Source organism: Petromyzon marinus, unplaced genomic scaffold (assembly GCF_048934315.1).
Source record: "Petromyzon marinus isolate PM22_M1 ecotype Great Lakes invasive population unplaced genomic scaffold, UKy_Petmar_22M1.pri1.0 PM_G_Scaffold_1, whole genome shotgun sequence".
NCBI lineage: Eukaryota > Metazoa > Chordata > Hyperoartia > Petromyzontiformes > Petromyzontidae > Petromyzon > Petromyzon marinus.
Window position 1 is genome coordinate 6,204,025 of NW_027422650.1, and position 72,089 is coordinate 6,276,113.

The following is a 72,089-nucleotide window of genomic DNA, read 5'->3' on the forward strand; positions in this document are numbered from 1 at the left end:
CATTGTGCTGGTTGTCTTGTATAGGTGACTTCCAAGTCAGCCATATTGCTTGGGGGACATTGTGCTGGTTGTATTGTATAGGTGACTTCCAAGTCAGCCATATTGCATGGGGGACATTGTGCTGGTTGTGTTGTATAGGTGACTTCCAAGTCAGCCATATTGCATGGGGGACATTGTGCTGGTTGTATTGTATAGGTGACTTCCAAGTCAGCCATATTGCATGGGGGACATTGTGCTGGTTGTATTGTATAGGTGACTTCCAAGTCAGCCATATTGCATGGGGGACATTGTGCTGGTTGTCTTGTATAGGTGACTTCCAAGTCAGCCATATTGCTTGGGGGACATTGTGCTGGTTGCCATGTTGTATAGGTGAATTCCAAGTCAGCCATATTGCATGGGGGACATTGTGCTGGTGGCCATGTTCTATAGGTGACTTCCAAGTCAGCCATATTGCATGGGGGACATTGTGCTGGTTGCCATGTTGTATAGGTGACTTCCAAGTCAGCCATATTGCATGGGGGACATTGTGCTGGTTGTATTGTATAGGTGACTTCCAAGTCAGCCATATTGCATGGGGGACATTGTGCTGGTTGCCATGTCCTATAGGTGACTTCCAAGTCAGCCATATTGCATTTGGGACATTGTGCTGGTTGTATTGTATAGGTGACTTCCAAGTCAGCCATATTGCATGGGGGACATTGTGCTGGTTGTATGTATAGGTGACTTCCAAGTCAGCCATATTGCATGGGGGACATTGTGATGGTTGCCATGTCCTATAGGTGACTTCCAAGTCAGCCATATTGCATGGGGGACATTGTGCTGGTTGTCTTGTATAGGTGACTTCCAAGCCAACCATATTGCTTGGGGGACATTGTGCTGGTTGCCATGTTCTATAGGTGACTTCCAAGTCAGCCATATTGCTTGGGGGACATTGTGCTGGTGGCCATGTTCTATAGGTGACTTCCAAGTCAGCCATATTGCTTGGGGGACATTGTGCTGGTTGCCATGTTGTATAGGTGACTTCCAAGTCAGCCATATTGCTTGGGGGACATTGTGCTGGTGGCCATGTTCTATAGGTGACTTCCAAGTCAGCCATATTGCATGGGGGACATTGTGCTGGTTGCATTGTATAGGTGACTTCCAAGTCAGCCATATTGCATGGGGGACATTGTGCTGGTGGCCATGTCCTATAGGTGACTTCCAAGTCAGCCATATTGCATGGGGGACATTGTGCTGCTTGTCTTGTATAGGTGACTTCCAAGTCAGCCATATTGCTTGGGGGACATTGTGCTGGTTGTATTGTATAGGTGACTTCCAAGTCAGCCATATTGCATGGGGGAAATTGTGCTGGTTGCCATGTTGTATAGGTGACTTCCAAGTCAGCCATATTGCATGGTGGACATTGTGCTGGTGGCCATGTTCTATAGGTGACTTCCAAGTCAGCATATTGCATTTGGGACATTGTGCTGGTTGTCTTGTATAGGTGACTTCCAAATCAGCCATATTGCATGGGGGACATTGTGCTGGTTGTATTGTATAGGTGACTTCCAAGTCAGCCATATTGCATGGGGGACATTGTGCTGGTTGTCTTGTATAGGTGACTTCCAAGTCAGCCATATTGCTTGGGGGACATTGTGCTGGTTGTATTGTATAGGTGACTTCCAAGTCAGCCATATTGCATGGGGGACATTGTGCTGGTTGTGTTGTATAGGTGACTTCCAAGTCAGCCATATTGCATGGGGGACATTGTGCTGGTTGTATTGTATAGGTGACTTCCAAGTCAGCCATATTGCATGGGGGACATTGTGCTGGTTGTATTGTATAGGTGACTTCCAAGTCAGCCATATTGCATGGGGGACATTGTGCTGGTTGTCTTGTATAGGTGACTTCCAAGTCAGCCATATTGCTTGGGGGACATTGTGCTGGTTGCCATGTTGTATAGGTGAATTCCAAGTCAGCCATATTGCATGGGGGACATTGTGCTGGTGGCCATGTTCTATAGGTGACTTCCAAGTCAGCCATATTGCATGGGGGACATTGTGCTGGTTGCCATGTTGTATAGGTGACTTCCAAGTCAGCCATATTGCATGGGGGACATTGTGCTGGTTGTATTGTATAGGTGACTTCCAAGTCAGCCATATTGCATGGGGGACATTGTGCTGGTTGCCATGTCCTATAGGTGACTTCCAAGTCAGCCATATTGCATTTGGGACATTGTGCTGGTTGTATTGTATAGGTGACTTCCAAGTCAGCCATATTGCATGGGGGACATTGTGTTGGTTGTATTGTATAGGTGACTTCCAAGTCAGCCATATTACATGGGGGACATTGTGCTGGTTGCCATGTTGTATAGGTGACTTCCAAGTCAGCCATATTGCTTGGGGGACATTGTGCTGGTGGCCATGTTCTATAGGTGACTTCCAAGTCAGCCATATTGCATGGGGGACATTGTGCTGGTTGCCATGTCCTATAGGTGACTTCCAAGTCAGCCATATTGCATGGGGGACATTGTGCTGGTTGTCTTGTATAGGTGACTTCCAAGTCAGCCATATTGCTTGGGGGACATTGTGCTGGTTGCCATGTTCTATAGGTGACTTCCAAGTCAGCCATATTGCTTGGGGGACATTGTGCTGGTGGCCATGTTCTATAGGTGACTTCCAAGTCAGCCATATTGCTTGGGGGACATTGTGCTAGTTGCCATGTTGTATAGGTGACTTCCAAGTCAGCCATATTGCATGGGGGACATTGTGCTGGTGGCCATGTTCTATAGGTGACTTCCAAGTCAGCCATATTGCATGGGGGACATTGTGCTGGTTGTCTTGTATAGGTGACTTCCAAGTCAGCCATATTGCATGGGGGACATTGTGCTGGTTGTCTTGTATAGGTGACTTCCAAGTCAGCCATATTGCTTGGGGGACATTGTGCTGGTTGTATTGTATAGGTGACTTCCAAGTCAGCCATATTGCATGGGGGACATTGTGCTGGTTGTGTTGTATAGGTGACTTCCAAGTCAGCCATATTGCATGGGGGACATTGTGCTGGTTGTATTGTATAGGTGACTTCCAAGTCAGCCATATTGCATGGGGGACATTGTGCTGGTTGTATTGTATAGGTGACTTCCAAGTCAGCCATATTGCATGGGGGACATTGTGCTGGTTGTCTTGTATAGGTGACTTCCAAGTCAGCCATATTGCTTGGGGGACATTGTGCTGGTTGCCATTTTATTTAGGTGACTTCCAAGTCAGCCATATTGCATGGGGGACATTGTGCTGGTTGTATTGTATAGGTGACTTCCAAGTCAGCCATATTGCATGGGGGACATTGTGCTGGTTGTATGTATAGGTGACTTCCAAGTCAGCCATATTGCATGGGGGACATTGTGATGGTTGCCATGTCCTATAGGTGACTTCCAAGTCAGCCATATTGCATGGGGGACATTGTGCTGGTTGTCTTGTATAGGTGACTTCCAAGCCAACCATATTGCTTGGGGGACATTGTGCTGGTTGCCATGTTCTATAGGTGACTTCCAAGTCAGCCATATTGCTTGGGGGACATTGTGCTGGTGGCCATGTTCTATAGGTGACTTCCAAGTCAGCCATATTGCTTGGGGGACATTGTGCTGGTTGCCATGTTGTATAGGTGACTTCCAAGTCAGCCATATTGCTTGGGGGACATTGTGCTGGTGGCCATGTTCTATAGGTGACTTCCAAGTCAGCCATATTGCATGGGGGACATTGTGCTGGTTGCATTGTATAGGTGACTTCCAAGTCAGCCATATTGCATGGGGGACATTGTGCTGGTGGCCATGTCCTATAGGTGACTTCCAAGTCAGCCATATTGCATGGGGGACATTGTGCTGCTTGTCTTGTATAGGTGACTTCCAAGTCAGCCATATTGCTTGGGGGACATTGTGCTGGTTGTATTGTATAGGTGACTTCCAAGTCAGCCATATTGCATGGGGGAAATTGTGCTGGTTGCCATGTTGTATAGGTGACTTCCAAGTCAGCCATATTGCATGGTGGACATTGTGCTGGTGGCCATGTTCTATAGGTGACTTCCAAGTCAGCATATTGCATTTGGGACATTGTGCTGGTTGTCTTGTATAGGTGACTTCCAAATCAGCCATATTGCATGGGGGACATTGTGCTGGTTGTATTGTATAGGTGACTTCCAAGTCAGCCATATTGCATGGGGGACATTGTGCTGGTTGTCTTGTATAGGTGACTTCCAAGTCAGCCATATTGCTTGGGGGACATTGTGCTGGTTGTATTGTATAGGTGACTTCCAAGTCAGCCATATTGCATGGGGGACATTGTGCTGGTTGTGTTGTATAGGTGACTTCCAAGTCAGCCATATTGCATGGGGGACATTGTGCTGGTTGTATTGTATAGGTGACTTCCAAGTCAGCCATATTGCATGGGGGACATTGTGCTGGTTGTATTGTATAGGTGACTTCCAAGTCAGCCATATTGCATGGGGGACATTGTGCTGGTTGTCTTGTATAGGTGACTTCCAAGTCAGCCATATTGCTTGGGGGACATTGTGCTGGTTGCCATTTTATTTAGGTGACTTCCAAGTCAGCCATATTGCATGGGGGACATTGTGCTGGTTGTATTGTATAGGTGACTTCCAAGTCAGCCATATTACATGGGGGACATTGTGCTGGTTGCCATGTTGTATAGGTGACTTCCAAGTCAGCCATATTGCTTGGGGGACATTGTGCTGGTGGCCATGTTCTATAGGTGACTTCCAAGTCAGCCATATTGCATTGGGGACATTGTGCTGGTTGCCATGTCCTATAGGTGACTTCCAAGTCAGCCATATTGCATGGGGGACATTGTGCTGGTTGTCTTGTATAGGTGACTTCCAAGTCAGCCATATTGCTTGGGGGACATTGTGCTGGTTGCCATGTTCTATAGGTGACTTCCAAGTCAGCCATATTGCTTGGGGGACATTGTGCTGGTGGCCATGTTCTATAGGTGACTTCCAAGTCAGCCATATTGCTTGGGGGACATTGTGCTAGTTGCCATGTTGTATAGGTGACTTCCAAGTCAGCCATATTGCATGGGGGACATTGTGCTGGTGGCCATGTTCTATAGGTGACTTCCAAGTCAGCCATATTGCATGGGGGACATTGTGCTGGTTGTCTTGTATAGGTGACTTCCAAGTCAGCCATATTGCATGGGGGACATTGTGCTGGTTGTCTTGTATAGGTGACTTCCAAGTCAGCCATATTGCTTGGGGGACATTGTGCTGGTTGTATTGTATAGGTGACTTCCAAGTCAGCCATATTGCATGGGGGACATTGTGCTGGTTGTGTTGTATAGGTGACTTCCAAGTCAGCCATATTGCATGGGGGACATTGTGCTGGTTGTATTGTATAGGTGACTTCCAAGTCAGCCATATTGCATGGGGGACATTGTGCTGGTTGTATTGTATAGGTGACTTCCAAGTCAGCCATATTGCATGGGGTACATTGTGCTGGTTGTCTTGTATAGGTGACTTCCAAGTCAGCCATATTGCTTGGGGGACATTGTGCTGGTTGCCATTTTATTTAGGTGACTTCCAAGTCAGCCATATTGCATGGGGGACATTGTGCTGGTTGTATTGTATAGGTGACTTCCAAGTCAGCCATATTGCATGGGGGACATTGTGCTGGTTGTATGTATAGGTGACTTCCAAGTCAGCCATATTGCATGGGGGACATTGTGATGGTTGCCATGTCCTATAGGTGACTTCCAAGTCAGCCATATTGCATGGGGGACATTGTGCTGGTTGTCTTGTATAGGTGACTTCCAAGCCAACCATATTGCTTGGGGGACATTGTGCTGGTTGCCATGTTCTATAGGTGACTTCGAAGTCAGCCATATTGCTTGGGGGACATTGTGCTGGTGGCCATGTTCTATAGGTGACTTCCAAGTCAGCCATATTGCTTGGGGGACATTGTGCTGGTTGCCATGTTGTATAGGTGACTTCCAAGTCAGCCATATTGCTTGGGGGACATTGTGCTGGTGGCCATGTTCTATAGGTGACTTCCAAGTCAGCCATATTGCATGGGGGACATTGTGCTGGTTGCATTGTATAGGTGACTTCCAAGTCAGCCATATTGCATGGGGGACATTGTGCTGGTGGCCATGTCCTATAGGTGACTTCCAAGTCAGCCATATTGCATGGGGGACATTGTGCTGCTTGTCTTGTATAGGTGACTTCCAAGTCAGCCATATTGCATGGGGGACATTGTGCTGGTTGTCTTGTATAGGTGACTTCCAAGTCAGCCATATTGCTTGGGGGACATTGTGCTGGTTGTATTGTATAGGTGACTTCCAAGTCAGCCATATTGCATGGGGGACATTGTGCTGGTTGTGTTGTATAGGTGACTTCCAAGTCAGCCATATTGCATGGGGGACATTGTGCTGGTTGTATTGTATAGGTGACTTCCAAGTCAGCCATATTGCATGGGGGACATTGTGCTGGTTGTATTGTATAGGTGACTTCCAAGTCAGCCATATTGCATGGGGGACATTGTGCTGGTTGTCTTGTATAGGTGACTTCCAAGTCAGCCATATTGCTTGGGGGACATTGTGCTGGTTGCCATTTTATTTAGGTGACTTCCAAGTCAGCCATATTGCATGGGGGACATTGTGCTGGTTGTATTGTATAGGTGACTTCCAAGTCAGCCATATTGCATGGGGGACATTGTGCTGGTTGTATGTATAGGTGACTTCCAAGTCAGCCATATTGCATGGGGGACATTGTGATGGTTGCCATGTCCTATAGGTGACTTCAAAGTCAGCCATATTGCATGGGGGACATTGTGCTGGTTGTCTTGTATAGGTGACTTCCAAGCCAACCATATTGCTTGGGGGACATTGTGCTGGTTGCCATGTTCTATAGGTGACTTCCAAGTCAGCCATATTGCTTGGGGGACATTGTGCTGGTGGCCATGTTCTATAGGTGACTTCCAAGTCAGCCATATTGCTTGGGGGACATTGTGCTGGTTGCCATGTTGTATAGGTGACTTCCAAGTCAGCCATATTGCTTGGGGGACATTGTGCTGGTGGCCATGTTCTATAGGTGACTTCCAAGTCAGCCATATTGCATGGGGGACATTGTGCTGGTTGCATTGTATAGGTGACTTCCAAGTCAGCCATATTGCATGGGGGACATTGTGCTGGTGGCCATGTCCTATAGGTGACTTCCAAGTCAGCCATATTGCATGGGGGACATTGTGCTGCTTGTCTTGTATAGGTGACTTCCAAGTCAGCCATATTGCTTGGGGGACATTGTGCTGGTTGTATTGTATAGGTGACTTCCAAGTCAGCCATATTGCATGGGGGAAATTGTGCTGGTTGCCATGTTGTATAGGTGACTTCCAAGTCAGCCATATTGCATGGTGGACATTGTGCTGGTGGCCATGTTCTATAGGTGACTTCCAAGTCAGCCATATTGCATTTGGGACATTGTGCTGGTTGTCTTGTATAGGTGACTTCCAAGTCAGCCATATTGCATGGGGGACATTGTGCTGGTTGTGTTGTATAGGTGACTTCCAAATCAGCCATATTGCATTTGGGACATTGTGCTGGTTGTATTGTATAGGTGACTTCCAAGTCAGCCATATTGCATGGGGGACATTGTGCTGGTTGTCTTGTATAGGTGACTTCCAAGTCAGCCATATTGCTTGGGGGACATTGTGCTGGTTGTATTGTATAGGTGACTTCCAAGTCAGCCATATTGCATGGGGGACATTGTGCTGGTTGCCATGTTGTATAGGTGACTTCCAAGTCTGCCATGTTGCATGGGGGACATTGTGCTGGAGGCCATGTTCTATAGGTGACTTCCAAGTCAGCCATATTGCATTTGGGACATTGTGCTGGTTGTATTGTATAGGTGACTTCCAAGTCAGCCATATTGCATGGGGGACATTGTGCTGGTTGTATTGTATAGGTGACTTCCAAGTCAGCCATATTGCATGGGGGACATTGTGCTGGTTGCCATGTTGTATAGGTGACTTCCAAGTCAGCCATATTGCTTGGGGGACATTGTGCTGGTGGCCATGTTCTATAGGTGACTTCCAAGTCAGCCATATTGCATGGGGGACATTGTGCTGGTTGCCATGTCCTATAGGTGACTTCCAAGTCAGCCATATTGCATGGGGGACATTGTGCTGGTTGTCTTGTATAGGTGACTTCCAAGTCAGCCATATTGCTTGGGGGACATTGTGCTGGTTGCCATGTTCTATAGGTGACTTCCAAGTCAGCCATATTGCTTGGGGGACATTGTGCTGGTGGCCATGTTCTATAGGTGACTTCCAAGTCAGCCATATTGCTTGGGGGACATTGTGCTGGTTGCCATGTTGTATAGGTGACTTCCAAGTCAGCCATATTGCATGGGGGACATTGTGCTGGTGGCCATGTTCTATAGGTGACTTCCAAGTCAGCCATATTGCATGGGGGACATTGTGCTGGTTGCCATGTTGTATAGGTGACTTCCAAGTCAGCCATATTGCATGGGGGACATTGTGCTGGTTGTATTGTATAGGTGACTTCCAAGTCAGCCATATTGCATGGAGGACATTGTGCTGGTTGCCATGTCCTATAGGTGACTTTCAAGTCAGCCATATTGCATGGGGGAAATTGTGCTGGTTGTCTTGTATAGGTGACTTCCAAGTCAGCCATATTGCTTGGCGGACATTGTGCTGGTTGCCATGTTCTATAGGTGACTTCCAAGTCAGCCATATTGCATGGGGGACATTGTGCTGGTGGCCATGTTCTATAGGTGACTTCCAAGTCAGCCATATTGCATTTGGGACATTGTGCTGGTTGTATTGTATAGGTGACTTCCAAGTCAGCCATATTGCTTGGGGGACATTGTGCTGGTTGTATTGTATAGGTGACTTCCAAGTCAGCCATATTGCATGGGGGACATTGTGCTGGTTGCCATGTTGTATAGGTGACTTCCAAGTCAGCCATATTGCTTGGGGGACATTGTGCTGGTGGCCATGTTCTATAGGTGACTTCCAAGTCAGCCATATTGCATTTGGGACATTGTGCTGGTTGTATTGTATAGGTGACTTCCAAGTCAGCCATATTGCATGGGGGACATTGTGCTGGTTGTATTGTATAGGTGACTTCCAAGTGAGCGATATTGCTTGGGGGACATTGTGCTGGTGGCCATGTTCTATAGGTGACTTCCAAGTCAGCCATATTGCATGGGGGACATTGTGCTGGTTGTCTTGTATAGGTGACTTCCAAGTCAGCCATATTGCTTGGGGGACATTGTGCTGGTTGCCATGTTCTATAGGTGACTTCCAAGTCAGCCATATTGCTTGGGGGACATTGTGCTGGTGGCCATGTTCTATAGGTGACTTCCAAGTCAGCCATATTGCTTGGGGGACATTGTGATGGTTGCCATGTTGTATAGGTGACTTCCAAGTCAGCCATATTGCATGGGGGACATTGTGCTGGTGGCCATGTTCTATAGGTGACTTCCAAGTCAGCCATATTGCATGGGGGACATTGTGCTGGTTGCCATGTTGTATAGGTGACTTCCAAGTCAGCCATATTGCATGGGGGACATTGTGCTGGTTGTATTGTATAGGTGACTTCCAAGTCAGCCATATTGCATGGGGGACATTGTGCTGGTTGCCATGTCCTATAGGTGACTTCCAAGTCAGCCATATTGCATTTGGGACATTGTGCTGGTTGTATTGTATAGGTGACTTCCAAGTCAGCCATATTGCATGGGGGACATTGTGTTGGTTGTATTGTATAGGTGACTTCCAAGTCAGCCATATTACATGGGGGACATTGTGCTGGTTGCCATGTTGTATAGGTGACTTCCAAGTCAGCCATATTGCTTGGGGGACATTGAGCTGGTGGCCATGTTCTATAGGTGACTTCCAAGTCAGCCATATTGCATGGGGGACATTGTGCTGGTTGCCATGTCCTATAGGTGACTTCCAAGTCAGCCATATTGCATGGGGGACATTGTGCTGGTTGCCATGTTGTATAGGTGACTTCCAAGTCAGCCATATTGCTTGGGGGACATTGAGCTGGTGGCCATGTTCTATAGGTGACTTCCAAGTCAGCCATATTGCATGGGGGACATTGTGCTGGTTGCCATGTCCTATAGGTGACTTCCAAGTCAGCCATATTGCTTGGGGGACATTGTGCTGGTTGCCATGTTGTATAGGTGACTTCCAAGTCAGCCATATTGCTTGGGGGACATTGTGCTGGTGGCCATGTTCTATAGGTGACTTCCAAGTCAGCCATATTGCATGGGGGACATTGTGCTGGTTGCATTGTATAGGTGACTTCCAAGTCAGCCATATTGCATGGGGGACATTGTGCTGGTGGCCATGTCCTATAGGTGACTTCCAAGTCAGCCATATTGCATGGGGGACATTGTGCTGCTTGTCTTGTATAGGTGACTTCCAAGTCAGCCATATTGCTTGGGGGACATTGTGCTGGTTGTATTGTATAGGTGACTTCCAAGTCAGCCATATTGCATGGGGGAAATTGTGCTGGTTGCCATGTTGTATAGGTGACTTCCAAGTCAGCCATATTGCATGGTGGACATTGTGCTGGTGGCCATGTTCTATAGGTAACTTCCAAGTCAGCCATATTGCATTTGGGACATTGTGCTGGTTGTCTTGTATAGGTGACTTCCAAATCAGCCATATTGCATGGGGGACATTGTGCTGGTTGTATTGTATAGGTGACTTCCAAGTCAGCCATATTGCATGGGGGACATTGTGCTGGTTGTCTTGTATAGGTGACTTCCAAGTCAGCCATATTGCTTGGGGGACATTGTGCTGGTTGTATTGTATAGGTGACTTCCAAGTCAGCCATATTGCATGGGGGACATTGTGCTGGTTGTGTTGTATAGGTGACTTCCAAGTCAGCCATATTGCATGGGGGACATTGTGCTGGTTGTATTGTATAGGTGACTTCCAAGTCAGCCATATTGCATGGGGGACATTGTGCTGGTTGTATTGTATAGGTGACTTCCAAGTCAGCCATATTGCATGGGGGACATTGTGCTGGTTGTCTTGTATAGGTGACTTCCAAGTCAGCCATATTGCTTGGGGGACATTGTGCTGGTTGCCATTTTATTTAGGTGATTTCCAAGTCAGCCATATTGCATGGGGGACATTGTGCTGGTTGTATTGTATAGGTGACTTCCAAGTCAGCCATATTGCATGGGGGACATTGTGCTGGTTGTATGTATAGGTGACTTCCAAGTCAGCCATATTGCATGGGGGACATTGTGATGGTTGCCATGTCCTATAGGTGACTTCCAAGTCAGCCATATTGCATGGGGGACATTGTGCTGGTGGCCATGTCCTATAGGTGACTTCCAAGTCAGCCATATTGCATGGGGGACATTGTGCTGCTTGTCTTGTATAGGTGACTTCCAAGTCAGCCATATTGCTTGGGGGACATTGTGCTGGTTGTATTGTATAGGTGACTTCCAAGTCAGCCATATTGCATGGGGGAAATTGTGCTGGTTGCCATGTTGTATAGGTGACTTCCAAGTCAGCCATATTGCATGGTGGACATTGTGCTGGTGGCCATGTTCTATAGGTGACTTCCAAGTCAGCCATATTGCATTTGGGACATTGTGCTGGTTGTCTTGTATAGGTGACTTCCAAATCAGCCATATTGCATGGGGGACATTGTGCTGGTTGTATTGTATAGGTGACTTCCAAGTCAGCCATATTGCATGGGGGACATTGTGCTGGTTGTCTTGTATAGGTGACTTCCAAGTCAGCCATATTGCTTGGGGGACATTGTGCTGGTTGTATTGTATAGGTGACTTCCAAGTCAGCCATATTGCATGGGGGACATTGTGCTGGTTGTGTTGTATAGGTGACTTCCAAGTCAGCCATATTGCATGGGGGACATTGTGCTGGTTGTATTGTATAGGTGACTTCCAAGTCAGCCATATTGCATGGGGGACATTGTGCTGGTTGTATTGTATAGGTGACTTCCAAGTCAGCCATATTGCATGGGGGACATTGTGCTGGTTGTCTTGTATAGGTGACTTCCAAGTCAGCCATATTGCTTGGGGGACATTGTGCTGGTTGCCATTTTATTTAGGTGATTTCCAAGTCAGCCATATTGCATGGGGGACATTGTGCTGGTTGTATTGTATAGGTGACTTCCAAGTCAGCCATATTGCATGGGGGACATTGTGCTGGTTGTATGTATAGGTGACTTCCAAGTCAGCCATATTGCATGGGGGACATTGTGATGGTTGCCATGTCCTATAGGTGACTTCCAAGTCAGCCATATTGCATGGGGGACATTGTGCTGGTTGTCTTGTATAGGTGACTTCCAAGCCAACCATATTGCTTGGGGGACATTGTGCTGGTTGCCATGTTCTATAGGTGACTTCCAAGTCAGCCATATTGCTTGGGGGACATTGTGCTGGTGGCCATGTTCTATAGGTGACTTCCAAGTCAGCCATATTGCTTGGGGGACATTGTGCTGGTTGCCATGTTGTATAGGTGACTTCCAAGTCAGCCATATTGCTTGGGGGACATTGTGCTGGTGGCCATGTTCTATAGGTGACTTCCAAGTCAGCCATATTGCATGGGGGACATTGTGCTGGTTGCATTGTATAGGTGACTTCCAAGTCAGCCATATTGCATGGGGGACATTGTGCTGGTGGCCATGTCCTATAGGTGACTTCCAAGTCAGCCATATTGCATGGGGGACATTGTGCTGCTTGTCTTGTATAGGTGACTTCCAAGTCAGCCATATTGCTTGGGGGACATTGTGCTGGTTGTATTGTATAGGTGACTTCCAAGTCAGCCATATTGCATGGGGGACATTGTGCTGGTTGCCATGTTGTATAGGTGACTTCCAAGTCTGCCATGTTGCATGGGGGACATTGTGCTGGAGGCCATGTTCTATAGGTGACTTCCAAGTCAGCCATATTGCATTTGGGACATTGTGCTAGTTGTATTGTATAGGTGACTTCCAAGTCAGCCATATTGCATGGGGGACATTGTGCTGGTTGTATTGTATAGGTGACTTCCAAGTCAGCCATATTGCATGGGGGACATTGTGCTGGTTGCCATGTTGTATAGGTGACTTCCAAGTCAGCCATATTGCTTGGGGGACATTGTGCTGGTGGCCATGTTCTATAGGTGACTTCCAAGTCAGCCATATTGCTTGGGGGACATTGTGCTGGTGGCCATGTTCTATAGGTGACTTCCAAGTCAGCCATATTGCATGGGGGACATTGTGCTGGTTGCCATGTCCTATAGGTGACTTCCAAGTCAGCCATATTGCATGGGGGACATTGTGCTGGTTGTCTTGTATAGGTGACTTCCAAGTCAGCCATATTGCTTGGGGGACATTGTGCTGGTTGCCATGTTCTATAGGTGACTTCCAAGTCAGCCATATTGCTTGGGGGACATTGTGCTGGTGGCCATGTTCTATAGGTGACTTCCAAGTCAGCCATATTGCTTGGGGGACATTGTGATGGTTGCCATGTTGTATAGGTGACTTCCAAGTCAGCCATATTGCATGGGGGACATTGTGCTGGTGGCCATGTTCTATAGGTGACTTCCAAGTCAGCCATATTGCATGGGGGACATTGTGCTGGTTGCCATGTTGTATAGGTGACTTCCAAGTCAGCCATATTGCATGGGGGACATTGTGCTGGTTGTATTGTATAGGTGACTTCCAAGTCAGCCATATTGCATGGGGGACATTGTGCTGGTTGCCATGTCCTATAGGTGACTTCCAAGTCAGCCATATTGCATTTGGGACATTGTGCTGGTTGTATTGTATAGGTGACTTCCAAGTCAGCCATATTGCATGGGGGACATTGTGTTGGTTGTATTGTATAGGTGACTTCCAAGTCAGCCATATTACATGGGGGACATTGTGCTGGTTGCCATGTTGTATAGGTGACTTCCAAGTCAGCCATATTGCTTGGGGGACATTGAGCTGGTGGCCATGTTCTATAGGTGACTTCCAAGTCAGCCATATTGCATGGGGGACATTGTGCTGGTGGCCATGTTCTATAGGTGACTTCCAAGTCAGCCATATTGCATGGGGGACATTGTGCTGGTTGCCATGTCGTATAGGTGACTTCCAAGTCAGCCATATTGCATGGGGGACATTGTGCTGGTGGCCATGTCCTATAGGTGACTTCCAAGTCAGCCATATTGCATGGGGGACATTGTGCTGCTTGTCTTGTATAGGTGACTTCCAAGTCAGCCATATTGCTTGGGGGACATTGTGCTGGTTGTATTGTATAGGTGACTTCCAAGTCAGCCATATTGCATGGGGGAAATTGTGCTGGTTGCCATGTTGTATAGGTGACTTCCAAGTCAGCCATATTGCATGGTGGACATTGTGCTGGTGGCCATGTTCTATAGGTGACTTCCAAGTCAGCCATATTGCATTTGGGACATTGTGCTGGTTGTCTTGTATAGGTGACTTCCAAATCAGCCATATTGCATGGGGGACATTGTGCTGGTTGTATTGTATAGGTGACTTCCAAGTCAGCCATATTGCATGGGGGACATTGTGCTGGTTGTCTTGTATAGGTGACTTCCAAGTCAGCCATATTGCTTGGGGGACATTGTGCTGGTTGTATTGTATAGGTGACTTCCAAGTCAGCCATATTGCATGGGGGACATTGTGCTGGTTGTGTTGTATAGGTGACTTCCAAGTCAGCCATATTGCATGGGGGACATTGTGCTGGTTGTATTGTATAGGTGACTTCCAAGTCAGCCATATTGCATGGGGGACATTGTGCTGGTTGTATTGTATAGGTGACTTCCAAGTCAGCCATATTGCATGGGGGACATTGTGCTGGTTGTCTTGTATAGGTGACTTCCAAGTCAGCCATATTGCTTGGGGGACATTGTGCTGGTTGCCATTTTATTTAGGTGACTTCCAAGTCAGCCATATTGCATGGGGGACATTGTGCTGGTTGTATTGTATAGGTGACTTCCAAGTCAGCCATATTGCATGGGGGACATTGTGCTGGTTGTATGTATAGGTGACTTCCAAGTCAGCCATATTGCATGGGGGACATTGTGATGGTTGCCATGTCCTATAGGTGACTTCGAAGTCAGCCATATTGCATGGGGGACATTGTGCTGGTTGTCTTGTATAGGTGACTTCCAAGCCAACCATATTGCTTGGGGGACATTGTGCTGGTTGCCATGTTCTATAGGTGACTTCCAAGTCAGCCATATTGCTTGGGGGACATTGTGCTGGTGGCCATGTTCTATAGGTGACTTCCAAGTCAGCCATATTGCTTGGGGGACATTGTGCTGGTTGCCATGTTGTATAGGTGACTTCCAAGTCAGCCATATTGCTTGGGGGACATTGTGCTGGTGGCCATGTTCTATAGGTGACTTCCAAGTCAGCCATATTGCATGGGGGACATTGTGCTGGTTGCATTGTATAGGTGACTTCCAAGTCAGCCATATTGCATGGGGGACATTGTGCTGGTGGCCATGTCCTATAGGTGACTTCCAAGTCAGCCATATTGCATGGGGGACATTGTGCTGCTTGTCTTGTATAGGTGACTTCCAAGTCAGCCATATTGCTTGGGGGACATTGTGCTGGTTGTATTGTATAGGTGACTTCCAAGTCAGCCATATTGCATGGGGGACATTGTGCTGGTTGCCATGTTGTATAGGTGACTTCCAAGTCTGCCATGTTGCATGGGGGACATTGTGCTGGAGGCCATGTTCTATAGGTGACTTCCAAGTCAGCCATATTGCATTTGGGACATTGTGCTGGTTGTATTGTATAGGTGACTTCCAAGTCAGCCATATTGCATGGGGGACATTGTGCTGGTTGTATTGTATAGGTGACTTCCAAGTCAGCCATATTGCATGGGGGACATTGTGCTGGTTGCCATGTTGTATAGGTGACTTCCAAGTCAGCCATATTGCTTGGGGGACATTGTGCTGGTGGCCATGTTCTATAGGTGACTTCCAAGTCAGCCATATTGCATGGGGGACATTGTGCTGGTTGCCATGTCCTATAGGTGACTTCCAAGTCAGCCATATTGCATGGGGGACATTGTGCTGGTTGTCTTGTATAGGTGACTTCCAAGTCAGCCATATTGCTTAGGGGACATTGTGCTGGTTGCCATGTTCTATAGGTGACTTCCAAGTCAGCCATATTGCTTGGGGGACATTGTGCTGGTGGCCATGTTATATAGGTGACTTCCAAGTCAGCCATATTGCTTGGGGGACATTGTGCTGGTTGCCATGTTGTATAGGTGACTTCCAAGTCAGCCATATTGCATGGGGGACATTGTGCTGGTGGCCATGTTCTATAGGTGACTTCCAAGTCAGCCATATTGCATGGGGGACATTGTGCTGGTTGCCATGTTGTATAGGTGACTTCCAAGTCAGCCATATTGCATGGGGGACATTGTGCTGGTTGTATTGTATAGGTGACTTCCAAGTCAGCCATATTGCATGGAGGACATTGTGCTGGTTGCCATGTCCTATAGGTGACTTTCAAGTCAGCCATATTGCATGGGGGAAATTGTGCTGGTTGTCTTGTATAGGTGACTTCCAAGTCAGCCATATTGCTTGGCGGACATTGTGCTGGTTGCCATGTTCTATAGGTGACTTCCAAGTCAGCCATATTGCATGGGGGACATTGTGCTGGTGGCCATGTTCTATAGGTGACTTCCAAGTCAGCCATATTGCATTTGGGACATTGTGCTGGTTGTATTGTATAGGTGACTTCCATGTCAGCCATATTGCTTGGGGGACATTGTGCTGGTTGTATTGTATAGGTGACTTCCAAGTCAGCCATATTGCATGGGGGACATTGTGCTGGTTGCCATGTTGTATAGGTGACTTCCAAGTCAGCCATATTGCATGGGGGACATTGTGCTGGTGGCCATGTTCTATAGGTGACTTCCAAGTCAGCCATATTGCATTTGGGACATTGTGCTGGTTGTATTGTATAGGTGACTTCCAAGTCAGCCATATTGCATGGGGGACATTGTGCTGGTTGTATTGTATAGGTGACTTCCAAGTGAGCGATATTGCTTGGGGGACATTGTGCTGGTGGCCATGTTCTATAGGTGACTTCCAAGTCAGCCATATTGCATGGGGGACATTGTGCTGGTTGTCTTGTATAGGTGACTTCCAAGTCAGCCATATTGCTTGGGGGACATTGTGCTGGTTGCCATGTTCTATAGGTGACTTCCAAGTCAGCCATATTGCTTGGGGGACATTGTGCTGGTGGCCATGTTCTATAGGTGACTTCCAAGTCAGCCATATTGCTTGGGGGACATTGTGATGGTTGCCATGTTGTATAGGTGACTTCCAAGTCAGCCATATTGCATGGGGGACATTGTGCTGGTGGCCATGTTCTATAGGTGACTTCCAAGTCAGCCATATTGCATGGGGGACATTGTGCTGGTTGCCATGTTGTATAGGTGACTTCCAAGTCAGCCATATTGCATGGGGGACATTGTGCTGGTTGCCATGTCCTATAGGTGACTTCCAAGTCAGCCATATTGCATTTGGGACATTGTGCTGGTTGTATTGTATAGGTGACTTCCAAGTCAGCCATATTGCATGGGGGACATTGTGTTGGTTGTATTGTATAGGTGACTTCCAAGTCAGCCATATTACATGGGGGACATTGTGCTGGTTGCCATGTTGTATAGGTGACTTCCAAGTCAGCCATATTGCTTGGGGGACATTGAGCTGGTGGCCATGTTCTATAGGTGACTTCCAAGTCAGCCATATTGCATGGGGGACATTGTGCTGGTTGCCATGTCCTATAGGTGACTTCCAAGTCAGCCATATTGCATGGGGGACATTGTGCTGGTTGCCATGTTGTATAGGTGACTTCCAAGTCAGCCATATTGCTTGGGGGACATTGAGCTGGTGGCCATGTTCTATAGGTGACTTCCAAGTCAGCCATATTGCATGGGGGACATTGTGCTGGTTGTCTTGTATAGGTGACTTCCAAGTCAGCCATATTGCTTGGCGGACATTGTGCTGGTTGCCATGTTCTATAGGTGACTTCCAAGTCAGCCATATTGCATGGGGGACATTGTGCTGGTGGCCATGTTCTATAGGTGACTTCCAAGTCAGCCATATTGCATTTGGGACATTGTGCTGGTTGTATTGTATAGGTGACTTCCATGTCAGCCATATTGCTTGGGGGACATTGTGCTGGTTGTATTGTATAGGTGACTTCCAAGTCAGCCATATTGCATGGGGGACATTGTGCTGGTTGCCATGTTGTATAGGTGACTTCCAAGTCAGCCATATTGCATGGGGGACATTGTGCTGGTGGCCATGTTCTATAGGTGACTTCCAAGTCAGCCATATTGCATTTGGGACATTGTGCTGGTTGTATTGTATAGGTGACTTCCAAGTCAGCCATATTGCATGGGGGACATTGTGCTGGTTGTATTGTATAGGTGACTTCCAAGTGAGCGATATTGCTTGGGGGACATTGTGCTGGTGGCCATGTTCTATAGGTGACTTCCAAGTCAGCCATATTGCATGGGGGACATTGTGCTGGTTGTCTTGTATAGGTGACTTCCAAGTCAGCCATATTGCTTGGGGGACATTGTGCTGGTTGCCATGTTCTATAGGTGACTTCCAAGTCAGCCATATTGCTTGGGGGACATTGTGCTGGTGGCCATGTTCTATAGGTGACTTCCAAGTCAGCCATATTGCTTGGGGGACATTGTGATGGTTGCCATGTTGTATAGGTGACTTCCAAGTCAGCCATATTGCATGGGGGACATTGTGCTGGTGGCCATGTTCTATAGGTGACTTCCAAGTCAGCCATATTGCATGGGGGACATTGTGCTGGTTGCCATGTTGTATAGGTGACTTCCAAGTCAGCCATATTGCATGGGGGACATTGTGCTGGTTGCCATGTCCTATAGGTGACTTCCAAGTCAGCCATATTGCATTTGGGACATTGTGCTGGTTGTATTGTATAGGTGACTTCCAAGTCAGCCATATTGCATGGGGGACATTGTGTTGGTTGTATTGTATAGGTGACTTCCAAGTCAGCCATATTACATGGGGGACATTGTGCTGGTTGCCATGTTGTATAGGTGACTTCCAAGTCAGCCATATTGCTTGGGGGACATTGAGCTGGTGGCCATGTTCTATAGGTGACTTCCAAGTCAGCCATATTGCATGGGGGACATTGTGCTGGTTGCCATGTCCTATAGGTGACTTCCAAGTCAGCCATATTGCATGGGGGACATTGTGCTGGTTGCCATGTTGTATAGGTGACTTCCAAGTCAGCCATATTGCTTGGGGGACATTGAGCTGGTGGCCATGTTCTATAGGTGACTTCCAAGTCAGCCATATTGCATGGGGGACATTGTGCTGGTTGCCATGTCCTATAGGTGACTTCCAAGTCAGCCATATTGCTTGGGGGACATTGTGCTGGTTGCCATGTTGTATAGGTGACTTCCAAGTCAGCCATATTGCTTGGGGGACATTGTGCTGGTGGCCATGTTCTATAGGTGACTTCCAAGTCAGCCATATTGCATGGGGGACATTGTGCTGGTTGCATTGTATAGGTGACTTCCAAGTCAGCCATATTGCATGGGGGACATTGTGCTGGTGGCCATGTCCTATAGGTGACTTCCAAGTCAGCCATATTGCATGGGGGACATTGTGCTGCTTGTCTTGTATAGGTGACTTCCAAGTCAGCCATATTGCTTGGGGGACATTGTGCTGGTTGTATTGTATAGGTGACTTCCAAGTCAGCCATATTGCATGGGGGAAATTGTGCTGGTTGCCATGTTGTATAGGTGACTTCCAAGTCAGCCATATTGCATGGTGGACATTGTGCTGGTGGCCATGTTCTATAGGTGACTTCCAAGTCAGCCATATTGCATTTGGGACATTGTGCTGGTTGTCTTGTATAGGTGACTTCCAAATCAGCCATATTGCATGGGGGACATTGTGCTGGTTGTATTGTATAGGTGACTTCCAAGTCAGCCATATTGCATGGGGGACATTGTGCTGGTTGTCTTGTATAGGTGACTTCCAAGTCAGCCATATTGCTTGGGGGACATTGTGCTGGTTGTATTGTATAGGTGACTTCCAAGTCAGCCATATTGCATGGGGGACATTGTGCTGGTTGTGTTGTATAGGTGACTTCCAAGTCAGCCATATTGCATGGGGGACATTGTGCTGGTTGCCATGTTGTATAGGTGACTTCCAAGTCTGCCATGTTGCATGGGGGACATTGTGCTGGAGGCCATGTTCTATAGGTGACTTCCAAGTCAGCCATATTGCATTTGGGACATTGTGCTGGTTGTATTGTATAGGTGACTTCCAAGTCAGCCATATTGCATGGGGGACATTGTGCTGGTTGTATTGTATAGGTGACTTCCAAGTCAGCCATATTGCATGGGGGACATTGTGCTGGTTGCCATGTTGTATAGGTGACTTCCAAGTCAGCCATATTGCTTGGGGGACATTGTGCTGGTGGCCATGTTCTATAGGTGACTTCCAAGTCAGCCATATTGCATGGGGGACATTGTGCTGGTTGCCATGTCCTATAGGTGACTTCCAAGTCAGCCATATTGCATGGGGGACATTGTGCTGGTTGTCTTGTATAGGTGACTTCCAAGTCAGCCATATTGCTTGGGGGACATTGTGCTGGTTGCCATGTTCTATAGGTGACTTCCAAGTCAGCCATATTGCTTGGGGGACATTGTGCTGGTGGCCATGTTCTATAGGTGACTTCCAAGTCAGCCATATTGCTTGGGGGACATTGTGCTGGTTGCCATGTTGTATAGGTGACTTCCAAGTCAGCCATATTGCATGGGGGACATTGTGCTGGTGGCCATGTTCTATAGGTGACTTCCAAGTCAGCCATATTGCATGGGGGACATTGTGCTGGTTGCCATGTTGTATAGGTGACTTCCAAGTCAGCCATATTGCATGGGGGACATTGTGCTGGTTGTATTGTATAGGTGACTTCCAAGTCAGCCATATTGCATGGAGGACATTGTGCTGGTTGCCATGTCCTATAGGTGTCTTTCAAGTCAGCCATATTGCATGGGGGAAATTGTGCTGGTTGTCTTGTATAGGTGACTTCCAAGTCAGCCATATTGCTTGGCGGACATTGTGCTGGTTGCCATGTTCTATAGGTGACTTCCAAGTCAGCCATATTGCTTGGGGGACATTGTGCTGGTGGCCATGTTCTATAGGTGACTTCCAAGTCAGCCATATTGCTTGGGGGACATTGTGATGGTTGCCATGTTGTATAGGTGACTTCCAAGTCAGCCATATTGCATGGGGGACATTGTGCTGGTGGCCATGTTCTATAGGTGACTTCCAAGTCAGCCATATTGCATGGGGGACATTGTGCTGGTTGCCATGTTGTATAGGTGACTTCCAAGTCAGCCATATTGCATGGGGGACATTGTGCTGGTTGTATTGTATAGGTGACTTCCAAGTCAGCCATATTGCATGGGGGACATTGTGCTGGTTGCCATGTCCTATAGGTGACTTCCAAGTCAGCCATATTGCATTTGGGACATTGTGCTGGTTGTATTGTATAGGTGACTTCCAAGTCAGCCATATTGCATGGGGGACATTGTGTTGGTTGTATTGTATAGGTGACTTCCAAGTCAGCCATATTACATGGGGGACATTGTGCTGGTTGCCATGTTCTATAGGTGACTTCCAAGTCAGCCATATTGCTTGGGGGACATTGAGCTGGTGGCCATGTTCTATAGGTGACTTCCAAGTCAGCCATATTGCATGGGGGACATTGTGCTGGTTGCCATGTCCTATAGGTGACTTCCAAGTCAGCCATATTGCATGGGGGACATTGTGCTGGTTGCCATGTTGTATAGGTGACTTCCAAGTCAGCCATATTGCTTGGGGGACATTGAGCTGGTGGCCATGTTCTATAGGTGACTTCCAAGTCAGCCATATTGCATGGGGGACATTGTGCTGGTTGCCATGTCCTATAGGTGACTTCCAAGTCAGCCATATTGCTTGGGGGACATTGTGCTGGTTGCCATGTTGTATAGGTGACTTCCAAGTCAGCCATATTGCTTGGGGGACATTGTGCTGGTGGCCATGTTCTATAGGTGACTTCCAAGTCAGCCATATTGCATGGGGGACATTGTGCTGGTTGCATTGTATAGGTGACTTCCAAGTCAGCCATATTGCATGGGGGACATTGTGCTGGTGGCCATGTCCTATAGGTGACTTCCAAGTCAGCCATATTGCATGGGGGACATTGTGCTGCTTGTCTTGTATAGGTGACTTCCAAGTCAGCCATATTGCTTGGGGGACATTGTGCTGGTTGTATTGTATAGGTGACTTCCAAGTCAGCCATATTGCATGGGGGAAATTGTGCTGGTTGCCATGTTGTATAGGTGACTTCCAAGTCAGCCATATTGCATGGTGGACATTGTGCTGGTGGCCATGTTCTATAGGTGACTTCCAAGTCAGCCATATTGCATTTGGGACATTGTGCTGGTTGTCTTGTATAGGTGACTTCCAAATCAGCCATATTGCATGGGGGACATTGTGCTGGTTGTATTGTATAGGTGACTTCCAAGTCAGCCATATTGCATGGGGGACATTGTGCTGGTTGTCTTGTATAGGTGACTTCCAAGTCAGCCATATTGCTTGGGGGACATTGTGCTGGTTGTATTGTATAGGTGACTTCCAAGTCAGCCATATTGCATGGGGGACATTGTGCTGGTTGTGTTGTATAGGTGACTTCCAAGTCAGCCATATTGCATGGGGGACATTGTGCTGGTTGTATTGTATAGGTGACTTCCAAGTCAGCCATATTGCATGGGGGACATTGTGCTGGTTGCCATGTTGTATAGGTGACTTCCAAGTCTGCCATGTTGCATGGGGGACATTGTGCTGGAGGCCATGTTCTATAGGTGACTTCCAAGTCAGCCATATTGCATTTGGGACATTGTGCTGGTTGTATTGTATAGGTGACTTCCAAGTCAGCCATATTGCATGGGGGACATTGTGCTGGTTGTATTGTATAGGTGACTTCCAAGTCAGCCATATTGCATGGGGGACATTGTGCTGGTTGCCATGTTGTATAGGTGACTTCCAAGTCAGCCATATTGCTTGGGGGACATTGTGCTGGTGGCCATGTTCTATAGGTGACTTCCAAGTCAGCCATATTGCATGGGGGACATTGTGCTGGTTGCCATGTCCTATAGGTGACTTCCAAGTCAGCCATATTGCATGGGGGACATTGTGCTGGTTGTCTTGTATAGGTGACTTCCAAGTCAGCCATATTGCTTGGGGGACATTGTGCTGGTTGCCATGTTCTATAGGTGACTTCCAAGTCAGCCATATTGCTTGGGGGACATTGTGCTGGTGGCCATGTTCTATAGGTGACTTCCAAGTCAGCCATATTGCTTGGGGGACATTGTGCTGGTTGCCATGTTGTATAGGTGACTTCCAAGTCAGCCATATTGCATGGGGGACATTGTGCTGGTGGCCATGTTCTATAGGTGACTTCCAAGTCAGCCATATTGCATGGGGGACATTGTGCTGGTTGCCATGTTGTATAGGTGACTTCCAAGTCAGCCATATTGCATGGGGGACATTGTGCTGGTTGTATTGTATAGGTGACTTCCAAGTCAGCCATATTGCATGGAGGACATTGTGCTGGTTGCCATGTCCTATAGGTGTCTTTCAAGTCAGCCATATTGCATGGGGGAAATTGTGCTGGTTGTCTTGTATAGGTGACTTCCAAGTCAGCCATATTGCTTGGCGGACATTGTGCTGGTTGCCATGTTCTATAGGTGACTTCCAAGTCAGCCATATTGCATGGGGGACATTGTGCTGGTGGACATGTTCTATAGGTGACTTCCAAGTCAGCCATATTGCATGGGGGACATTGTGCTGGTTGTCTTGTATAGGTGACTTCCAAGTCAGCCATATTGCTTGGGGGACATTGTGCTGGTTGCCATGTTCTATAGGTGACTTCCAAGTCAGCCATATTGCTTGGGGGACATTGTGCTGGTGGCCATGTTCTATAGGTGACTTCCAAGTCAGCCATATTGCTTGGGGGACATTGTGATGGTTGCCATGTTGTATAGGTGACTTCCAAGTCAGCCATATTGCATGGGGGACATTGTGCTGGTGGCCATGTTCTATAGGTGACTTCCAAGTCAGCCATATTGCATGGGGGACATTGTGCTGGTTGCCATGTTGTATAGGTGACTTCCAAGTCAGCCATATTGCATGGGGGACATTGTGCTGGTTGTATTGTATAGGTGACTTCCAAGTCAGCCATATTGCATGGGGGACATTGTGCTGGTTGCCATGTCCTATAGGTGACTTCCAAGTCAGCCATATTGCATTTGGGACATTGTGCTGGTTGTATTGTATAGGTGACTTCCAAGTCAGCCATATTGCATGGGGGACATTGTGTTGGTTGTATTGTATAGGTGACTTCCAAGTCAGCCATATTACATGGGGGACATTGTGCTGGTTGCCATGTTGTATAGGTGACTTCCAAGTCAGCCATATTGCTTGGGGGACATTGAGCTGGTGGCCATGTTCTATAGGTGACTTCCAAGTCAGCCATATTGCATGGGGGACATTGTGCTGGTTGCCATGTCCTATAGGTGACTTCCAAGTCAGCCATATTGCATGGGGGACATTGTGCTGGTTGCCATGTTGTATAGGTGACTTCCAAGTCAGCCATATTGCTTGGGGGACATTGAGCTGGTGGCCATGTTCTATAGGTGACTTCCAAGTCAGCCATATTGCATGGGGGACATTGTGCTGGTTGCCATGTCCTATAGGTGACTTCCAAGTCAGCCATATTGCTTGGGGGACATTGTGCTGGTTGCCATGTTGTATAGGTGACTTCCAAGTCAGCCATATTGCTTGGGGGACATTGTGCTGGTGGCCATGTTCTATAGGTGACTTCCAAGTCAGCCATATTGCATGGAGGACATTGTGCTGGTTGCATTGTATAGGTGACTTCCAAGTCAGCCATATTGCATGGGGGACATTGTGCTGGTGGCCATGTCCTATAGGTGACTTCCAAGTCAGCCATATTGCATGGGGGACATTGTGCTGCTTGTCTTGTATAGGTGACTTCCAAGTCAGCCATATTGCTTGGGGGACATTGTGCTGGTTGTATTGTATAGGTGACTTCCAAGTCAGCCATATTGCATGGGGGAAATTGTGCTGGTTGCCATGTTGTATAGGTGACTTCCAAGTCAGCCATATTGCATGGTGGACATTGTGCTGGTGGCCATGTTCTATAGGTGACTTCCAAGTCAGCCATATTGCATTTGGGACATTGTGCTGGTTGTCTTGTATAGGTGACTTCCAAATCAGCCATATTGCATGGGGGACATTGTGCTGGTTGTATTGTATAGGTGACTTCCAAGTCAGCCATATTGCATGGGGGACATTGTGCTGGTTGTCTTGTATAGGTGACTTCCAAGTCAGCCATATTGCTTGGGGGACATTGTGCTGGTTGTATTGTATAGGTGACTTCCAAGTCAGCCATATTGCATGGGGGACATTGTGCTGGTTGTGTTGTATAGGTGACTTCCAAGTCAGCCATATTGCATGGGGGACATTGTGCTGGTTGTATTGTATAGGTGACTTCCAAGTCAGCCATATTGCATGGGGGACATTGTGCTGGTTGCCATGTTGTATAGGTGACTTCCAAGTCTGCCATGTTGCATGGGGGACATTGTGCTGGAGGCCATGTTCTATAGGTGACTTCCAAGTCAGCCATATTGCATTTGGGACATTGTGCTGGTTGTATTGTATAGGTGACTTCCAAGTCAGCCATATTGCATGGGGGACATTGTGCTGGTTGTATTGTATAGGTGACTTCCAAGTCAGCCATATTGCATGGGGGACATTGTGCTGGTTGCCATGTTGTATAGGTGACTTCCAAGTCAGCCATATTGCTTGGGGGACATTGTGCTGGTGGCCATGTTCTATAGGTGACTTCCAAGTCAGCCATATTGCATGGGGGACATTGTGCTGGTTGCCATGTCCTATAGGTGACTTCCAAGTCAGCCATATTGCATGGGGGACATTGTGCTGGTTGTCTTGTATAGGTGACTTCCAAGTCAGCCATATTGCTTGGGGGACATTGTGCTGGTTGCCATGTTCTATAGGTGACTTCCAAGTCAGCCATATTGCTTGGGGGACATTGTGCTGGTGGCCATGTTCTATAGGTGACTTCCAAGTCAGCCATATTGCTTGGGGGACATTGTGCTGGTTGCCATGTTGTATAGGTGACTTCCAAGTCAGCCATATTGCATGGGGGACATTGTGCTGGTGGCCATGTTCTATAGGTGACTTCCAAGTCAGCCATATTGCATGGGGGACATTGTGCTGGTTGCCATGTTGTATAGGTGACTTCCAAGTCAGCCATATTGCATGGGGGACATTGTGCTGGTTGTATTGTATAGGTGACTTCCAAGTCAGCCATATTGCATGGAGGACATTGTGCTGGTTGCCATGTCCTATAGGTGACTTTCAAGTCAGCCATATTGCATGGGGGAAATTGTGCTGGTTGTCTTGTATAGGTGACTTCCAAGTCAGCCATATTGCTTGGCGGACATTGTGCTGGTTGCCATGTTCTATAGGTGACTTCCAAGTCAGCCATATTGCATGGGGGACATTGTGCTGGTGGCCATGTTCTATAGGTGACTTCCAAGTCAGCCATATTGCATTTGGGACATTGTGCTGGTTGTATTGTATAGGTGACTTCCAAGTCAGCCATATTGCTTGGGGGACATTGTGCTGGTTGTATTGTATAGGTGACTTCCAAGTCAGCCATATTGCATGGGGGACATTGTGCTGGTTGCCATGTTGTATAGGTGACTTCCAAGTCAGCCATATTGCATGGGTGACATTGTGCTGGTGGCCATGTTCTATAGGTGACTTCCAAGTCAGCCATATTGCATTTGGGACATTGTGCTGGTTGTATTGTATAGGTGACTTCCAAGTCAGCCATATTGCATGGGGGACATTGTGCTGGTTGTATTGTATAGGTGACTTCCAAGTGAGCGATATTGCTTGGGGGACATTGTGCTGGTGGCCATGTTCTATAGGTGACTTCCAAGTCAGCCATATTGCATGGGGGACATTGTGCTGGTTGTCTTGTATAGGTGACTTCCAAGTCAGCCATATTGCTTGGGGGACATTGTGCTGGTTGCCATGTTCTATAGGTGACTTCCAAGTCAGCCATATTGCTTGGGGGACATTGTGCTGGTGGCCATGTTCTATAGGTGACTTCCAAGTCAGCCATATTGCTTGGGGGACATTGTGATGGTTGCCATGTTGTATAGGTGACTTCCAAGTCAGCCATATTGCATGGGGGACATTGTGCTGGTGGCCATGTTCTATAGGTGACTTCCAAGTCAGCCATATTGCATGGGGGACATTGTGCTGGTTGCCATGTTGTATAGGTGACTTCCAAGTCAGCCATATTGCATGGGGGACATTGTGCTGGTTGTATTGTATAGGTGACTTCCAAGTCAGCCATATTGCATGGGGGACATTGTGCTGGTTGCCATGTCCTATAGGTGACTTCCAAGTCAGCCATATTGCATTTGGGACATTGTGCTGGTTGTATTGTATAGGTGACTTCCAAGTCAGCCATATTGCATGGGGGACATTGTGTTGGTTGTATTGTATAGGTGACTTCCAAGTCAGCCATATTACATGGGGGACATTGTGCTGGTTGCCATGTTGTATAGGTGACTTCCAAGTCAGCCATATTGCTTGGGGGACATTGAGCTGGTGGCCATGTTCTATAGGTGACTTCCAAGTCAGCCATATTGCATGGGGGACATTGTGCTGGTTGCCATGTCCTATAGGTGACTTCCAAGTCAGCCATATTGCATGGGGGACATTGTGCTGGTTGCCATGTTGTATAGGTGACTTCCAAGTCAGCCATATTGCTTGGGGGACATTGAGCTGGTGGCCATGTTCTATAGGTGACTTCCAAGTCAGCCATATTGCATGGGGGACATTGTGCTGGTTGCCATGTCCTATAGGTGACTTCCAAGTCAGCCATATTGCTTGGGGGACATTGTGCTGGTTGCCATGTTGTATAGGTGACTTCCAAGTCAGCCATATTGCTTGGGGGACATTGTGCTGGTGGCCATGTTCTATAGGTGACTTCCAAGTCAGCCATATTGCATGGGGGACATTGTGCTGGTTGCATTGTATAGGTGACTTCCAAGTCAGCCATATTGCATGGGGGACATTGTGCTGGTGGCCATGTCCTATAGGTGACTTCCAAGTCAGCCATATTGCATGGGGGACATTGTGCTGCTTTTCTTGTATAGGTGACTTCCAAGTCAGCCATATTGCTTGGGGGACATTGTGCTGGTTGTATTGTATAGGTGACTTCCAAGTCAGCCATATTGCATGGGGGAAATTGTGCTGGTTGCCATGTTGTATAGGTGACTTCCAAGTCAGCCATATTGCATGGTGGACATTGTGCTGGTGGCCATGTTCTATAGGTGACTTCCAAGTCAGCCATATTGCATTTGGGACATTGTGCTGGTTGTCTTGTATAGGTGACTTCCAAATCAGCCATATTGCATGGGGGACATTGTGCTGGTTGTATTGTATAGGTGACTTCCAAGTCAGCCATATTGCATGGGGGACATTGTGCTGGTTGTCTTGTATAGGTGACTTCCAAGTCAGCCATATTGCTTGGGGGACATTGTGCTGGTTGTATTGTATAGGTGACTTCCAAGTCAGCCATATTGCATGGGGGACATTGTGCTGGTTGTGTTGTATAGGTGACTTCCAAGTCAGCCATATTGCATGGGGGACATTGTGCTGGTTGTATTGTATAGGTGACTTCCAAGTCAGCCATATTGCATGGGGGACATTGTGCTGGTTGTATTGTATAGGTGACTTCCAAGTCAGCCATATTGCATGGGGGACATTGTGCTGGTTGTCTTGTATAGGTGACTTCCAAGTCAGCCATATTGCTTGGGGGACATTGTGCTGGTTGCCATTTTATTTAGGTGACTTCCAAGTCAGCCATATTGCATGGGGGACATTGTGCTGGTTGTATTGTATAGGTGACTTCCAAGTCAGCCATATTGCATGGGGGACATTGTGCTGGTTGTATGTATAGGTGACTTCCAAGTCAGCCATATTGCATGGGGGACATTGTGATGGTTGCCATGTCCTATAGGTGACTTCCAAGTCAGCCATATTGCATGGGGGACATTGTGCTGGTTGTCTTGTATAGGTGACTTCCAAGCCAACCATATTGCTTGGGGGACATTGTGCTGGTTGCCATGTTCTATAGGTGACTTCCAAGTCAGCCATATTGCTTGGGGGACATTGTGCTGGTGGCCATGTTCTATAGGTGACTTCCAAGTCAGCCATATTGCTTGGGGGACATTGTGCTGGTTGCCATGTTGTATAGGTGACTTCCAAGTCAGCCATATTGCTTGGGGGACATTGTGCTGGTGGCCATGTTCTATAGGTGACTTCCAAGTCAGCCATATTGCATGGGGGACATTGTGCTGGTTGCATTGTATAGGTGACTTCCAAGTCAGCCATATTGCATGGGGGACATTGTGCTGGTGGCCATGTCCTATAGGTGACTTCCAAGTCAGCCATATTGCATTGGGGACATTGTGCTGCTTGTCTTGTATAGGTGACTTCCAAGTCAGCCATATTGCTTGGGGGACATTGTGCTGGTTGTATTGTATAGGTGACTTCCAAGTCAGCCATATTGCATGGGGGACATTGTGCTGGTTGCCATGTTGTATAGGTGACTTCCAAGTCTGCCATGTTGCATGGGGGACATTGTGCTGGAGGCCATGTTCTATAGGTGACTTCCAAGTCAGCCATATTGCATTTGGGACATTGTGCTGGTTGTATTGTATAGGTGACTTCCAAGTCAGCCATATTGCATGGGGGACATTGTGCTGGTTGTATTGTATAGGTGACTTCCAAGTCAGCCATATTGCATGGGGGACATTGTGCTGGTTGCCATGTTGTATAGGTGACTTCCAAGTCAGCCATATTGCTTGGGCGACATTGTGCTGGTGGCCATGTTCTATAGGTGACTTCCAAGTCAGCCATATTGCATGGGGGACATTGTGCTGGTTGCCATGTCCTATAGGTGACTTCCAAGTCAGCAATATTGCATGGGGGACATTGTGGTGGTTGTCTTGTATAGGTGACTTCCAAGTCAGCCATATTGCTTGGGGGACATTGTGCTGGTTGCCATGTTCTATAGGTGACTTCCAAGTCAGCCATATTGCTTGGGGGACATTGTGCTGGTGGCCATGTTCTATAGGTGACTTCCAAGTCAGCCATATTGCTTGGGGGACATTGTGCTGGTTGCCATGTTGTATAGGTGACTTCCAAGTCAGCCATATTGCATGGGGGACATTGTGCTGGTGGCCATGTTCTATAGGTGACTTCCAAGTCAGCCATATTGCATGGGGGACATTGTGCTGGTTGCCATGTTGTATAGGTGACTTCCAAGTCAGCCATATTGCATGGGGGACATTGTGCTGGTTGTATTGTATAGGTGACTTCCAAGTCAGCCATATTGCATGGAGGACATTGTGCTGGTTGCCATGTCCTATAGGTGACTTTCAAGTCAGCCATATTGCATGGGGGAAATTGTGCTGGTTGTCTTGTATAGGTGACTTCCAAGTCAGCCATATTGCTTGGCGGACATTGTGCTGGTTGCCATGTTCTATAGGTGACTTCCAAGTCAGCCATATTGCATGGGGGACATTGTGCTGGTGGCCATGTTCTATAGGTGACTTCCAAGTCAGCCATATTGCATTTGGGACATTGTGCTGGTTGTATTGTATAGGTGACTTCCAAGTCAGCCATATTGCTTGGGGGACATTGTGCTGGTTGTATTGTATAGGTGACTTCCAAGTCAGCCATATTGCATGGGGGACATTGTGCTGGTTGCCATGTTGTATAGGTGACTTCCAAGTTAGCCATATTGCATGGGGGACATTGTGCTGGTGGCCATGTTCTATAGGTGACTTCCAAGTCAGCCATATTGCATTTGGGACATTGTGCTGGTTGTATTGTATAGGTGACTTCCAAGTCAGCCATATTGCATGGGGGACATTGTGCTGGTTGTATTGTATAGGTGACTTCCAAGTGAGCGATATTGCTTGGGGGACATTGTGCTGGTGGCCATGTTCTATAGGTGACTTCCAAGTCAGCCATATTGCATGGGGGACATTGTGCTGGTTGCCATGTCGTATAGGTGACTTCCAAGTCAGCCATATTGCATGGGGGACATTGTGCTGGTTGCCATGTTCTATAGGTGACTTCCAAGTCAGCCATATTGCTTGGGGGACATTGTGCTGGTTGCCATGTTCTATAGGTGACTTCCAAGTCAGCCATATTGCTTGGGGGACATTGTGCTGGTGGCCATGTTCTATAGGTGACTTCCAAGTCAGCCATATTGCTTGGGGGACATTGTGCTGGTTGTATTGTATAGGTGACTTCCAAGTCAGCCATATTGCATGGGGGACATTGTGCTGGTTGTATTGTATAGTTGACTTCCAAGTCAGCCATATTGCATGGGGGACATTGTGCTGGTGGCCATGTCCTATAGGTGACTTCCAAGTCAGCCATATTGCATGGGGGACATTGTGCTGGTTGTCTTGTATAGGTGACTTCCAAGTCAGCCATATTGCTTGCGGGACATTGTGCTGGTTGTATTGTATAGGTGACTTCCAAGTCAGCCATATTGCATGGGGGAAATTGTGCTGGTTGCCATGTTGTATAGGTGACTTCCAAGTCAGCCATATTGCATGGTGGACATTGTGCTGGTGGCCATGTTCTATAGGTGACTTCCAAGTCAGCCATATTGCATTTGGGACATTGTGCTGGTTGTCTTGTATAGGTGACTTCCAAGTCAGCCATATTGCATGGGGGACATTGTGCTGGTTGTGTTGTATAGGTGACTTCCAAATCAGCCATATTGCATGGGGGACATTGTGCTGGTTGTATTGTATAGGTGACTTCCAAGTCAGCCATATTGCATGGGGGACATTGTGCTGGTTGTCTTGTATAGGTGACTTCCAAGTCAGCCATATTGCTTGGGGGACATTGTGCTGGTTGTATTGTATAGGTGACTTCCAAGTCAGCCATATTGCATGGGGGACATTGTGCTGGTTGCCATGTTGTATAGGTGACTTCCAAGTCAGCCATATTGCATGGGGGACATTGTGCTGGTGGCCATGTTCTATAGGTGACTTCCAAGTCAGCCATATTGCATTTGGGACATTGTGCTGGTTGTATTGTATAGGTGACTTCCAAGTCAGCCATATTGCATGGGGGACATTGTGCTGGTTGTATTGTATAGGTGACTTCCAAGTCAGCCATATTACATGGGGGACATTGTGCTGGTTGCCATGGTGACTTCCAAGTCAGCCATATTGCTTGGGGGACATTGTGCTGGTGGCCATGTTCTATAGGTGACTTCCAAGTCAGCCATATTGCATGGGGGACATTGTGCTGGTTGCCATGTCCTATAGGTGACTTCCAAGTCAGCCATATTGCATGGGGGACATTGTGCTGGTTGTCTTGTATAGGTGACTTCCAAGTCAGCCATATTGCTTGGGGGACATTGTGCTGGTTGCCATGTTCTATAGGTGACTTCCAAGTCAGCCATATTGCTTGGGGGACATTGTGCTGGTGGCCATGTTCTATAGGTGACTTCCAAGTCAGCCATATTGCTTGGGGGACATTGTGATGGTTGCCATGTTGTATAGGTGACTTCCAAGTCAGCCATATTGCATGGGGGACATTGTGCTGGTGGCCATGTTCTATAGGTGACTTCCAAGTCAGCCATATTGAATGGGGGACATTGTGCTGGTTGCCATGTTGTATAGGTGACTTCCAAGTCAGCCATATTGCATGGGGGACATTGTGCTGGTTGTATTGTATAGGTGACTTCCAAGTCAGCCATATTGCATGGGGGACATTGTGCTGGTTGCCATGTCCTATAGGTGACTTCCAAGTCAGCCATATTGCATTTGGGACATTGTGCTGGTTGTATTGTATAGGTGACTTCCAAGTCAGCCATATTGCATGGGGGACATTGTGTTGGTTGTATTGTATAGGTGACTTCCAAGTCAGCCATATTACATGGGGGACATTGTGCTGGTTGCCATGTTGTATAGGTGACTTCCAAGTCAGCCATATTGCTTGGGGGACATTGAGCTGGTGGCCATGTTCTATAGGTGACTTCCAAGTCAGCCATATTGCATGGGGGACATTGTGCTGGTGGCCATGTTCTATAGGTGACTTCCAAGTCAGCCATATTGCATGGGGGACATTGTGCTGGTTGCCATGTCGTATAGGTGACTTCCGAGTCAGCCATATTGCATGGGGGACATTGTGCTGGTGGCCATGTCCTATAGGTGACTTCCAAGTCAGCCATATTGCATGGGGGACATTGTGCTGCTTGTCTTGTATAGGTGACTTCCAAGTCAGCCATATTGCTTGGGGGACATTGTGCTGGTTGTATTGTATAGGTTACTTCCAAGTCAGCCATATTGCATGGGGGAAATTGTGCTGGTTGCCATGTTGTATAGGTGACTTCCAAGTCAGCCATATTGCATGGTGGACATTGTGCTGGTGGCCATGTTCTATAGGTGACTTCCAAGTCAGCCATATTGCATTTGGGACATTGTGCTGGTTGTCTTGTATAGGTGACTTCCAAATCAGCCATATTGCATGGGGGACATTGTGCTGGTTGTATTGTATAGGTGACTTCCAAGTCAGCCATATTGCATGGGGGACATTGTGCTGGTTGTCTTGTATAGGTGACTTCCAAGTCAGCCATATTGCTTGGGGGACATTGTGCTGGTTGTATTGTATAGGTGACTTCCAAGTCAGCCATATTGCATGGGGGACATTGTGCTGGTTGTGTTGTATAGGTGACTTCCAAGTCAGCCATATTGCATGGGGGACATTGTGCTGGTTGTATTGTATAGGTGACTTCCAAGTCAGCCATATTGCATGGGGGACATTGTGCTGGTTGTATTGTATAGGTGACTTCCAAGTCAGCCATATTGCATGGGGGACATTGTGCTGGTTGTCTTGTATAGGTGACTTCCAAGTCAGCCATATTGCTTGGGGGACATTGTGCTGGTTGCCATTTTATTTAGGTGACTTCCAAGTCAGCCATATTGCATGGGGGACATTGTGCTGGTTGTATTGTATAGGTGACTTCCAAGTCAGCCATATTGCATGGGGGACATTGTGCTGGTTGTATGTATAGGTGACTTCCAAGTCAGCCATATTGCATGGGGGACATTGTGATGGTTGCCATGTCCTATAGGTGACTTCCAAGTCAGCCATATTGCATGGGGGACATTGTGCTGGTTGTCTTGTATAGGTGACTTCCAAGCCAACCATATTGCTTGGGGGACATTGTGCTGGTTGCCATGTTCTATAGGTGACTTCCAAGTCAGCCATATTGCTTGGGGGACATTGTGCTGGTGGCCATGTTCTATAGGTGACTTCCAAGTCAGCCATATTGCTTGGGGGACATTGTGCTGGTTGCCATGTTGTATAGGTGACTTCCAAGTCAGCCATATTGCTTGGGGGACATTGTGCTGGTGGCCATGTTCTATAGGTGACTTCCAAGTCAGCCAGATTGCATGGGGGACATTGTGCTGGTTGCATTGTATAGGTGACTTCCAAGTCAGCCATATTGCATGGGGGACATTGTGCTGGTGGCCATGTCCTATAGGTGACTTCCAAGTCAGCCATATTGCATGGGGGACATTGTGCTGCTTGTCTTGTATAGGTGACTTCCAAGTCAGCCATATTGCTTGGGGGACATTGTGCTGGTTGTATTGTATAGGTGACTTCCAAGTCAGCCATATTGCATGGGGGACATTGTGCTGGTTGCCATGTTGTATAGGTGACTTCCAAGTCTGCCATGTTGCATGGGGGACATTGTGCTGGAGGCCATGTTCTATAGGTGACTTCCAAGTCAGCCATATTGCATTTGGGACATTGTGCTGGTTGTATTGTATAGGTGACTTCCAAGTCAGCCATATTGCATGGGGGACATTGTGCTGGTTGTATTGTATAGGTGACTTCCAAGTGAGCCATATTGCATGGGCGACATTGTGCTGGTTGTGTTGTATAGGTGACTTCCAAGTCAGCCATATTGCATGGGGGACATTGTGCTGGTTGCCATGTTGTATAGGTGACTTCCAAGTCAGCCATATTGCATGGGGGACATTGTGCTGGTTGCCATGTTGTATAGGTGACTTCAAAGTCAGCCATATTGCATGGGGGACATTGTGCTGGATGCCATATTGTATAGGTGACTTCCAAGTGAGCCATATTGCATGGGCGACATTGTGCTGGTTGTGTTGTATAGGTGACTTCCAAGTCAGCCATATTGCATGGGGGACATTGTGCTGGTTGTGTTGTATAGGTGACTTCCAAATCAGCCATATTGCATGGGGGACATTGTGCTGGTTGTATTGTATAGGTGACTTCCAAGTCAGCCATATTGCATGGGGGACATTGTGCTGGTTGTATTGTATAGGTGACTTCCAAGTCAGCCATATTGCATGGGGGACATTGTGCTGGTGGCCATGTCGCATAGGTGACTTCCAAGTCAGCCATACTGCATTTGGGACATTGTGCTGGTTGTATTGTATAGGTGACTTCCAAGTCAGCCATATTGCATGGGGGACATTGTGCTGGTTGTATTGTATAGGTGACTTCCAAGTGAGCCATATTGCTTGGGGGACATTGTGCTGGTGGCCATGTTCTATAGGTGACTTCCAAGTCAGCCATATTGCATGGGGGACATTGTGCTGGTTGCATTATCCTACAGGTGACTTCCAAGTCAGCCATATTGCATGGCGGACATTGTGCTGGTGGCCATGTTCTATAGGTGACTTCCAAGTCAGCCATATTGCATGGGGGACATTGTGCTGGTTGTCTTGTATAGGTGACTTCCAAGTCAGCCATATTGCATGGGAGACATTGTGCTGGTGGCCATGTTCTATAGGTGACTTCCAAGTCAGCCATATTGCTTGGGGAACATTGTGCTGGTTGTATTGTATAGGTGACTTCCAAGTCAGCCATATTGCATGGGGGACATTGTGCTGGTTGCCATGTTGTATAGGTGACTTCCAAGTCAGCCATATTGCATGGGGGACATTGTGCTGGTTGTCTTGTATAGGTGACTTCCAAGTCAGCCATATTGCATGGGGGACATTGTGCTGGTTGCCATGTTGTATAGGTGACTTCCAAGTCAGGCATATTGCATGGGGGACATTGTGCTGGTTGCCATGTTGTATAGGTGACTTCCAAGTGAGCCATATTGCTTGGGGGACATTGTGCTGGTTGTGTTGTATAGGTGACTTCCAAGTCAGCCATATTGCATGGGGGACATTGTGCTGGTTGCCATGTCCTATAGGTGCCTTCCAAGTCAGCCATATTGCATGGGGGACATTGTGCTGGTTGCCATGTTGTATAGGTGACTTCCAAGTCAGCCATATTGCATGGGGGACATTGTGCTGGTTGCCATGTTGTATAGGTGACTTCCAAGTGAGCCATATTGCTTGGGGGACATTGTGCTGGTTGTGTTGTATAGGTGACTTCCAAGTCAGCCATATTGCATGGGGGACATTGTGCTGGTTGTCTTGTATAGGTGACTTCCAAGTCAGCCGTGTTGCATGGGGGACATTGTGCTGGTGGCCATGTTCTATAGGTGACTTCCAAGTCAGCCATATTGCATGGGGGACATTGTGCTGGTTGCCATGTTGTATAGGTGACTTCCAAGTCAGCCATATTGCTTGGGGGACATTGTGCCGGTTGCCACGTTCTATAGGTGACTTCCAAGTGAGCCATATTGCTTGGGGGACATTGTACTGGTTGCAATGTTGTATAGGTGACTTCCAAGTCAGCCATATTGCATGGGGGACATTGTGCTGGTGGCCATGTTCTATAGGTGACTTCCAAGTCAGCCACATTGGATGGGGGACATTGTGCTGGTTTCTTGTATAGGTGACTTCCAAGTCAGCCATATTGCATGGGGGACATTGTGCTGGTTGCCATGTTGTATAGGTGACTTCCAAGTCAGCCATATTGCATTGGAGACATTGTGCTGGTTGCCATGTTGTATAGGTGACTTCAAAGTCAGCCATATTGCATGGGGGACATTGTGCTGGATGCCATGTTGTATAGGTGACTTCCAAGTGAGCCATATTGCATGGGGGACATTGTGCTGGTTGTGTTGTATAGGTGACTTCCAAGTCAGCCATATTGCATGGGGGGCATTGTGCTGGTTGTCTTGTATAGGTGACTTCTAAGTCAGCCATATTGCTTGGGGGACATTGTGCTGGTTGTATTGTATAGGTGACTTCCAAGTCAGCCATATTGCATGGGGGACATTGTGCTGGTTGCCATTTTGTATAGGTGACTTCCAAGTCAGCCATATTGCATGGGGGACATTGTGCTGGTTGTCTTGTATAGGTGACTTCCAAGTCAGCCATATTGCATGGGGGACATTGTGCTGGTTGTGTTGTATAGGTGACTTCCAAATCAGCCATATTGCATGGGGGACATTGTGCTGGTTGTATTGTATAGGTGACTTCCAAGTCAGCCATATTGCATGGGGGACATTGTGCTGGTTGTATTGTATAGGTGACTTCCAAGTCAGCCATATTGCATGGGGGACATTGTGCTGGTGGCCATGTCGTATAGGTGACTTCCAAGTCAGCCATATTGCATGGGGGACATTGTGCTGGTTGTCTTGTATAGGTGACGTCCAAGTCAGCCATATTGCTTGGGGGACATTGTGCTGGTTGTATTTTATAGGTGACTTCCAAGTCAGCCATATTGCAAGGGGGACATTGTGCTGGTTGCCATGTTGTATAGGTGACTTCCAAGTCAGCCATATTGCATGGGGGACATTGTGCTGGTGGCCATGTTCTATAGGTGACTTCCAAGTCAGCCATATTGCATTTGGGACATTGTGCTGGTTGTATTGTATAGGTGACTTCCAAGTCAGCCATATTGCTTGGGGGACATTGTGCCGGTTGCCACGTTCTATAGGTGACTTCCAAGTGAGCCATATTGCTTGGGGGACATTGTACTGGTTGCCATGTTGTATAGGTGACTTCCATGTCAGCCATATTGCATGGGGGACATTGTGCTGGTGGCCATGTTCTATAGGTGACTTCCAAGTCAGCCACATTGCATGGGGGACATTGTGCTGGTTTCTTGTATAGGTGACTTCCAAGTCAGCCATATTGCATGGGGGACATTGTGCTGGTTGCCATGTTGTATAGGTGACTTCCAAGTCAGCTATATTGCATGGGGGACATTGTGCTGGTTGCCATGTTGTATAGGTGACTTCAAAGTCAGCCATATTGCATGGGGGACATTGTGCTGGATGCCATGTTGTATAGCTGACTTCCAAGTGAGCCATATTGCATGGGGGACATTGTGCTCGTTGTGTTGTATAGGTGACTTCCAAGTCAGCCATATTGCATGGGGGACATTGTGCTGGTTGTCTTGTATAGGTGACTTCCAAGTCAGCCATATTGCTTGGGGGACATTGTGCTGGTTGTATTGTATAGGTGACTTCCAAGTCAGCCATATTGCATGGGGGACATTGTGCTGGTGGCCATGTTCTATAGGTGACTTCCAAGTCAGCCATATTGCATTTGGGACATTGTGCTGGTTGTCTTGTATAGGTGACTTCCAAGTCAGCCATATTGCATGGGGGACATTGTGCTGGTTGTGTTGTATAGGTGACTTCCAAATCAGCCATATTGCATGGGGGACATTGTGCTGGTTGTATTGTATAGGTGACTTCCAAGTCAGCCATATTGCATGGGGGACATTGTGCTGGTTGTATTGTATAGGTGACTTCCAAGTCAGCCATATTGCATGGGGGACATTGTGCTGGTGGCCATGTCGTATAGGTGACTTCCAAGTCAGCCATATTGCATGGGGGACATTGTGCTGGTTGTCTTGTATAGGTGACTTCCAAGTCAGCCATATTGCTTGGGGGACATTGTGCTGGTTGTATTTTATAGGTGACTTCCAAGTCAGCCATATTGCATGGGGGACATTGTGCTGGTTGCCATGTTGTATAGGTGACTTCCAAGTCAGCCATATTGCATGGGGGACATTGTGCTGGTGGCCATGTTCTATAGGTGACTTCCAAGTCAGCCATATTGCATTTGGGACATTGTGCTGGTTGTATTGTATAGGTGACTTCCAAGTCAGCCATATTGCTTGGGGGACATTGTGCCGGTTGCCACGTTCTATAGGTGACTTCCAAGTGAGCCATATTGCTTGGGGGACATTGTACTGGTTGCCATGTTGTATAGGTGACTTCCAAGTCAGCCATATTGCATGGGGGACATTGTGCTGGTGGCCATGTTCTATAGGTGACTTCCAAGTCAGCCACATTGCATGGGGGACATTGTGCTGGTTTCTTGTATAGGTGACTTCCAAGTCAGCCATATTGCATGGGGGACATTGTGCTGGTTGCCATGTTGTATAGGTGACTTCCAAGTCAGCCATATTGCATGGGGGACATTGTGCTGGTTGCCATGTTGTATAGGTGACTTCAAAGTCAGCCATATTGCATGGGGGACATTGTGCTGGATGCCATGTTGTATAGGTGACTTCCAAGTGAGCCATATTGCATGGGGGACATTGTGCTCGTTGTGTTGTATAGGTGACTTCCAAGTCAGCCATATTGCATGGGGGACATTGTGCTGGTTGTCTTGTATAGATGACTTCCAAGTCAGCCATATTGCTTGGGGGACATTGTGCTGGTTGTATTGTATAGGTGACTTCCAAGTCAGCCATATTGCATGGGGGACATTGTGCTGGTTGCCATTTTGTATAGGTGACTTCCAAGTCAGCCATATTGCATGGGGGACATTGTGCTGGTGGCCATGTTCTATAGGTGACTTCCAAGTCAGCCATATTGCATTTGGGACATTGTGCTGGTTGTCTTGTATAGGTGACTTCCAAGTCAGCCATATTGCATGGGGGACATTGTGCTGGTTGTGTTGTATAGGTGACTTCCAAATCAGCCATATTGCATGGGGGACATTGTGCTGGTTGTATTGTATAGGTGACTTCCAAGTCAGCCATATTGCATGGGGGACATTGTGCTGGTTGTATTGAATAGGTGACTTCCAAGTCAGCCATATTGCATGGGGGACATTGTGCTGGTGGCCATGTCGTATAGGTGACTTCCAAGTCAGCCATATTGCATGGGGGACATTGTGCTGGTTGTCTTGTATAGGTGACTTCCAAGTCAGCCATATTGCTTGGGGGACATTGTGCTGGTTGTATTTTATAGGTGACTTCCAAGTCAGCCATATTGCATGGGGGACATTGTGCTGGTTGCCATGTTGTATAGGTGACTTCCAAGTCAGCCATATTGCATTTGGGACATTGTGCTGGTTGTATTGTATAGGTGACTTCCAAGTCAGCCATATTGCATGGGGGACATTGTGCTGGCTGTATTGTATAGGTGACTTCCAAGTGAGCCATATTGCTTGGGGGACATTGTGCTGGTGGCCATGTTCTATAGGTGACTTCCAAGTCAGCCATATTGCATGGGGGACATTGTGCTGGTTGCATTGTCCTATAGGTGACTTCCAAGTCAGCCATATTGCATGGGGGACATTGTGCTGGTGGCCATGTTCTATAGGTGACTTCCAAGTCAGCCATATTGCATGGGGGACATTGTGCTGGTTGTCTTGTATAGGTGACTTCCAAGTCAGCCATATTGCATGGGAGACATTGTGCTGGTGGCCATGTTCTATAGGTGACTTCCAAGTCAGCCATATTGCTTGGGGGACATTGTGCTGGTTGTATTGTATTGGTGACTTCCAAGTCAGCCATATTGTATGGGGGACATTGTGCTGGTTGCCATGTTGTATAGGTGACTTCCAAGTCAGCCATATTGCATGGGGACATTGTGCTGATTGTCTTGTATAGGTGACTTCCAAGTCAGCCATATTGCATGGGGGACATTGTGCTGGTTGCCATGTTGTATAGGTGACTTCCAAGTCAGGCATATTGCATGGGGGACATTGTGCTGGTTGCCATGTTGTATAGGTGACTTCCAAGTGAGCCATATTGCTTGAGGGACATTGTGCTGGTTGTGTTGTATAGGTGACTTCCAAGTCAGCCATATTGCATGGGGGACATTGTGCTGGTTGCCATGTCCTATAGGTGCCTTCCAAGTCAGCCATATTGCATGGGGGACATTGTGCTGGTTGCCATGTTGTTTAGGTGACTTCCAAGTCAGCCATATTGCATGGGGGACATTGTGTTGGTTGCCATGTTGTATAGGTGACTTCCAAGTGAGCCATATTGCTTGGGGGACATTGTGCTGGTTGTGTTGTATAGGTGACTTCCAAGTCAGCCATATTGCATGGGGGACATTGTGCTGGTTGTCTTGTATAGGTGACTTCCAAGTCAGCCGTGTTGCATGGGGGACATTGTGCTGGTGGCCATGTTCTATAGGTGACTTCAAAGTCAGCCATATTGCATGGGGGACATTGTGCTGGTTGCCATGTTGTATAGGTGACTTCCAAGTCAGCCATATTGCTTACGGGACATTGTGCCGGTTGCCACGTTCTATAGGTGACTTCCAAGTGAGCCATATTGCTTGGGGGACATTGTACTGGTTGCCATGTTGTATAGGTGAGTTCCAAGTCAGCCATATTGCATGGGGGACATTGTGCTGGTTGTCTTGTATAGGTGACTTCCAAGTCAGCCATATTGCTTGGGGGACATTGTGCTGGTTGTATTTTATAGGTGACTTCCAAGTCAGCCATATTGCATGGGGGACATTGTGCTGGTTGCCATGTTGTATAGGTGACTTCCAAGTCAGCCATATTGCATTTGGGACATTGTGCTGGTTGTATTGTATAGGTGACTTCCAAGTCAGCCATATTGCATGGGGGACATTGTGCTGGCTGTATTGTATAGGTGACTTCCAAGTGAGCCATATTGCTTGGGGGACATTGTGCTGGTGGCCATGTTCTATAGGTGACTTCCAAGTCAGCCATATTGCATGGGGGACATTGTGCTGGTTGCATTGTCCTATAGGTGACTTCCAAGTCAGCCATATTGCATGGGGGACATTGTGCTGGTGGCCATGTTCTATAGGTGACTTCCAAGTCAGCCATATTGCATGGGGGACATTGTGCTGGTTGTCTTGTATAGGTGACTTCCAAGTCAGCCATATTGCATGGGAGACATTGTGCTGGTGGCCATGTTCTATAGGTGACTTCCAAGTCAGCCATATTGCATGGGGGACATTGTGCTGGTTGTCTTGTATAGGTGACTTCCAAGTCAGCCATATTGCTTGGGGGACATTGTGCCGGTTGCCACGTTCTATAGGTGACTTCCAAGTGAGCCATATTGCTTGGGGGACATTGTACTGGTTGCCATGTTGTATAGGTGACTTCCAAGTCAGCCATATTGCATGGGGGACATTTTGCTGGTGGCCATGTTCTATAGGTGACTTCCAAGTCAGCCACATTGCATGGGGGACATTGTGCTGGTTTCTTGTATAGGTGACTTCCAAGTCAGCCATATTGCATGGGGGACATTGTGCTGGTTGCCATGTTGTATAGGTGACTTCCAAGTCAGCCATATTGCATGGGGGACATTGTGCTGGTTGCCATGTTGTATAGGTGACTTCAAAGTCAGCCATATTGCATGGGGGACATTGTGCTGGATGCCATATTGTATAGGTGACTTCCAAGTGAGCCATATTGCATGGGCGACATTGTGCTGGTTGTGTTGTATGGGTGACTTCCAAGTCAGCCATATTGCATGGGGGACATTGTGCTGGTTGTGTTGTATAGGTGACTTCCAAGTCAGCCATATTGCTTGGGGGACATTGTGCTGGTTGCCATGTTCTATAGGTGACTTCCAAGTCAGCGATATTGCTTGGGGGACATTGTGCTAGTGGCCATGTTCTATAGGTGACTTCCAAGTCAGCCATATTGCTTGGGGGACATTGTGCTGGTTGCCATGTTGTATAGGTGACTTCCAAGTCATCCATATTGCATGGGGGACATTGTGCTGGTGGCCATGTTCTATAGGTGACTTCCAAGTCAGCCATATTGCATGGGGGACATTGTGTTGGTTGCCATGTTGTATAGGTGACTTCCAAGTCAGCCATATTGCATGGGGGACATTGTGCTGGTTGCCATGTCCTATAGGTGACTTCCAAGTCAGCCATATTGCATGGGGGAAATTGTGCTGGTTGTCTTGTATAGGTGACTTCCAAGTCAGCCATATTGCTTGGGGGACATTGTGCTGGTTGCCCTGTTCTATAGGTGACTTCCAAGTCAGCCATATTGCATTTGGGACATTGTGCTGGTTGTATTGTATAGGTGACTTCCAAGTCAGCCATATTGCATGGGGGACATTGTGCTGGTTGTATTGTATAGGTGACTTCCAAGTGAGCCATATTGCTTGGGGGACATTGTGCTGGTGGCCATGTTCTATAGGTGACTTCCAAGTCAGCCATATTGCATGGGGGACATTGTGCTGGTTGCCATGTCCTATAGGTGACTTCCAAGTCAGCCATATTGCATGGGGGACATTGTGCTGGTTGCCATGTTGTATAGGTGACTTCCAAGTCAGCCATATTGCATGGGGGACATTGTGCTGGTTGCCATGCTGTATAGGTGACTTCCAAGTGAGCCATATTGCTTGGGGGACATTGTGCTGGTTGTGTTGTATAGGTGACTTCCAAGTCAGCCATATTGCATGGGGGACATTGTGCTGGTTGTCTTGTATAGGTGACTTCCAAGTCAGCCATATTGCATGGGGGACATTGTGCTGGTTGTATTGTATAGGTGACTTCCAAGTGAGCCATATTGCTTGGGGGACATTGTGCTGGTGGCCATGTTCTATAGGTGACTTCCAAGTCAGCCATATTGCATGGGGGACATTGTGCTGGTTGCATTATCCTATAGGTGACTTCCAAGTCAGCCATATTGCATGGCGGACATTGTGCTGGTGGCCATGTTCTATAGGTGACTTCCAAGTCAGCCATATTGCATGGGGGACATTGTGCTGGTTGTCTTGTATAGGTGACTTCCAAGTCAGCCATATTGCATGGGAGACATTGTGCTGGTGGCCATGTTCTATAGGTGACTTCCAAGTCAGCCATATTGCTTGGGGAACATTGTGCTGGTTGTATTGTATAGGTGACTTCCAAGTCAGCCATATTGCATGGGGGACATTGTGCTGGTTGCCATGTTGTATAGGTGACTTCCAAGTCAGCCATATTGCATGGGGGACATTGTGCTGGTTGTCTTGTATAGGTGACTTCCAAGTCAGCCATATTGCATGGGGGACATTGTGCTGGTTGCCATGTTGTATAGGTGACTTCCAAGTCAGGCATATTGCATGGGGGACATTGTGCTGGTTGCAATGTTGTATAGGTGACTTCCAAGTGAGCCATATTGCTTGGGGGACATTGTGCTGGTTGTGTTGTATAGGTGACTTCCAAGTCAGCCATATTGCATGGGGGACATTGTGCTGGTTGCCATGTCCTATAGGTGCCTTCCAAGTCAGCCATATTGCATGGGGGACATTGTGCTGGTTGCCATGTTGTATAGGTGACTTCCAAGTCAGCCATATTGCATGGGGGACATTGTGCTGGTTGCCATGTTGTATAGGTGACTTCCAAGTGAGCCATATTGCTTGGGGGACATTGTGCTGGTTGTGTTGTATAGGTGACTTCCAAGTCAGCCATATTGCATGGGGGACATTGTGCTGGTTGTCTTGTATAGGTGACTTCCAAGTCAGCCGTGTTGCATGGGGGACATTGTGCTGGTGGCCATGTTCTATAGGTGACTTCCAAGTCAGCCATATTGCATGGGGGACATTGTGCTGGTTGCCATGTTGTATAGGTGACTTACAAGTCAGCCATATTGCTTGGGGGACATTGTGCCGGTTGCCACGTTCTATAGGTGACTTCCAAGTGAGCCATATTGCTTGGGGGACATTGTACTGGTTGCAATGTTGTATAGGTGACTTCCAAGTCAGCCATATTGCATGGGGGACATTGTGCTGGTGGCCATGTTCTATAGGTGACTTCCAAGTCAGCCACATTGGATGGGGGACATTGTGCTGGTTTCTTGTATAGGTGACTTCCAAGTCAGCCATATTGCATGGGGGACATTGTGCTGGTTGCCATGTTGTATAGGTGACTTCCAAGTCAGCCATATTGCATTGGAGACATTGTGCTGGTTGCCATGTTGTATAGGTGACTTCAAAGTCAGCCATATTGCATGGGGGACATTGTGCTGGATGCCATGTTGTATAGGTGACTTCCAAGTGAGCCATATTGCATGGGGGACATTGTGCTGGTTGTGTTGTATAGGTGACTTCCAAGTCAGCCATATTGCATGGGGGGCATTGTGCTGGTTGTCTTGTATAGGTGACTTCTAAGTCAGCCATATTGCTTGGGGGACATTGTGCTGGTTGTATTGTATAGGTGACTTCCAAGTCAGCCATATTGCATGGGGGACATTGTGCTGGTTGCCATTTTGTATAGGTGACTTCCAAGTCAGCCATATTGCATGGGGGACATTGTGCTGGTTGTCTTGTATAGGTGACTTCCAAGTCAGCCATATTGCATGGGGGACATTGTGCTGGTTGTGTTGTATAGGTGACTTCCAAATCAGCCATATTGCATGGGGGACATTGTGCTGGTTGTATTGTATAGGTGACTTCCAAGTCAGCCATATTGCATGGGGGACATTGTGCTGGTTGTATTGTATAGGTGACTTCCAAGTCAGCCATATTGCATGGGGGACATTGTGCTGGTGGCCATGTCGTATAGGTGACTTCCAAGTCAGCCATATTGCATGGGGGACATTGTGCTGGTTGTCTTGTATAGGTGACGTCCAAGTCAGCCATATTGCTTGGGGGACATTGTGCTGGTTGTATTTTATAGGTGACTTCCAAGTCAGCCATATTGCAAGGGGGACATTGTGCTGGTTGCCATGTTGTATAGGTGACTTCCAAGTCAGCCATATTGCATGGGGGACATTGTGCTGGTGGCCATGTTCTATAGGTGACTTCCAAGTCAGCCATATTGCATTTGGGACATTGTGCTGGTTGTATTGTATAGGTGACTTCCAAGTCAGCCATATTGCTTGGGGGACATTGTGCCGGTTGCCACGTTCTATAGGTGACTTCCAAGTGAGCCATATTGCTTGGGGGACATTGTACTGGTTGCCATGTTGTATAGGTGACTTCCATGTCAGCCATATTGCATGGGGGACATTGTGCTGGTGGCCATGTTCTATAGGTGACTTCCAAGTCAGCCACATTGCATGGGGGACATTGTGCTGGTTTCTTGTATAGGTGACTTCCAAGTCAGCCATATTGCATGGGGGACATTGTGCTGGTTGCCATGTTGTATAGGTGACTTCCAAGTCAGCTATATTGCATGGGGGACATTGTGCTGGTTGCCATGTTGTATAGGTGACTTCAAAGTCAGCCATATTGCATGGGGGACATTGTGCTGGATGCCATGTTGTATAGCTGACTTCCAAGTGAGCCATATTGCATGGGGGACATTGTGCTCGTTGTGTTGTATAGGTGACTTCCAAGTCAGCCATATTGCATGGGGGACATTGTGCTGGTTGTCTTGTATAGGTGACTTCCAAGTCAGCCATATTGCTTGGGGGACATTGTGCTGGTTGTATTGTATAGGTGACTTCCAAGTCAGCCATATTGCATGGGGGACATTGTGCTGGTGGCCATGTTCTATAGGTGACTTCCAAGTCAGCCATATTGCATTTGGGACATTGTGCTGGTTGTCTTGTATAGGTGACTTCCAAGTCAGCCATATTGCATGGGGGACATTGTGCTGGTTGTGTTGTATAGGTGACTTCCAAATCAGCCATATTGCATGGGGGACATTGTGCTGGTTGTATTGTATAGGTGACTTCCAAGTCAGCCATATTGCATGGGGGACATTGTGCTGGTTGTATTGTATAGGTGACTTCCAAGTCAGCCATATTGCATGGGGGACATTGTGCTGGTGGCCATGTCGTATAGGTGACTTCCAAGTCAGCCATATTGCATGGGGGACATTGTGCTGGTTGTCTTGTATAGGTGACTTCCAAGTCAGCCATATTGCTTGGGGGACATTGTGCTGGTTGTATTTTATAGGTGACTTCCAAGTCAGCCATATTGCATGGGGGACATTGTGCTGGTTGCCATGTTGTATAGGTGACTTCCAAGTCAGCCATATTGCATGGGGGACATTGTGCTGGTGGCCATGTTCTATAGGTGACTTCCAAGTCAGCCATATTGCATTTGGGACATTGTGCTGGTTGTATTGTATAGGTGACTTCCAAGTCAGCCATATTGCTTGGGGGACATTGTGCCGGTTGCCACGTTCTATAGGTGACTTCCAAGTGAGCCATATTGCTTGGGGGACATTGTACTGGTTGCCATGTTGTATAGGTGACTTCCAAGTCAGCCATATTGCATGGGGGACATTGTGCTGGTGGCCATGTTCTATAGGTGACTTCCAAGTCAGCCACATTGCATGGGGGACATTGTGCTGGTTTCTTGTATAGGTGACTTCCAAGTCAGCCATATTGCATGGGGGACATTGTGCTGGTTGCCATGTTGTATAGGTGACTTCCAAGTCAGCCATATTGCATGGGGGACATTGTGCTGGTTGCCATGTTGTATAGGTGACTTCAAAGTCAGCCATATTGCATGGGGGACATTGTGCTGGATGCCATGTTGTATAGGTGACTTCCAAGTGAGCCATATTGCATGGGGGACATTGTGCTCGTTGTGTTGTATAGGTGACTTCCAAGTCAGCCATATTGCATGGGGGACATTGTGCTGGTTGTCTTGTATAGATGACTTCCAAGTCAGCCATATTGCTTGGGGGACATTGTGCTGGTTGTATTGTATAGGTGACTTCCAAGTCAGCCATATTGCATGGGGGACATTGTGCTGGTTGCCATTTTGTATAGGTGACTTCCAAGTCAGCCATATTGCATGGGGGACATTGTGCTGGTGGCCATGTTCTATAGGTGACTTCCAAGTCAGCCATATTGCATTTGGGACATTGTGCTGGTTGTCTTGTATAGGTGACTTCCAAGTCAGCCATATTGCATGGGGGACATTGTGCTGGTTGTGTTGTATAGGTGACTTCCAAATCAGCCATATTGCATGGGGGACATTGTGCTGGTTGTATTGTATAGGTGACTTCCAAGTCAGCCATATTGCATGGGGGACATTGTGCTGGTTGTATTGAATAGGTGACTTCCAAGTCAGCCATATTGCATGGGGGACATTGTGCTGGTGGCCATGTCGTATAGGTGACTTCCAAGTCAGCCATATTGCATGGGGGACATTGTGCTGGTTGTCTTGTATAGGTGACTTCCAAGTCAGCCATATTGCTTGGGGGACATTGTGCTGGTTGTATTTTATAGGTGACTTCCAAGTCAGCCATATTGCATGGGGGACATTGTGCTGGTTGCCATGTTGTATAGGTGACTTCCAAGTCAGCCATATTGCATTTGGGACATTGTGCTGGTTGTATTGTATAGGTGACTTCCAAGTCAGCCATATTGCATGGGGGACATTGTGCTGGCTGTATTGTATAGGTGACTTCCAAGTGAGCCATATTGCTTGGGGGACATTGTGCTGGTGGCCATGTTCTATAGGTGACTTCCAAGTCAGCCATATTGCATGGGGGACATTGTGCTGGTTGCATTGTCCTATAGGTGACTTCCAAGTCAGCCATATTGCATGGGGGACATTGTGCTGGTGGCCATGTTCTATAGGTGACTTCCAAGTCAGCCATATTGCATGGGGGACATTGTGCTGGTTGTCTTGTATAGGTGACTTCCAAGTCAGCCATATTGCATGGGAGACATTGTGCTGGTGGCCATGTTCTATAGGTGACTTCCAAGTCAGCCATATTGCTTGGGGGACATTGTGCTGGTTGTATTGTATTGGTGACTTCCAAGTCAGCCATATTGTATGGGGGACATTGTGCTGGTTGCCATGTTGTATAGGTGACTTCCAAGTCAGCCATATTGCATGGGGACATTGTGCTGATTGTCTTGTATAGGTGACTTCCAAGTCAGCCATATTGCATGGGGGACATTGTGCTGGTTGCCATGTTGTATAGGTGACTTCCAAGTCAGGCATATTGCATGGGGGACATTGTGCTGGTTGCCATGTTGTATAGGTGACTTCCAAGTGAGCCATATTGCTTGAGGGACATTGTGCTGGTTGTGTTGTATAGGTGACTTCCAAGTCAGCCATATTGCATGGGGGACATTGTGCTGGTTGCCATGTCCTATAGGTGCCTTCCAAGTCAGCCATATTGCATGGGGGACATTTTGCTGGTTGCCATGTTGTTTAGGTGACTTCCAAGTCAGCCATATTGCATGGGGGACATTGTGTTGGTTGCCATGTTGTATAGGTGACTTCCAAGTGAGCCATATTGCTTGGGGGACATTGTGCTGGTTGTGTTGTATAGGTGACTTCCAAGTCAGCCATATTGCATGGGGGACATTGTGCTGGTTGTCTTGTATAGGTGACTTCCAAGTCAGCCGTGTTGCATGGGGGACATTGTGCTGGTGGCCATGTTCTATAGGTGACTTCAAAGTCAGCCATATTGCATGGGGGACATTGTGCTGGTTGCCATGTTGTATAGGTGACTTCCAAGTCAGCCATATTGCTTACGGGACATTGTGCCGGTTGCCACGTTCTATAGGTGACTTCCAAGTGAGCCATATTGCTTGGGGGACATTGTACTGGTTGCCATGTTGTATAGGTGACTTCCAAGTCAGCCATATTGCATGGGGGACATTGTGCTGGTTGTCTTGTATAGGTGACTTCCAAGTCAGCCATATTGCTTGGGGGACATTGTGCTGGTTGTATTTTATAGGTGACTTCCAAGTCAGCCATATTGCATGGGGGACATTGTGCTGGTTGCCATGTTGTATAGGTGACTTCCAAGTCAGCCATATTGCATTTGGGACATTGTGCTGGTTGTATTGTATAGGTGACTTCCAAGTCAGCCATATTGCATGGGGGACATTGTGCTGGCTGTATTGTATAGGTGACTTCCAAGTGAGCCATATTGCTTGGGGGACATTGTGCTGGTGGCCATGTTCTATAGGTGACTTCCAAGTCAGCCATATTGCATGGGGGACATTGTGCTGGTTGCATTGTCCTATAGGTGACTTCCAAGTCAGCCATATTGCATGGGGGACATTGTGCTGGTGGCCATGTTCTATAGGTGACTTCCAAGTCAGCCATATTGCATGGGGGACATTGTGCTGGTTGTCTTGTATAGGTGACTTCCAAGTCAGCCATATTGCATGGGAGACATTGTGCTGGTGGCCATGTTCTATAGGTGACTTCCAAGTCAGCCATATTGCATGGGGGACATTGTGCTGGTTGTCTTGTATAGGTGACTTCCAAGTCAGCCATATTGCTTGGGGGACATTGTGCCGGTTGCCACGTTCTATAGGTGACTTCCAAGTGAGCCATATTGCTTGGGGGACATTGTACTGGTTGCCATGTTGTATAGGTGACTTCCAAGTCAGCCATATTGCATGGGGGACATTTTGCTGGTGGCCATGTTCTATAGGTGACTTCCAAGTCAGCCACATTGCATGGGGGACATTGTGCTGGTTTCTTGTATAGGTGACTTCCAAGTCAGCCATATTGCATGGGGGACATTGTGCTGGTTGCCATGTTGTATAGGTGACTTCCAAGTCAGCCATATTGCATGGGGGACATTGTGCTGGTTGCCATGTTGTATAGGTGACTTCAAAGTCAGCCATATTGCATGGGGGACATTGTGCTGGATGCCATATTGTATAGGTGACTTCCAAGTGAGCCATATTGCATGGGCGACATTGTGCTGGTTGTGTTGTATGGGTGACTTCCAAGTCAGCCATATTGCATGGGGGACATTGTGCTGGTTGTGTTGTATAGGTGACTTCCAAGTCAGCCATATTGCTTGGGGGACATTGTGCTGGTTGCCATGTTCTATAGGTGACTTCCAAGTCAGCGATATTGCTTGGGGGACATTGTGCTAGTGGCCATGTTCTATAGGTGACTTCCAAGTCAGCCATATTGCTTGGGGGACATTGTGCTGGTTGCCATGTTGTATAGGTGACTTCCAAGTCATCCATATTGCATGGGGGACAAAGTGCTGGTGGCCATGTTCTATAGGTGACTTCCAATTCAGCCATATTGCATGGGGGACATTGTGTTGGTTGCCATGTTGTATAGGTGACTTCCAAGTCAGCCATATTGCATGGGGGACATTGTGCTGGTTGCCATGTCCTATAGGTGACTTCCAAGTCAGCCATATTGCATGGGGGAAATTGTGCTGGTTGTCTTGTATAGGTGACTTCCAAGTCAGCCATATTGCTTGGGGGACATTGTGCTGGTTGCCCTGTTCTATAGGTGACTTCCAAGTCAGCCATATTGCATTTGGGACATTGTGCTGGTTGTATTGTATAGGTGACTTCCAAGTCAGCCATATTGCATGGGGGACATTGTGCTGGTTGTATTGTATAGGTGACTTCCAAGTGAGCCATATTGCTTGGGGGACATTGTGCTGGTGGCCATGTTCTATAGGTGACTTCCAAGTCAGCCATATTGCATGGGGGACATTGTGCTGGTTGCCATGTCCTATAGGTGACTTCCAAGTCAGCCATATTGCATGGGGGACATTGTGCTGGTTGCCATGTTGTATAGGTGACTTCCAAGTCAGCCATATTGCATGGGGGACATTGTGCTGGTTGCCATGCTGTATAGGTGACTTCCAAGTGAGCCATATTGCTTGGGGGACATTGTGCTGGTTGTGTTGTATAGGTGACTTCCAAGTCAGCCATATTGCATGGGGGACATTGTGCTGGTTGTCTTGTATAGGTGACTTCCAAGTCAGCCGTGTTGCATGGGGGACATTGTGCTGGTGGCCATGTTCTATAGGTGACTTCCAAGTCAGCCATATTGCATGGGGGACATTGTACTGGTTGCCATGTTGTATAGGTGACTTCCAAGTCAGCCATATTGCTTGGGGGACATTGTGCCGGTTGCCACGTTCTATAGGTGACTTCCAAGTGAGCCATATTGCTTGGGGGACATTGTACTGGTTGCCATGTTGTATAGGTGACTTCCAAGTCAGCCATATTGCATGGGGGACATTTTGCTGGTGGCCATGTTCTATAGGTGACTTCCAAGTCAGCCACATTACATGGGGGACATTGTGCTGGTTTCTTGTATAGGTGACTTCCAAGTGAGCCATATTGCTTGGGGGACATTGTGCTGGTGGCCATGTTCTATAGGTGACTTCCAAGTCAGCCATATTGCATGGGGGACATTGTGCTGGTTGCCATGTCCTATAGGTGACTTCCAAGTCAGCCATATTGCATGGGGGACATTGTGCTGGTTGCCATGTTGTATAGGTGACTTCCAAGTCAGCCATATTGCATGGGGGACATTGTGCTGGTTGCCATGCTGTATAGGTGACTTCCAAGTGAGCCATATTGCTTGGGGGACATTGTGCTGGTTGTGTTGTATAGGTGACTTCCAAGTCAGCCATATTGCATGGGGGACATTGTGCTGGTTGTCTTGTATAGGTGACTTCCAAGTCAGCCATATTGCTTGGGGGACATTGTGCTGGTTGTATTGTATAGGTGACTTCCAAGTCAGCCATATTGCATGGGGGAAATTGTGCTGGTTGCCATGTTGTATAGGTGACTTCCAAGTCAGCCATATTGCATGGTGGACATTGTGCTGGTGGCCATGTTCTATAGGTGACTTCCAAGTCAGCCATATTGCATTTGGGACATTGTGCTGGTTGTCTTGTATAGGTGACTTCCAAGTCAGCCATATTGTATGGGGGACATTGTGCTGGTTGTATTGTATATGTGACTTCCAAGTCAGCCATATTGCTTGGGGGACATTTTGCTGGTTGTATTGTATAGGTGACTTCCAAGTCAGCCATATTGCATGGGGGACATTGTGCTGGTTGCCATGTTGTATAGGTGACTTCCAAGTCAGCCATATTGCATGGGGGACATTGTGCTGGTTGTATTGTATATGTGACTTCCAAGTCAGCCATATTGCATGGGGGACATTGTGCTGGTTGTATTGTATAGGTGACTTCCAAGTCAGCCATATTGCATGGGGGACATTGTGCTGGTTGTATTGTATAGGTGACTTCCAAGTCAGCCATATTGCATGGGGGACATTGTGCTGGTTGCCATGTTGTATATGTGACTTCCAAGTCAGCCATATTGCTTGGGGGACATTGTGCTGGTGGCCATGTTCTATAGGTGACTTCCAAGTCAGCCATATTGCATGGGGGACATTGTGCTGGTTGCCATGTCCTATAGGTGACTTCCAAGTCAGCCATATTGCATGGGGGACATTGTGCTGGTTGTCTTGTATAGGTGACTTCCAAGTCAGCCATATTGCTTGGGGGACATTGTGCTAGTGGCCATGTTCTATAGGTGACTTCCAAGTCAGCCATATTGCTTGGGGGACATTGTGCTGGTTGCCATGTTGTATAGGTGACTTCCAAGTCATCCATATTGCATGGGGGACATTGTGCTGGTGGCCATGTTCTATAGGTGACTTCCAAGTCAGCCATATTGCATGGGGGACATTGTGTTGGTTGCCATGTTGTATAGGTGACTTCCAAGTCAGCCATATTGCATGGGGGACATTGTGCTGGTTGCCATGTCCTATAGGTGACTTCCAAGTCAGCCATATTGCATGGGGGAAATTGTGCTGGTTGTCTTGTATAGGTGACTTCCAAGTCAGCCATATTGCATGGGGGACATTGTGCTGGTTGCCATGTTGTATAGGTGACTTCCAAGTCAGCCATATTGCATGGGGGACATTGTGCTGGTTGTATTGTATATGTGACTTCCAAGTCAGCCATATTGCATGGGGGACATTGTGCTGGTTGTATTGTATAGGTGACTTCCAAGTCAGCCATATTGCATGGGGGACATTGTGCTGGTTGTATTGTATAGGTGACTTCCAAGTCAGCCATATTGCATGGGGGACATTGTGCTGGTTGCCATGTTGTATAGGTGACTTCCAAGTCAGCCATATTGCTTGGGGGACATTGTGCTGGTGGCCATGTTCTATAGGTGACTTCCAAGTCAGCCATATTGCATGGGGGACATTGTGCTGGTTGCCATTCCTATAGGTGACTTCCAAGTCAGCCATATTGCATGGGGGACATTGTGCTGGTTGTCTTGTATAGGTGACTTCCAAGTCAGCCATATTGCTTGGGGGACATTGTGCTGGTTGCCATGTTCTATAGGTGACTTCCAAGTCAGCCATATTGCTTGGGGGACATTGTGCTAGTGGCCATGTTCTATAGGTGACTTCCAAGTCAGCCATATTGCTTGGGGGACATTGTGCTGGTTGCCATGTTGTATAGGTGACTTCCAAGTCATCCATATTGCATGGGGGACATTGTGCTGGTGGCCATGTTCTATAGGTGACTTCCAAGTCAGCCATATTGCATGGGGGACATTGTGTTGGTTGCCATGTTGTATAGGTGACTTCCAAGTCAGCCATATTGCATGAGGGACATTGTGCTGGTTGCCATGTCCTATAGGTGACTTCCAAGTCAGCCATATTGCATGGGGGAAATTGTGCTGGTTGTCTTGTATAGGTGACTTCCAAGTCAGCCATATTGCTTGGGGGACATTGTGCTGGTTGCCCTGTTCTATAGGTGACTTCCACGTCAGCCATATTGCATTTGGGACATTGTGCTGGTTGTATTGTATAGGTGACTTCCAAGTCAGCCATATTGCATGGGGGACATTGTGCTGGTTGTATTGTATAGGTGACTTCCAAGTGAGCCATATTGCTTGGGGGACATTGTGCTGGTGGCCATGTTCTATAGGTGACTTCCAAGTCAGCCATATTGCATGGGGGACATTGTGCTGGTTGCCATGTCCTATAGGTGACTTCCAAGTCAGCCATATTGCATGGGGGACATTGTGCTGGTTGCCATGTTGTATAGGTGACTTCCAAGTCAGCCATATTGCATGGGGGACATTGTGCTGGTTGCCATGCTGTATAGGTGACTTCCAAGTGAGCCATATTGCTTGGGGGACATTGTGCTGGTTGTGTTGTATAGGTGACTTCCAAGTCAGCCATATTGCATGGGGGACATTGTGCTGGTTGTCTTGTATAGGTGACTTCCAAGTCAGCCGTGTTGCATGGGGGACATTGTGCTGGTGGCCATGTTCTATAGGTGACTTCCAAGTCAGCCATATTGCATGGGGGACATTGTGCTGGTTGCCATGTTGTATAGGTGACTTCCAAGTCAGCCATATTGCTTGGGGGACATTGTGCCGGTTGCCACGTTCTATAGGTGACTTCCAAGTGAGCCATATTGCTTGGGGGACATTGTACTGGTTGCCATGTTGTATAGGTGACTTCCAAGTCAGCCATATTGCATGGGGGACATTTTGCTGGTGGCCATGTTCTATAGGTGACTTCCAAGTCAGCCACATTGCATGGGGGACATTGTGCTGGTTTCTTGTATAGGTGACTTCCAAGTCAGCCATATTGCATGGGGGACATTGTGCTGGTTGCCATGTTGTATAGGTGACTTCCAAGTCAGCCATATTGCATGGGGGACATTGTGCTGGTTGCCATGTTGTATAGGTGACTTCAAAGTCAGCCATATTGCATGGGGGACATTGTGCTGGATGCCATATTGTATAGGTGACTTCCAAGTGAGCCATATTGCATGGGCGACATTGTGCTGGTTGTGTTGTATAGGTGACTTCCAAGTCAGCCATATTGCATGGGGGACATTGTGCTGGTTGTGTTGTATAGGTGACTTCCAAATCAGCCATATTGCATGGGGGACATTGTGCTGGTTGTATTGTATAGGTGACTTCCAAGTCAGCCATATTGCATGGGGGACATTGTGCTGGTTGTATTGTATAGGTGACTTCCAAGTCAGCCATATTGCATGGGGGACATTGTGCTGGTGGCCATGTCGCATAGGTGACTTCCAAGTCAGCCATACTGCATTTGGGACATTGTGCTGGTTGTATTGTATAGGTGACTTCCAAGTCAGCCATATTGCATGGGGGACATTGTGCTGGTTGTATTGTATAGGTGACTTCCAAGTGAGCCATATTGCTTGGGGGACATTGTGCTGGTGGCCATGTTCTATAGGTGACTTCCAAGTCAGCCATATTGCATGGGGGACATTGTGCTGGTTGCATTGTCCTATAGGTGACTTCCAAGTCAGCCATATTGCATGGCGGACATTGTGCTGGTGGCCATGTTCTATAGGTGACTTCCAAGTCAGCCATATTGCATGGGGGACATTGTGCTGGTTGTCTTGTATAGGTGACTTCCAAGTCAGCCATATTGCATGGGAGACATTGTGCTGGTGGCCATGTTCTATAGGTGACTTCCAAGTCAGCCATATTGCTTGGGGAACATTGTGCTGGTTGTATTGTATAGGTGACTTCCAAGTCAGCCATATTGCATGGGGGACATTGTGCTGGTTGCCATGTTGTATAGGTGACTTCCAAGTCAGCCATATTGCATGGGGGACATTGTGCTGGTTGTATTGTATAGGTGACTTCCAAGTCAGCCATATTGCATGGGGGACATTGTGCTGGTTGTATTGTATAGGTGACTTCCAAGTGAGCCATATTGCTTGGGGGACATTGTGCTGGTGGCCATGTTCTATAGGTGACTTCCAAGTCAGCCATATTGCATGGGGGACATTGTGCTGGTTGCCATGTTGTATAGGTGACTTCCACGTCAGCCATATTGCATTTGGGACATTGTGCTGGTTGTATTGTATAGGTGACTTCCAAGTCAGCCATATTGCATGGGGGACATTGTGCTGGTTGTATTGTATAGGTGACTTCCAAGTGAGCCATATTGCTTGGGGGACATTGTGCTGGTGGCCATGTTCTATAGGTGACTTCCAAGTCAGCCATATTGCATGGGGGACATTGTGCTGGTTGCCATGTCCTATAGGTGACTTCCAAGTCAGCCATATTGCATGGGGGACATTGTGCTGGTTGCCATGTTGTATAGGTGACTTCCAAGTCAGCCATATTGCATGGGGGACATTGTGCTGGTTGCCATGCTGTATAGGTGACTTCCAAGTGAGCCATATTGCTTGGGGGACATTGTGCTGGTTGTGTTGTATAGGTGACTTCCAAGTCAGCCATATTGCATGGGGGACATTGTGCTGGTTGTCTTGTATAGGTGACTTCCAAGTCAGCCGTGTTGCATGGGGGACATTGTGCTGGTGGCCATGTTCTATAGGTGACTTCCAAGTCAGCCATATTGCATGGGGGACATTGTGCTGGTTGCCATGTTGTATAGGTGACTTCCAAGTCAGCCATATTGCTTGGGGGACATTGTGCCGGTTGCCACGTTCTATAGGTGACTTCCAAGTGAGCCATATTGCTTGGGGGACATTGTACTGGTTGCCATGTTGTATAGGTGACTTCCAAGTCAGCCATATTGCATGGGGGACATTTTGCTGGTGGCCATGTTCTATAGGTGACTTCCAAGTCAGCCACATTGCATGGGGGACATTGTGCTGGTTTCTTGTATAGGTGACTTCCAAGTCAGCCATATTGCATGGGGGACATTGTGCTGGTTGCCATGTTGTATAGGTGACTTCCAAGTCAGCCATATTGCATGGGGGACATTGTGCTGGTTGCCATGTTGTATAGGTGACTTCAAAGTCAGCCATATTGCATGGGGGACATTGTGCTGGATGCCATATTGTATAGGTGACTTCCAAGTGAGCCATATTGCATGGGCGACATTGTGCTGGTTGTGTTGTATAGGTGACTTCCAAGTCAGCCATATTGCATGGGGGACATTGTGCTGGTTGTGTTGTATAGGTGACTTCCAAATCAGCCATATTGCATGGGGGACATTGTGCTGGTTGTATTGTATAGGTGACTTCCAAGTCAGCCATATTGCATGGGGGACATTGTGCTGGTTGTATTGTATAGGTGACTTCCAAGTCAGCCATATTGCATGGGGGACATTGTGCTGGTGGCCATGTCGCATAGGTGACTTCCAAGTCAGCCATACTGCATTTGGGACATTGTGCTGGTTGTATTGTATAGGTGACTTCCAAGTCAGCCATATTGCATGGGGGACATTGTGCTGGTTGTATTGTATAGGTGACTTCCAAGTGAGCCATATTGCTTGGGGGACATTGTGCTGGTGGCCATGTTCTATAGGTGACTTCCAAGTCAGCCATATTGCATGGGGGACATTGTGCTGGTTGCATTGTCCTATAGGTGACTTCCAAGTCAGCCATATTGCATGGCGGACATTGTGCTGGTGGCCATGTTCTATAGGTGACTTCCAAGTCAGCCATATTGCATGGGGGACATTGTGCTGGTTGTCTTGTATAGGTGACTTCCAAGTCAGCCATATTGCATGGGAGACATTGTGCTGGTGGCCATGTTCTATAGGTGACTTCCAAGTCAGCCATATTGCTTGGGGAACATTGTGCTGGTTGTATTGTATAGGTGACTTCCAAGTCAGCCATATTGCATGGGGGACATTGTGCTGGTTGCCATGTTGTATAGGTGACTTCCAAGTCAGCCATATTGCATGGGGGACATTGTGCTGGTTGTCTTGTATAGGTGACTTCCAAGTCAGCCATATTGCATGGGGGACATTGTGCTGGTTGCCATGTTGTATAGGTGACTTCCAAGTCAGGCATATTGCATGGGGGACATTGTGCTGGTTGCCATGTTGTATAGGTGACTTCCAAGTGAGCCATATTGCTTGGGGGACATTGTGCTGGTTGTGTTGTATAGGTGACTTCCAAGTCAGCCATATTGCATGGGGGACATTGTGCTGGTTGCCATGTCCTATAGGTGCCTTCCAAGTCAGCCATATTGCATGGGGGACATTGTGCTGGTTGCCATGTTGTATAGGTGACTTCCAAGTCAGCCATATTGCATGGGGGACATTGTGCTGGTTGCCATGTTGTATAGGTGACTTCCAAGTGAGCCATATTGCTTGGGGGACATTGTGCTGGTTGTGTTGTATAGGTGACTTCCAAGTCAGCCATATTGCATGGGGGACATTGTGCTGGTTGTCTTGTATAGGTGACTTCCAAGTCAGCCGTGTTGCATGGGGGACATTGTGCTGGTTGTATTGTATAGGTGACTTCCAAGTCAGCCATATTGCATGGGGGACATTGTGCTGGTTGCCATGTTGTATAGGTGACTTCCAAGTCAGCCATATTGCTTGGGGGACATTGTGCTGGTGGCCATGTTCTATAGGTGACTTCCAAGTCAGCCATATTGCATGGGGGACATTGTGCTGGTTGCCATTCCTATAGGTGACTTCCAAGTCAGCCATATTGCATGGGGGACATTGTGCTGGTTGTCTTGTATAGGTGACTTCCAAGTCAGCCATATTGCTTGGGGGACATTGTGCTGGTTGCCATGTTCTATAGGTGACTTCCAAGTCAGCCATATTGCTTGGGGGACATTGTGCTAGTGGCCATGTTCTATAGGTGACTTCCAAGTCAGCCATATTGCTTGGGGGACATTGTGCTGGTTGTATTGTATAGGTGACTTCCAAGTCAGCCATATTGCATGGGGGACATTGTGCTGGTTGTATTGTATAGGTGACTTCCAAGTGAGCCATATTGCTTGGGGGACATTGTGCTGGTGGCCATGTTCTATAGGTGACTTCCAAGTCAGCCATATTGCATGGGGGACATTGTGCTGGTTGCCATGTTGTATAGGTGACTTCCACGTCAGCCATATTGCATTTGGGACATTGTGCTGGTTGTATTGTATAGGTGACTTCCAAGTCAGCCATATTGCATGGGGGACATTGTGCTGGTTGTATTGTATAGGTGACTTCCAAGTGAGCCATATTGCTTGGGGGACATTGTGCTGGTGGCCATGTTCTATAGGTGACTTCCAAGTCAGCCATATTGCATGGGGGACATTGTGCTGGTTGCCATGTCCTATAGGTGACTTCCAAGTCAGCCATATTGCATGGGGGACATTGTGCTGGTTGCCATGTTGTATAGGTGACTTCCAAGTCAGCCATATTGCATGGGGGACATTGTGCTGGTTGCCATGCTGTATAGGTGACTTCCAAGTGAGCCATATTGCTTGGGGGACATTGTGCTGGTTGTGTTGTATAGGTGACTTCCAAGTCAGCCATATTGCATGGGGGACATTGTGCTGGTTGTCTTGTATAGGTGACTTCCAAGTCAGCCGTGTTGCATGGGGGACATTGTGCTGGTGGCCATGTTCTATAGGTGACTTCCAAGTCAGCCATATTGCATGGGGGACATTGTGCTGGTTGCCATGTTGTATAGGTGACTTCCAAGTCAGCCATATTGCTTGGGGGACATTGTGCCGGTTGCCACGTTCTATAGGTGACTTCCAAGTGAGCCATATTGCTTGGGGGACATTGTACTGGTTGCCATGTTGTATAGGTGACTTCCAAGTCAGCCATATTGCATGGGGGACATTTTGCTGGTGGCCATGTTCTATAGGTGACTTCCAAGTCAGCCACATTGCATGGGGGACATTGTGCTGGTTTCTTGTATAGGTGACTTCCAAGTCAGCCATATTGCATGGGGGACATTGTGCTGGTTGCCATGTTGTATAGGTGACTTCCAAGTCAGCCATATTGCATGGGGGACATTGTGCTGGTTGCCATGTTGTATAGGTGACTTCAAAGTCAGCCATATTGCATGGGGGACATTGTGCTGGATGCCATATTGTATAGGTGACTTCCAAGTGAGCCATATTGCATGGGCGACATTGTGCTGGTTGTGTTGTATAGGTGACTTCCAAGTCAGCCATATTGCATGGGGGACATTGTGCTGGTTGTGTTGTATAGGTGACTTCCAAATCAGCCATATTGCATGGGGGACATTGTGCTGGTTGTATTGTATAGGTGACTTCCAAGTCAGCCATATTGCATGGGGGACATTGTGCTGGTTGTATTGTATAGGTGACTTCCAAGTCAGCCATATTGCATGGGGGACATTGTGCTGGTGGCCATGTCGCATAGGTGACTTCCAAGTCAGCCATACTGCATTTGGGACATTGTGCTGGTTGTATTGTATAGGTGACTTCCAAGTCAGCCATATTGCATGGGGGACATTGTGCTGGTTGTATTGTATAGGTGACTTCCAAGTGAGCCATATTGCTTGGGGGACATTGTGCTGGTGGCCATGTTCTATAGGTGACTTCCAAGTCAGCCATATTGCATGGGGGACATTGTGCTGGTTGCATTGTCCTATAGGTGACTTCCAAGTCAGCCATATTGCATGGCGGACATTGTGCTGGTGGCCATGTTCTATAGGTGACTTCCAAGTCAGCCATATTGCATGGGGGACATTGTGCTGGTTGTCTTGTATAGGTGACTTCCAAGTCAGCCATATTGCATGGGAGACATTGTGCTGGTGGCCATGTTCTATAGGTGACTTCCAAGTCAGCCATATTGCTTGGGGAACATTGTGCTGGTTGTATTGTATAGGTGACTTCCAAGTCAGCCATATTGCATGGGGGACATTGTGCTGGTTGCCATGTTGTATAGGTGACTTCCAAGTCAGCCATATTGCATGGGGGACATTGTGCTGGTTGTCTTGTATAGGTGACTTCCAAGTCAGCCATATTGCATGGGGGACATTGTGCTGGTTGCCATGTTGTATAGGTGACTTCCAAGTCAGGCATATTGCATGGGGGACATTGTGCTGGTTGCCATGTTGTATAGGTGACTTCCAAGTGAGCCATATTGCTTGGGGGACATTGTGCTGGTTGTGTTGTATAGGTGACTTCCAAGTCAGCCATATTGCATGGGGGACATTGTGCTGGTTGCCATGTCCTATAGGTGCCTTCCAAGTCAGCCATATTGCATGGGGGACATTGTGCTGGTTGCCATGTTGTATAGGTGACTTCCAAGTCAGCCATATTGCATGGGGGACATTGTGCTGGTTGCCATGTTGTATAGGTGACTTCCAAGTGAGCCATATTGCTTGGGGGACATTGTGCTGGTTGTGTTGTATAGGTGACTTCCAAGTCAGCCATATTGCATGGGGGACATTGTGCTGGTTGTCTTGTATAGGTGACTTCCAAGTCAGCCGTGTTGCATGGGGGACATTGTGCTGGTTGTATTGTATAGGTGACTTCCAAGTCAGCCATATTGCATGGGGGACATTGTGCTGGTTGCCATGTTGTATAGGTGACTTCCAAGTCAGCCATATTGCTTGGGGGACATTGTGCTGGTGGCCATGTTCTATAGGTGACTTCCAAGTCAGCCATATTGCATGGGGGACATTGTGCTGGTTGCCATTCCTATAGGTGACTTCCAAGTCAGCCATATTGCATGGGGGACATTGTGCTGGTTGTCTTGTATAGGTGACTTCCAAGTCAGCCATATTGCTTGGGGGACATTGTGCTGGTTGCCATGTTCTATAGGTGACTTCCAAGTCAGCCATATTGCTTGGGGGACATTGTGCTAGTGGCCATGTTCTATAGGTGACTTCCAAGTCAGCCATATTGCTTGGGGGACATTGTGCTGGTTGCCATGTTGTATAGGTGACTTCCAAGTCATCCATATTGCATGGGGGACATTGTGCTGGTGGCCATGTTCTATAGGTGACTTCCAAGTCAGCCATATTGCATGGGGGACATTGTGTTGGTTGCCATGTTGTATAGGTGACTTCCAAGTCAGCCATATTGCATGAGGGACATTGTGCTGGTTGCCATGTCCTATAGGTGACTTCCAAGTCAGCCATATTGCATGGGGGAAATTGTGCTGGTTGTCTTGTATAGGTGACTTCCAAGTCAGCCATATTGCTTGGGGGACATTGTGCTGGTTGCCCTGTTCTATAGGTGACTTCCACGTCAGCCATATTGCATTTGGGACATTGTGCTGGTTGTATTGTATAGGTGACTTCCAAGTCAGCCATATTGCATGGGGGACATTGTGCTGGTTGTATTGTATAGGTGACTTCCAAGTGAGCCATATTGCTTGGGGGACATTGTGCTGGTGGCCATGTTCTATAGGTGACTTCCAAGTCAGCCATATTGCATGGGGGACATTGTGCTGGTTGCCATGTCCTATAAGTGACTTCCAAGTCAGCCATATTGCATGGGGGACATTGTGCTGGTTGCCATGTTGTATAGGTGACTTCCAAGTCAGCCATATTGCATGGGGGACATTGTGCTGGTTGCCATGCTGTATAGGTGACTTCCAAGTGAGCCATATTGCTTGGGGGACATTGTGCTGGTTGTGTTGTATAGGTGACTTCCAAGTCAGCCATATTGCATGGGGGACATTGTGCTGGTTGTCTTGTATAGGTGACTTCCAAGTCAGCCGTGTTGCATGGGGGACATTGTGCTGGTGGCCATGTTCTATAGGTGACTTCCAAGTCAGCCATATTGCATGGGGGACATTGTGCTGGTTGCCATGTTGTATAGGTGACTTCCAAGTCAGCCATATTGCTTGGGGGACATTGTGCCGGTTGCCACGTTCTATAGGTGACTTCCAAGTGAGCCATATTGCTTGGGGGACATTGTACTGGTTGCCATGTTGTATAGGTGACTTCCAAGTCAGCCATATTGCATGGGGGACATTTTGCTGGTGGCCATGTTCTATAGGTGACTTCCAAGTCAGCCACATTGCATGGGGGACATTGTGCTGGTTTCTTGTATAGGTGACTTCCAAGTCAGCCATATTGCATGGGGGACATTGTGCTGGTTGCCATGTTGTATAGGTGACTTCCAAGTCAGCCATATTGCATGGGGGACATTGTGCTGGTTGCCATGTTGTATAGGTGACTTCAAAGTCAGCCATATTGCATGGGGGACATTGTGCTGGATGCCATATTGTATAGGTGACTTCCAAGTGAGCCATATTGCATGGGCGACATTGTGCTGGTTGTGTTGTATAGGTGACTTCCAAGTCAGCCATATTGCATGGGGGACATTGTGCTGGTTGTGTTGTATAGGTGACTTCCAAATCAGCCATATTGCATGGGGGACATTGTGCTGGTTGTATTGTATAGGTGACTTCCAAGTCAGCCATATTGCATGGGGGACATTGTGCTGGTTGTATTGTATAGGTGACTTCCAAGTCAGCCATATTGCATGGGGGACATTGTGCTGGTGGCCATGTCGCATAGGTGACTTCCAAGTCAGCCATACTGCATTTGGGACATTGTGCTGGTTGTATTGTATAGGTGACTTCCAAGTCAGCCATATTGCATGGGGGACATTGTGCTGGTTGTATTGTATAGGTGACTTCCAAGTGAGCCATATTGCTTGGGGGACATTGTGCTGGTGGCCATGTTCTATAGGTGACTTCCAAGTCAGCCATATTGCATGGGGGACATTGTGCTGGTTGCATTGTCCTATAGGTGACTTCCAAGTCAGCCATATTGCATGGCGGACATTGTGCTGGTGGCCATGTTCTATAGGTGACTTCCAAGTCAGCCATATTGCATGGGGGAAATTGTGCTGGTTGTCTTGTATAGGTGACTTCCAAGTCAGCCATATTGCATGGGAGACATTGTGCTGGTGGCCATGTTCTATAGGTGACTTCCAAGTCAGCCATATTGCTTGGGGAACATTGTGCTGGTTGTATTGTATAGGTGACTTCCAAGTCAGCCATATTGCATGGGGGACATTGTGCTGGTTGCCATGTTGTATAGGTGACTTCCAAGTCAGCCATATTGCATGGGGGACATTGTGCTGGTTGTCTTGTATAGGTGACTTACAAGTCAGCCATATTGCATGGGGGACATTGTGCTGGTTGCCATGTTGTATAGGTGACTTCCAAGTCAGGCATATTGCATGGGGGACATTGTGCTGGTTGCCATGTTGTATAGGTGACTTCCAAGTGAGCCATATTGCTTGGGGGACATTGTGCTGGTTGTGTTGTATAGGTGACTTCCAAGTCAGCCATATTGCATGGGGGACATTGTGCTGGTTGCCATGTCCTATAGGTGCCTTCCAAGTCAGCCATATTGCATGGGGGACATTGTGCTGGTTGCCATGTTGTATAGGTGACTTCCAAGTCAGCCATATTGCATGGGGGACATTGTGCTGGTTGCCATGTTGTATAGGTGACTTCCAAGTGAGCCATATTGCTTGGGGGACATTGTGCTGGTTGTGTTGTATAGGTGACTTCCAAGTCAGCCATATTGCATGGGGGACATTGTGCTGGTTGTCTTGTATAGGTGACTTCCAAGTCAGCCGTGTTGCATGGGGGACATTGTGCTGGTGGCCATGTTCTATAGGTGACTTCCAAGTCAGCCATATTGCATGGGGGACATTGTGCTGGTTGCCATGTTGTATAGGTGACTTCCAAGTCAGCCATATTGCTTGGGGGACATTGTGCCGGTTGCCACGTTCTATAGGTGACTTCCAAGTGAGCCATATTGCTTGGGGGACATTGTACTGGTTGCAATGTTGTATAGGTGACTTCCAAGTCAGCCATATTGCATGGGGGACATTGTGCTGGTGGCCATGTTCTATAGGTGACTTCCAAGTCAGCCACATTGGATGGGGGACATTGTGCTGGTTTCTTGTATAGGTGACTTCCAAGTCAGCCATATTGCATGGGGGACATTGTGCTGGTTGCCATGTTGTATAGGTGACTTCCAAGTCAGCCATATTGCATTGGAGACATTGTGCTGGTTGCCATGTTGTATAGGTGACTTCAAAGTCAGCCATATTGCATGGGGGACATTGTGCTGGATGCCATGTTGTATAGGTGACTTCCAAGTGAGCCATATTGCATGGGGGACATTGTGCTGGTTGTGTTGTATAGGTGACTTCCAAGTCAGCCATATTGCATGGGGGGCATTGTGCTGGTTGTCTTGTATAGGTGACTTCTAAGTCAGCCATATTGCTTGGGGGACATTGTGCTGGTTGTATTGTATAGGTGACTTCCAAGTCAGCCATATTGCATTCTGGACATTGTGCTGGTTGCCATTTTGTATAGGTGACTTCCAAGTCAGCCATATTGCATGGGGGACATTGTGCTGGTTGTCTTGTATAGGTGACTTCCAAGTCAGCCATATTGCATGGGGGACATTGTGCTGGTTGTGTTGTATAGGTGACTTCCAAATCAGCCATATTGCATGGGGGACATTGTGCTGGTTGTATTGTATAGGTGACTTCCAAGTCAGCCATATTGCATGGGGGACATTGTGCTGGTTGTATTGTATAGGTGACTTCCAAGTCAGCCATATTGCATGGGGGACATTGTGCTGGTGGCCATGTCGTATAGGTGACTTCCAAGTCAGCCATATTGCATGGGGGACATTGTGCTGGTTGTCTTGTATAGGTGACGTCCAAGTCAGCCATATTGCTTGGGGGACATTGTGCTGGTTGTATTTTATAGGTGACTTCCAAGTCAGCCATATTGCAAGGGGGACATTGTGCTGGTTGCCATGTTGTATAGGTGACTTCCAAGTCAGCCATATTGCATGGGGGACATTGTGCTGGTGGCCATGTTCTATAGGTGACTTCCAAGTCAGCCATATTGCATTTGGGACATTGTGCTGGTTGTATTGTATAGGTGACTTCCAAGTCAGCCATATTGCTTGGGGGACATTGTGCCGGTTGCCACGTTCTATAGGTGACTTCCAAGTGAGCCATATTGCTTGGGGGACATTGTACTGGTTGCCATGTTGTATAGGTGACTTCCATGTCAGCCATATTGCATGGGGGACATTGTGCTGGTGGCCATGTTCTATAGGTGACTTCCAAGTCAGCCACATTGCATGGGGGACATTGTGCTGGTTTCTTGTATAGGTGACTTCCAAGTCAGCCATATTGCATGGGGGACATTGTGCTGGTTGCCATGTTGTATAGGTGACTTCCAAGTCAGCTATATTGCATGGGGGACATTGTGCTGGTTGCCATGTTGTATAGGTGACTTCAAAGTCAGCCATATTGCATGGGGGACATTGTGCTGGATGCCATGTTGTATAGCTGACTTCCAAGTGAGCCATATTGCATGGGGGACATTGTGCTCGTTGTGTTGTATAGGTGACTTCCAAGTCAGCCATATTGCATGGGGGACATTGTGCTGGTTGTCTTGTATAGGTGACTTCCAAGTCAGCCATATTGCTTGGGGGACATTGTGCTGGTTGTATTGTATAGGTGACTTCCAAGTCAGCCATATTGCATGGGGGACATTGTGCTGGTGGCCATGTTCTATAGGTGACTTCCAAGTCAGCCATATTGCATTTGGGACATTGTGCTGGTTGTCTTGTATAGGTGACTTCCAAGTCAGCCATATTGCATGGGGGACATTGTGCTGGTTGTGTTGTATAGGTGACTTCCAAATCAGCCATATTGCATGGGGGACATTGTGCTGGTTGTATTGTATAGGTGACTTCCAAGTCAGCCATATTGCATGGGGGACATTGTGCTGGTTGTATTGTATAGGTGACTTCCAAGTCAGCCATATTGCATGGGGGACATTGTGCTGGTGGCCATGTCGTATAGGTGACTTCCAAGTCAGCCATATTGCATGGGGGACATTGTGCTGGTTGTCTTGTATAGGTGACTTCCAAGTCAGCCATATTGCTTGGGGGACATTGTGCTGGTTGTATTTTATAGGTGACTTTCAAGTCAGCCATATTGCATGGGGGACATTGTGCTGGTTGCCATGTTGTATAGGTGACTTCCAAGTCAGCCATATTGCATGGGGGACATTGTGCTGGTGGCCATGTTCTATAGGTGACTTCCAAGTCAGCCATATTGCATTTGGGACATTGTGCTGGTTGTATTGTATAGGTGACTTCCAAGTCAGCCATATTGCTTGGGGGACATTGTGCCGGTTGCCACGTTCTATAGGTGACTTCCAAGTGAGCCATATTGCTTGGGGGACATTGTACTGGTTGCCATGTTGTATAGGTGACTTCCAAGTCAGCCATATTGCATGGGGGACATTGTGCTGGTGGCCATGTTCTATAGGTGACTTCCAAGTCAGCCACATTGCATGGGGGACATTGTGCTGGTTTCTTGTATAGGTGACTTCCAAGTCAGCCATATTGCATGGGGGACATTGTGCTGGTTGCCATGTTGTATAGGTGACTTCCAAGTCAGCCATATTGCATGGGGGACATTGTGCTGGTTGCCATGTTGTATAGGTGACTTCAAAGTCAGCCATATTGCATGGGGGACATTGTGCTGGATGCCATGTTGTATAGGTGACTTCCAAGTGAGCCATATTGCATGGGGGACATTGTGCTCGTTGTGTTGTATAGGTGACTTCCAAGTCAGCCATATTGCATGGGGGACATTGTGCTGGTTGTCTTGTATAGATGACTTCCAAGTCAGCCATATTGCTTGGGGGACATTGTGCTGGTTGTATTGTATAGGTGACTTCCAAGTCAGCCATATTGCATGGGGGACATTGTGCTGGTTGCCATTTTGTATAGGTGACTTCCAAGTCAGCCATATTGCATGGGGGACATTGTGCTGGTGGCCATGTTCTATAGGTGACTTCCAAGTCAGCCATATTGCATTTGGGACATTGTGCTGGTTGTCTTGTATAGGTGACTTCCAAGTCAGCCATATTGCATGGGGGACATTGTGCTGGTTGTGTTGTATAGGTGACTTCCAAATCAGCCATATTGCATGGGGGACATTGTGCTGGTTGTATTGTATAGGTGACTTCCAAGTCAGCCATATTGCATGGGGGACATTGTGCTGGTTGTATTGAATAGGTGACTTCCAAGTCAGCCATATTGCATGGGGGACATTGTGCTGGTGGCCATGTCGTATAGGTGACTTCCAAGTCAGCCATATTGCATGGGGGACATTGTGCTGGTTGTCTTGTATAGGTGACTTCCAAGTCAGCCATATTGCTTGGGGGACATTGTGCTGGTTGTATTTTATAGGTGACTTCCAAGTCAGCCATATTGCATGGGGGACATTGTGCTGGTTGCCATGTTGTATAGGTGACTTCCAAGTCAGCCATATTGCATTTGGGACATTGTGCTGGTTGTATTGTATAGGTGACTTCCAAGTCAGCCATATTGCATGGGGGACATTGTGCTGGCTGTATTGTATAGGTGACTTCCAAGTGAGCCATATTGCTTGGGGGACATTGTGCTGGTGGCCATGTTCTATAGGTGACTTCCAAGTCAGCCATATTGCATGGGGGACATTGTGCTGGTTGCATTGTCCTATAGGTGACTTCCAAGTCAGCCATATTGCATGGGGGACATTGTGCTGGTGGCCATGTTCTATAGGTGACTTCCAAGTCAGCCATATTGCATGGGGGACATTGTGCTGGTTGTCTTGTATAGGTGACTTCCAAGTCAGCCATATTGCATGGGAGACATTGTGCTGGTGGCCATGTTCTATAGGTGACTTCCAAGTCAGCCATATTGCTTGGGGGACATTGTGCTGGTTGTATTGTATTGGTGACTTCCAAGTCAGCCATATTGTATGGGGGACATTGTGCTGGTTGCCATGTTGTATAGGTGACTTCCAAGTCAGCCATATTGCATGGGGACATTGTGCTGGTTGTCTTGTATAGGTGACTTCCAAGTCAGCCATATTGCATGGGGGACATTGTGCTGGTTGCCATGTTGTATAGGTGACTTCCAAGTCAGGCATATTGCATGGGGGACATTGTGCTGGTTGCCATGTTGTATAGGTGACTTCCAAGTGAGCCATATTGCTTGAGGGACATTGTGCTGGTTGTGTTGTATAGGTGACTTCCAAGTCAGCCATATTGCATGGGGGACATTGTGCTGGTTGCCATGTCCTATAGGTGCCTTCCAAGTCAGCCATATTGCATGGGGGACATTGTGCTGGTTGCCATGTTGTTTAGGTGACTTCCAAGTCAGCCATATTGCATGGGGGACATTGTGTTGGTTGCCATGTTGTATAGGTGACTTCCAAGTGAGCCATATTGCTTGGGGGACATTGTGCTGGTTGTGTTGTATAGGTGACTTCCAAGTCAGCCATATTGCATGGGGGACATTGTGCTGGTTGTCTTGTATAGGTGACTTCCAAGTCAGCCGTGTTGCATGGGGGACATTGTGCTGGTGGCCATGTTCTATAGGTGACTTCAAAGTCAGCCATATTGCATGGGGGACATTGTGCTGGTTGCCATGTTGTATAGGTGACTTCCAAGTCAGCCATATTGCTTACGGGACATTGTGCCGGTTGCCACGTTCTATAGGTGACTTCCAAGTGAGCCATATTGCTTGGGGGACATTGTACTGGTTGCCATGTTGTATAGGTGACTTCCAAGTCAGCCATATTGCATGGGGGACATTGTGCTGGTTGTCTTGTATAGGTGACTTCCAAGTCAGCCATATTGCTTGGGGGACATTGTGCTGGTTGTATTTTATAGGTGACTTCCAAGTCAGCCATATTGCATGGGGGACATTGTGCTGGTTGCCATGTTGTATAGGTGACTTCCAAGTCAGCCATATTGCATTTGGGACATTGTGCTGGTTGTATTGTATAGGTGACTTCCAAGTCAGCCATATTGCATGGGGGACATTGTGCTGGCTGTATTGTATAGGTGACTTCCAAGTGAGCCATATTGCTTGGGGGACATTGTGCTGGTGGCCATGTTCTATAGGTGACTTCCAAGTCAGCCATATTGCATGGGGGACATTGTGCTGGTTGCATTGTCCTATAGGTGACTTCCAAGTCAGCCATATTGCATGGGGGACATTGTGCTGGTTGTCTTGTATAGGTGACTTCCAAGTCAGCCGTGTTGCATGGGGGACATTGTGCTGGTGGCCATGTTCTATAGGTGACTTCAAAGTCAGCCATATTGCATGGGGGACATTGTGCTGGTTGCCATGTTGTATAGGTGACTTCCAAGTCAGCCATATTGCTTACGGGACATTGTGCCGGTTGCCACGTTCTATAGGTGACTTCCAAGTGAGCCATATTGCTTGGGGGACATTGTACTGGTTGCCATGTTGTATAGGTGACTTCCAAGTCAGCCATATTGCATGGGGGACATTGTGCTGGTTGTCTTGTATAGGTGACTTCCAAGTCAGCCATATTGCTTGGGGGACATTGTGCTGGTTGTATTTTATAGGTGACTTCCAAGTCAGCCATATTGCATGGGGGACATTGTGCTGGTTGCCATGTTGTATAGGTGACTTCCAAGTCAGCCATATTGCATTTGGGACATTGTGCTGGTTGTATTGTATAGGTGACTTCCAAGTCAGCCATATTGCATGGGGGACATTGTGCTGGCTGTATTGTATAGGTGACTTCCAAGTGAGCCATATTGCTTGGGGGACATTGTGCTGGTGGCCATGTTCTATAGGTGACTTCCAAGTCAGCCATATTGCATGGGGGACATTGTGCTGGTGGCCATGTTCTATAGGTGACTTCCAAGTCAGCCATATTGCATGGGGGACATTGTGCTGGTTGTCTTGTATAGGTGACTTCCAAGTCAGCCATATTGCATGGGAGACATTGTGCTGGTGGCCATGTTCTATAGGTGACTTCCAAGTCAGCCATATTGCTTGGGGGACATTGTGCTGGTTGTATTGTATTGGTGACTTCCAAGTCAGCCATATTGTATGGGGGACATTGTGCTGGTTGCCATGTTGTATAGGTGACTTCCAAGTCAGCCATATTGCATGGGGACATTGTGCTGGTTGTCTTGTATAGGTGACTTCCAAGTCAGCCATATTGCATGGGGGACATTGTGCTGGTTGCCATGTTGTATAGGTGACTTCCAAGTCAGGCATATTGCATGGGGGACATTGTGCTGGTTGCCATGTTGTATAGGTGACTTCCAAGTGAGCCATATTGCTTGAGGGACATTGTGCTGGTTGTGTTGTATAGGTGACTTCCAAGTCAGCCATATTGCATGGGGGACATTGTGCTGGTTGCCATGTCCTATAGGTGCCTTCCAAGTCAGCCATATTGCATGGGGGACATTGTGCTGGTTGCCATGTTGTTTAGGTGAC